The sequence below is a fragment of the Puma concolor genome, chromosome B4 (genome assembly GCF_028749965.1).
Source record: "Puma concolor isolate L17-30 chromosome B4, mPumCon1.1.hap2, whole genome shotgun sequence".
NCBI classification, from domain to species: domain Eukaryota; kingdom Metazoa; phylum Chordata; class Mammalia; order Carnivora; family Felidae; genus Puma; species Puma concolor.
In genome coordinates this window covers 141322522-141394610 of record NC_141673.1, presented here as the reverse complement: position 1 = coordinate 141394610, position 72089 = coordinate 141322522, and positions in this window count along the sequence as shown.

Here is a 72089-nt window from a genome sequence, read left to right as displayed (position 1 = left end):
TGATAATTGTACATTCTGTACTAGAATGGAATATTATCAAGAAGGCCCATGAAATTCTAAACATCTAAATTTGTAAACGTAGGGGCTCCTGGGGGGCTCAGTCGGCTGAGCCTCAGGTCATGAGCTCATGGTCCGTGAGTTCAAGCCCTGCGTCGACTCTGTGCTGACAGCTTGGACCCTGGAGCCTGCTTCAGATTCTGTGTTTCCCTCTCTCTCTGACCCTCCCCCACTCATGCTCTGTCTGTCTCTCTCTCTCTCTCTCAAAAATAAATAAACATTAAAAAATTTTACAAAAAATAAGTAAATTTGTCAATGTATGTGCAGTTTTTTCCTTAGCCAGACTGTTGAGGTGACATTTCTTAGTACGTGGGATAAATATCCCGTATTAGAGACTCAGTTTAGCCAAAATGGCGTCGCAGTCTTTCTGTGCGAGGTGCCTTCTGCAAGCTGGAGACCCTGGTGGTGTCACTCACCGTGGGTCCGAGGGCCTGGGAACCAGGGCAGCCGATGGGCGAGCCCCAGTGCGAGGGCAGGAGAAGACTGACGTTTCAGCTCAGATGCTCAGGCAGACGCAGGTGAAAACTCCTCCTTCCTCACCTCTGTTCTGTCCAGGGCCACAGTGGACTAGATGAGGATCCCCACACGCGGGGCATCTGCTTTACGGACATTGACTCACCCTCCCGGGCACACCCAGAGTAATGTTCAGCCAGATATGCGAGCACTTCGTGACGTGGTCAAGTTGGCACAGAAAATGAGCCATCCATCTACATTTAACCTGCAGGGGTGTCCGGCCTCCTCGCGCTGGTGCTGCCCAAGGTAGAGATGAAGGGGCTTGGCTGTCGATCCGGAATATGGCTCTTACAGTCGGAGACCTCCCTGGAGGCCCCCTGCCACATCGCCTCGCTGTTTCTGCATGTCTAGACTCATGTTTAGCCGGTTTAACTGGCTACACGGCCTGCCTGACTGCCTGCACACAAGGTTAGAGAAGCCCTCATCGACACCCTCCCCTGGCCCCCCCTGAAGCCGGGACACCTCACTTAGTTCCTGGCAATGCGTGTGGACGCTGCCCAGCCCCGGGGCCGAGAAAGTGAGTGTCCACCCCGGGGACTGCCTTGCTCTCTTCCTCTGGCTGAATGGTGCCCTCTTCCTTTACCGTCACCTAGCCTGAGTACACACTGTGGAGCCCGCCTGAGCCTGCGGGTCCGCGTGCAGCCCCCCGCGGGCCCTGGTCGACACAGGAGTGAATCTTCTGGGCCTTACTGGAATATGCAGATGAACCAGGAGAAACACGGACAGCGTCTTTATAAAAATGAATTTTTAAACACGGATTTTTCATTTTAATCAGCCTGCTCTCTGTTCTGATTTAAGAGGGTTTAAATCTCTAGAATGACGATTATTTTCCGAGTGTTGTGACATGTATTTTGTTTTGTTTTCTTGGTTAATGGACCATATTTGTAGGATTTCTGCGGTTGCAAGTGACAGGAGAGCAGTCTCCTTGCCTTGGAGTAGAATTGACCTTCGTCACGAAGACACTGGGTCTTCCTGCAGAACTCAGGAACACCGGAGCAGGTGGGCCCAGAACCAGAGAGCATCACCCCTGCCTTCTCCCCGCTCTGGGCACCTGCTGACTGCTCCTGGCAAGTGCACGCCGGGCCACTGATTCACACGGAGCGAAACGAGGTACACGCCTCGGAAGCCCGTGTCTCCAATGTGTGTGGATCCCACGAGAGATCCTTCTGGGGTGGGCACGGGAGGGCCAGTGAGGATGAGGCATCTCCTAGCCCTGCCTCACTCACCCCTGTAAACCATTCACGTATCTCGTTGATAATCGTGTGGCCGCACATGTGCATCTATCCCTACGGATTAGAGCCGGAAGGGGCCCGCCTATGCTTTTTAGCGACATTTTGTATTTTCTGTGTCAGAATATTGGAACTGTTATATCACCATGAGAGCGGACCAGGGACGCACTCTGTCATTGTGAAATCACACAGTTGTATAGTTTTTAAAGACACGCATCTTATTCATGGGGCAAAGTAGGAGCGTGTGCGCCGGGGCCCCAGGCCTACTGTTGCTTCCCTTTCCTTCTTGGAGGCTCTTCGTGGTGTCTCCGTGGTAAGGGTACCAGTCCACGACGGGGGAAGAGGCAGGTGGTGAGCTGCGTGTCCCGGGCACCCCCGTCCCCTTTCCCTTGCGCACACGCACCAGGACCGTATGGCTGCCCCACGGTGTTTCCGTGTGGCCCAGACGGCCGTGGTGATGTGGTATCTCAGTCCTCCTGCTCCATTTCTCCCTTCCCCACCCCGCTGCGTGAGATTCACGACTCATCAGGTTCACCCTTGTGCATCTGGGCTCCCACACCCTCCCTCCCCACTCTCCAGGCCACCCCGCCCGAACCCCGGCACTGTAACATCCACCCGCCCTGCTCTGCGCGTGCATGTGCCCGGGGCTGGAAAGAGCCCCCCACGATGCCGTGGTCTCCCGTTGAACCCACAGTATTGTGTTCTGATTCAGCTACGGTCACATAACTCATCATCTTCCTCTCCAGTCCAGGTATCTTCTGCTGTGTGCCACTATTTACACATTACATGCTTTAAGGCGTAGACATGACTTTGAAGAAGTTAATGTGTGACTTACTTACAAAGGGTTAGGACGTGCAGCCTTGGCCTCTGATTTGAGCATTGAGCTGTCCATGGCAATAAGCCCAGTGGGCAGAACGTTTTCACGAACCGATCTGTAAAACACACATCTGATTAGATTTTCAGGCAGGTGTTGGGTGTATTTTATGGATGACACAGGGATGTGGCTGGGAACATTTTAAAAGTCGTAGGCTTGGGGCGCCTGGGTGGCGCAGTCGGTTAAGCGTCCGACTTCAGCCAGGTCACGATCTCGCGGTCCGTGAGTTCGAGCCCCGCGTCGGGCTCTGGGCTGATGGCTCAGAGCCTGGAGCCTGTTTCCGATTCTGTGTCTCCCTCTCTCTCTGCCCCTCCCCCGTTCATGCTCTGTCTCTCTCTGTCCCAAAAATAAATAAACGTTGAAAAAAAAAAATTTTAAAAGTCGTAGGCTTGTGGGCATATCGAGTTGGTATGTCCCACAGAGGGAATAAGGTCTCCTTAATTGTCATCCAAGACCACGAGGGTGTTATGCACAGAAATGTGTGGGGATCTGAAAACACTTGATGTGAGTCGTGAGCCCCTGCCGCTGTTTCCTGTGGTGTTCTCCCCGGATCAGGGTTCGGGGAGGAAGCCACGTGTGGCCGGCTGTGCCTTTAAGCTGTTTGGACAACTATTTTCGGGCGGCTCTATCTCTGGTCAGTGCCTGAGCGAACAGCCGACACAATCCTTCTGGTTAAACAGTACGTTAAGCCTCTTTGTTTGGGCAGGAGCACTGTATGACTGGAGGTCCTCTGGGAGATTTTGAACAACACAGCTCTTGCCTCTAGCTGTACAATTACTCTCTTTTCCTTCCCTCTCAGGTTTATGTGCGTACTCGCCGTGTTTCCACGGTAAAAACTTCACACGCCCCCCCGGAGGCTCTCGGGGAGCCCCTGAGCCACAGTTCTGAGCGAAGGGCTTGTGTTCGTGTCTGACTTCGGACTCTGGCCCGAGGCTCTGCAGACGTGCACCGGCTGATGGGGGCAGCGCTGAACCCCCAGGTGGCGGTGCTCGACCCCGCCCTCACAGAAATGATCCAGGACATGGTCTGTCACGTGCCAGGGTCAGATAGAATCAATCCGCATGGACTTAAAAATCCAATCGAAAATATCCATTTGTGCATTTTCTGATGCACAAATGTTGACGCATCCAACGATCTCTCTTGAACGAGGAGATAAGTAGGAACAGGGGCATAAAAGTGTGTGCATCTGTGCGTATACATGGACACACATACTCACTTCCTCAGGCTGTACACCGAGGAGTATCTAAATGACAAGAATGGAGAGCTCTAAGAAAACTGTAAAATTCAGCAAAACATGACTTAGCTATTGCTATGGACTGAATAGTTGTGTCCCTTGCAAATTCCTGTGTTGAAACTGAACCCCAAAGTGATGGTCTTAGGAAGTGGGGCTTTTGGGAGGGAGGTCATAAGGGTGGAGCCCCCATGATGGGTCCTTACAGGAGAGACCCCAGGGAGCCCCCTCGTCCCTTGGCCAGGCGAGGACATAGCGAGAAGACACCACCTGGACCAGGAAGTGAGCCTCACCGGACACCAGGTCTGCTGGCTCCTGAATCTGAGACTTCCAGCCGGTAGGATTTTGAGGAATAAAGGTTCATTGTTTACAAGCCCCCAGGCTATGGCATTCTGTTATAGCAGCCTGAGCTAAGACAGGTGGATGATAAAGAAAAAATCTTTTAAAAACCCCATAGTAACCCCAACAGTGCCACAACGCCCATGTGTTTCCAGGGCTGTGGTCCACAGAGCTGGGGGGGGGGAAACGCCTAGTATCCCCTCCCAGGAATACAGGGTCGCACACCTGTTCTCTCCTTCTTGAACCAAGGTAGGCGTCAGCGGCTGCGTGAACCTCAGTGTGGAGTGTCCACCAGAACTTTAATTTATGCCTCGAAGCGTTGCCCTTGTAACTTAGCACCCGAGGGAGGCGCCGTTGCACGGCCTCGTGTGACGGAGACGTACTGCCCGTGCAGGTGTGCAGCAAGCCTGTGTCCCCCCTTCCTGGGCACAGAGACCAGGCTTCCCCTTCATCCCTGCAGGTGGGCTGGGCACCGTGGCTGAATTGCAGCAGAAGCAGAAGTGGAAGGGGCCGGTGCCACCAGTGTTTATCTTCCTCCTACAGAAGCCTAGAGGTGTGGTGTGTGCTGTGTGTGTGTGTGTGTGTGTGTGTGTGTGTGTGCGTGCTTCCTGTTGGTCCTCCCTAAACCACCTCAGACCTGATGGGCCTCGGCCTGGACCCTGACGGGAAAGGCCTCACTCAGGCTCTTTTGTGGCTGCCTCCTTCTGCATGAAGCAAAGTCTCCATTGGGAGCTGGAGCCCTGGCATTTCCTGCCTAAATATCTGAGCAAGTGCCCAGGACATGCTGGGTCCTCTTCTCCAGCCGGTTTCCTGGAGGGACGACCAGTGGTCAACATCCACACTCGGCAGCCCAGGCTTTGGAGATCAAGTGTTGTTGGCAGGGTAGGCAGTTGGAGATTGCATGGGTCCACACAGGGTTTGCCTGTGTGCATAAGGGGATATCCTGCGTACATATGGGGATTACATGTGTACAAATGGACAAACATAACCCTTTGTGACATTGATGGAATCTGGGGGGGGGGGGTAGGGAGAAGAAGGGAGACTAGCTGGGGTGCAGAGTGAGAGCCGGGTACTGGGGTCAAGGGCTGTTCCTCCATTCACTACCACATTTTGGCACAATGCAAGGGGTCTGAGAATTTACGGTTAAATCCGTCCTTTAAAAGATTATAGCTGTGTGTTTGTCAAGGCAGGGGACTAAATGCCCTGCACAGTTAGTTCCTGATTTATCACTATAAATATTTAGGTGTGTACTATGTGGACTTTTTTGCTTGCCCCAAGCCTCGCAGATACAGCGAAAGGGTCATTGAGCGAAAGGTCCGGTGGAGTCTTCTGAAGTTCAGGCAATGGAAGAGACGACTCACGGACGACACAGGCTGCTGAGGCCGGGTGTGGGCACGTGCCCCGAGCCCGGCCAGCTACACTGGATTCCAAGGAGAGCCAGGAGTACAGTTGCTGATGTTAAACCACGTCATTTACTCCAAGAACCAGAATTCTTTACCTCAGTGAGTACAGAAATAGGAACTAAGGGGGAGTGTGCTGTAATAAGGAAACTTCTTTAACGTTTATTTATTTTTGAGACAGAGAGAGACAGAGAGAGACAGAGCATGAACGGGGGAGGGTCAGAGAGAGGGAGACACAGAATCTGAAACAGGCTCCAGGCTCTGAGCTGTCAGCACAGAGCCTGACGCGGGGCTCGAACTCACGGACCGCGAGATCATGACCTGAGCCGAAGTCGGCCGCTTAACCGACTGAGCCACCCAGGCGCCCCAGGACACTTCTTTAAAGACAGCCTGGGGCTCTGTTAGCATTACAAGCTAGAGAGATAGAAACTGGGTGGTGGGCTGGCAGATGTCTAGGGAAACGCTCCCCTGATGAGCACTGACCGAGCGTCATGGGTGCCATTTCTTCCCATCCCTTGGTTCCTGCTTTAAACCCGGATACCACGCTTGGTGCTGGAGGAGTGACTTGGGAAACATCTGGAAAAAATAATCGGAGATTCGGATATATCGAACCCATGGTAAGTCATTTATCCTAAAGTTGTTGTGTGAAAACATTAACTATTTTTTAGCTAACATTTGTCAGATTTTCTGTTACACCCAACCCAAAGTGTTGCTCTGGGATACATTGCTCAGCTAGTCAGATACACAGATGTATATTTTCCCATGGCTCGCTGCCCTTTTAGCTCCTAAAACGTCATCAGATGGTTCCTACTTGCTCTGACAACAAATTTCAAGTCAAATCACACCCGCGAAAAAGTTACATAAGCACCAGCTCCTCCAAAATAGAGCAAAATTTCAATTCACTAGCCAAAGTACTATTATTATATGGCAATAGAGAAAGCATAGAAATAGAGATAACATATTTAATTGGTAGGTTAGAAACTGCAGTCTTCATCAATTAAAGATATATAGACATCCTTTATTTCAACATTTGTACAGAGAAACGAGATTCTGTTAATATTTTGTGTCCCAGTAATTCACATTTCCACATATAAAACCCACATAAAATGGCAAAAGGACTCTATCTCCTTTTCTGTTGATTTAATATCGGTATTATTCCGGATCACACACCTATATTCTTTGAGTACATTAAACTCACAAAGAAAGAAGTTTCACGCAAATATTTTAATTCCTACAATTTTACATAACTGGGTCCATACTTTCCAGGGCTTTCTAAATATTTGAATCAGAAGTGGCCTCGTTTCCCTTGAATGTTGACATTCCCTCACAATTTTGATTTTGGGAATGATTACATCCCCACGATGGATGCATTAATTTAATGAGGGCAAGTGTTCAAACACGTTGTAAAATCAGACGAAAGCAGCTGTAGACACGGAAAGTAAACACACACGTACACAGGGAACTGACCAGAAAAGAGCGGCAGGATCTCGGCCTGCTAACAGCCGTTTCCCCCAACCATCCTTTTTATCATCTGAAACTTCAACACGAGCATGTCGTTTGGAAACGTGTACATCGCGATCCACCGAACGTCCTCAAGGGTTTGTTCCCGGCGCTAGTTAAGAGGTGACGGGTGCACTGGCTGGTCCCTTGGGTCCCTCTCTGTGAGTAGCGACCACCACGCCCACCCGGTTTGGGGTTCTGGTAGAACAGTCTTAGGAAGGAAACACAGAACCTGTCTCGAAGAACCACCCGTGGCTAACAGCACTACAATACGTGCTCGTACAGAGTGCGTTACCGCTTAGGGTGGGGGCACAAATTTTAACCTCAGGTCTACATGTTGCCAAGAAGTATTGCTTTGATGCTCTACGCGCAGTCTTCAGTCCTGGTTTACGTAAGAAAACGTGCTCTCGCAGCTACGGTGGACTTACACCTAGCCACCGGAACTCTTGTTGCTTAAATTTCACGCTGATCTTCTTCGTGTCTCCCCAACCACCCTCTAGCTAATTTAAGTTAATTCATTAAAAAGCAAAGCTCCCTTTTTAGAAAGCTAGTGTATTTCTAATTTTCTCCAGTTCTGTCTCTGTGGCCCCAGGTATCCGTTTCCCCCCCCGATAGGGAAGCAGTGTGGAGAAGTGTGGCCTCAAATCTGAGGGCCCTCTAATATAGAACATCGAAGAAAACTCCTTGCCCCACGATTGCTGCGCACACACCTTACTGCTATTGGGAGCTCGCTGCTTCTAGCTGTACAGAAGGTAACTTGTGGGTTTTTGCAGGAGGTCTCACGGCTGCTGTCCTCTGCGATGTTCGTCCTGCCTTCCTCCGTGAGAGTCCACCAGCAGTAAATTGTGGCATTTGCATGAGACTGTATGTTGCTCTGCTGACATCTGACATGTGCAGGACAGCGGGCAGGCACAGGCAGAACATTCTAAGAGGACACCCCTTTTCAGCAGCATAAATCACAAATTTCAAAAATAGGAGTTTCTCAGATTTTAGGATTTCATTCCACTCCATTCGATGGCCTCACAGGGCCTGAACACAGCCGCCGGGAACCGACAAAGGAAGCATGAAGAAAATCTCTTCTGTTTTCATGTCTTCCTTCGAGATATGCCAGAACACTCCTCATCAAGCGAGTCAGGATGCCGGGGGCTTTCTCGGGGGCCTCTGTGTTCTTTCTCTTCTCCGTGGTGATGGCTTCAAGATGAAGTAGAACACCAAGGCATTCATCACAGGAACTATTGCTTTATTCAAAACATTTAAAAAATAAATACAATAAATCAGGGTTTTTTTCCTTTGCAAGTATTAAATACAGATGTACTATATGCATATGAAATTTTTGATTAAACTGTCTTTCACCAGTCTGTCTCTTTAATTAAATAAAGCCTGTTTGGTATTAATCAAGGCACAAAGAATTTATACCCCAAATCCAGATTAATTAAAAGCCTGGAGCTCGGAGAACAGACTGCGTATAAAGACAAAAATAAATCAATCCAAACATGATATTTATGAATATGGACTGTTTGTGAGCAAAATATAAATAATTTAGACGGAGTAATATATGTCAGATATGTGATAGGATTATTTTATATTATAGAGTGTATTTACATGTAAATTTGAACTCACGTTTTGAATTAAGGTTTCTATTTTTAACATTTATTGTTCATTACAGAGTGATGATAGCTCTTCCTGGCTAATCCTCTCACAGATCCTGACGCTTTTAACTACCTGCTCACATGCATCAGGAAAGGGAGCCCCAACGTGGACCCATAACTCTTTTTGCTCAGTTTGGTTTAATCTTACTCAACATTACATCTGTGTCCCAAAATGGAGCACGGTCTAGTGCCCCGTCATGAGTCACTGGGGCCCAGCTCAGGCACGACATTTAAACTTGGTATTTTGAACTCATTAGTATGTTCACCAAATTAAAATTTGTATTAATGCTTAGCTATTTTTTAAGTGGGAATGAAATACAAATATTTGGTCAGCTTTAAAATTATACATGTAAGATATATATATATATGTATGTATATATATGTAACAAACAATAAAAATGTAGTGTTTGGGGAGTGCCTGGGTGGCTCAGTTGATTGAGTGTCTGACTCCTGATTTTGGCTCAGGTCAGGATCCCAGGATCATGGGATCAAGTCCCACATCAGCATGGAGCCTGCTTAAGATTCTCTCTCTCCCTCTGCCCCACTCCCTGCTTGTACTCTCTCTCTCTCCAAAAAAAAAAAAAAAAAAAAAAAAAGTAGTGTTTGGAAGAGACCCTGACACCTGTTAAGTGTTAGCTTAAATCATCATCATCATGATTTTATTATATTTTAAAAGTAGGCGAACACATTCTTTAAGGCATTTATTTATAACTTTCAAGTCAACTTCATATTTGTACTACTTTTCACAAGTATATATTGATTGACGTCCTTAACGATCTCAATTTTAGATTGTTAGTTAAGTCAAATGTAATTACAGCAAAATACAGAAACAGACCAAAATTCATCTAGCGATAGTGAATGTATCAAAATTACAAGGGTTTTTTGTTTTTGGTAAAATCACATATAACTATATTTTATTATGGCATCCTGATTATCAGTTACTCATTCTTTTAAAAGATATTGCACTTAGTGTGCATAATTCTCTATCTTTGAAGTGGTGTCCATAGTAGCAATGTGTCCAGATTTAAGGAAAAAGCAATCACTGAAAATAGCTTGGAAGGTTGTCAAAAGTTCGGAAGTGACAGAAGTAAACCCAGTGGGTCACTAAAGTGCTAATTTGTGGAAGTTTATTGTGCATGCACCAGAAAGGCAGCTGAGTTCGGGGGGGCACTCGACTGCACCCCAGAGCGGGGCTCGGGGTGTATTGTTCTACCCCGGCATGGTGAGGAGGTGCTGTGTGTGCCTCACCGTGACAGGTGAGAAGAATTTTCTTAAATGATAGGGAATTGGTCGGTGGTTACCTCCCACCGACCTTGGGAAACAATTTAAGTTTCGCTTCTGATTTTCAGTGGCATAAACAACGAATGACCCAGGTCAGGTCAGTCTTGCCAAATAAAGTAAATTAAACTTTGTGGGACTAAAAGCATGTCTGCTCAGGGACTTTTCAAGGCTGGTCTCCGTTTGTTTTGGATTTGCACAAGGACATGCAAATTCCCAGTGCAAAGCCACCGCCAAAATGATGAACTCGCTTTTCTCCCAGAAGGGATGGGAAACCCTGGCGAATCTGTGCTTTCAATCTAATCTTTCATCAGTGACGAGTACCAAAAATAATTGGTGCGAGGTTTGCAACATTTCTAAGTGAAAGATGTAGTTTTGGCAGAAAAAGGAAGTTTCTATGCCTTGTTTGTTAATGCATGGAAAGGAGGTTCATTCGTTTGTCGGTATGAATCCGTAGAAGGATTTGGGAGCTTGCACCAGTTATCTGTTCCTCATTTCCCTGAATTAGTAGGTCTCAGGCTGTCCTGTAGACTAGAGGTACAGTGATGTGAAAGATCTATTTCCCATTTGTCTTCTGGTGGGAAAGACTTGCCATTGACCATCTGAAAAGAAAACAAAACAAAAACAATTGTCTGGTGACAAATAGTGATGGTGGCGAGGAAGGACATCAAAGGAATAGTGGTGAGTGAGAAATCTGCCCTTTCAAATGAGGTAATAACCCTGGAAGGCTTCCCAGGAGAAGCAGCCCTTCAGCATGAAGCCATTAAGTAAAGATAGAAATATTCTCAGTTTCTTGAAGTCCCTTGTCTTTTGACTTTACTGATGTTTCCCATGAACACTTTCTTCATTTTTTTTTTTTTTTTTTGCTTTCCAAATACTGTTTTCTCTACACTTTTCCTATAAACTCTGGATTTAAGGACACTAATTTTAGTAGATTGTCCATGAGTCACTACAATCTAGTGTGGACACAGCACATTTCTTGTTTTTCTCTAACAACTCTGTAATTACGGGTGCACACACACGTGCACACCTCCCACACACGTGCATACCCCCCCACACGTGCACACAACGTACACCCATGCACACCTGTACACAGATGCACACACCCACACACATGCACACCCACACTCCCTCACACCCATGCACACCTATACACAGATGCACCCACCCATATGCATACACCCGCACACATGCACACCTGTGCACACACATGCACACACCCACATGCCCTCACATCCATTCACACCTGTACACAGATGCACACACACATGCACACCTGTGCACACACGCACACACCTACACGCCCTCACATCCATGCACACCTGTACACAGATGCACCCACACATATGCATACACCCGCACACATGCACACCTGTGCACACCCATGCACACACCCACACGCCCTCACATCCATGCACACCTGTACACAGATGCACACCCATACACATGCACACCCACACTCCCTCACATCCATTCACACCTGTACACAGATGCACACACACACACACACACACACATGTATACACCCCCACACATGCACACCTGTGCACACACATGCACACATCCACACGCCCTCACATCCATTCACACCTGTACACAGATGCACACACACACCCACACGCCCTCACATCCATTCACACCTGTACACAGATGCACACCCACACACATGCACACCTGTGTACACACATGCTCGCCTGGACACACCTACCTACACCCACTTGTACACAGATGCACACACATGCACACACCCACACAAATCTGTACACAGATGCACACCCACACATGTGCACACACAGTTTCTAATGTTGCTAAGGAGGGTGGGAGACATGCTGGTCCCTGTCTCGTGGAGTCGAAGCACTAATCTCATGGACAACAGAGAGAGAGCAAAGCAATAGCTTATTGAGAGAAAGTACAAACTGTCAAGAGTGAGAGAGGTCCCGACTGGGCAGCCACCAAGGACTTTGTCCCTGACTTTTTATTGGGACCTGATCAGAAAGTTTGTGCAACTCTGTGCATGGCCCCTAGCTCGGGCAGGTGCGGGACACGTTTACCTCCTCTTTTTCTTTTCCAAACTCCTCTGCCTTTGCTCCCTCACCTCCCACTTGCCCCCTGCAGCCTCCCCGGAGGCCCTGATCTCTCCCTGCCTGGTGTTAACCCTCTTCCTGCTCAACACCACCAACCCTTCCTTTCTGGAGAAGAATAAACTATGGGCTGAGGCACTCCTGCCCCCCTGAAAGAACTGCAGAATCCAACAAAACTGTTTCTGAGACCTTTCTATTGTATAGGATTAAATTTGTAAAGAATCACACGTTAGCAATTAATCAATTTGGGCTTATTTAACCCTCTGCTGATTCTTCACCAGCGTTCACGCTCTTTCTTTAAGTGCTAGACCCCGTGGTATCATTTAGCACGTTTTGTTGAGCAAAACACCTTACTTCAGGGAATGAACCCAAACGGGGAGCTGCAAAAAAAAAAAAAAAAGACTGGTCAATACCATGCCTTCCTGTCTCTCCCTTGGAAAGACTCTCAATCAAGAAAATACTGAAATGTGAACAGACACGTGTGTGTGTGTGTGTGTGTGTGTGTGCAATCCAAGCCGATCACTTCCCACGCCGCTGTCTGCGCGGATGACCAACGCCAGCCCTCCCAGCTGGGAGACGATGGGTGCTGCCCCTTGCTGCCCTCCCCAAGCAAGTTGGCCCGTTCCAAACCCTAATGTGAGAAGTTCCTGAAAGATAAAAAGCTCTTGGGGCACCTAGGTGGCTCAGTCTGTTGAGCCTCTGACCTCAGCTCAGGTCATGATCTCACGGTCTGTGGGTTCGAGCTCTGCGTCGGGCTCTGTGCCGACAGCTTGGATCCTGGAGCCTGCTTCAGATTCTGTGTCTCCCCCTCTCTCTACCTCGCCCCTGCTCACGCTCTGTGTCTCTCTCTCTCAAAAAAAAAAAAAAAAAAAAAACAAAAAAACTATAAAAAGCTCTTATTTGGACCGTTCAGCTTTCTTCGTAAATTTTCTTTCTGTCATTTCACAAACCATGGTAGACTGTTGCATGTTGAAAATAAAAACCGGGGCGTCCGGGTGGCTCAGCCAGTTAAGTGTCCGACTTCGGCTCAGGCCATGATCTCATAGTTCACGAGTTCAAGCCCTGCGGTAGGCTGTGTGCTAACAGCTCGGAGCGTGGAGCCTGCTTCGGATTCTGTGTCTCCCTCTCTCTCTGCCCCTCCTCTGCTCCTGCTCTGTCTCTCTCTCTCTCTCTCTCAAAATAAATAAACATTAAAAAGAAAAAGAAAAAGAAAAGTCCTTGTCCCAACATAATCAGTCAAGGAAAGTTCTGGACTTGGAGCACTCGCGTTGGCAGGTTCTCTGGAATTCAGGTCTCCCGCCCAGTGACGTTTGTTTGTTTCGACACCTGCACGTGCCAGCTGGTAATGGTTACTTTGTTTTCTAGCACTTGTGCTTTTGTGTGGAGCTTGTTAATAAGGATGGATGGGGAGCAGGTGTGGCCGTTTCTGAGCGCGGTTATTGGTACGTAATTGCCCCAGGCTATTGTTTTCAGCAGTTTCCACTTGTACATTGTCGCGTTGCAGCTGGCCGTAACAGCCGAGCGCGAATGCGCCACTGCCTCGTGCAGGCTCCGCTTACGAATCTAATTTCGTCATGGAAAGCGGCCAGATCTGTCCACTTAAGCAAAAATACTAGTGATGAAAGCAGAGTTCGAACTAGCCAAACCGGCGAAAGGTTGAAAAAAGTTGCGATCTTTTCAAGAATGTCAAGGATGTCATTTTACATTCACAGGCCAACCACTTGCTGATAAATTTAAAAATCTGAAATTTTCACCACGTTTGGCGGTAAATCAAGACTAACATAAGAGATGGAGATTAAAAATTCATTTTAGAACATCCCGCTCAAGATTTTTTTTTCCCCAGTTGTCTTCTCTCATTCAACTCAGCAACTGAAACGGTGGTGTTAAACAGTCCGCAGATGTGATGTGCTGCTCTTAAGTCACTGCAAATTCGTAAGCCGTGGAAGAAGTGTTGCCAGCTGAAAATTCCAGTAAGAAACACGTGTGCTGCACGGTGTTTGGGAAGAGGTGGGGCGATCAGTTTGGGGCTTGGAACCTTTTGATCATTCAGATGTTTTTAGCTCATGCCTGGAAAATCACAAGAGATAATTGCTTGTTTAGGGCGAAAAGGCGAGTAGCTTGACGTCCTGGTGTTACCTAGTCTTTTCATGGAAAATATTTACAAATGGGACTCTTGAGAGGCCGCTTTGTAGAAATCATCCCATGGCTTCGTGGCACCCAGGAGCGAGGGCGGGCTTGGTTTACTCCCACACGTCCCGGCCACGGGCGTAACTCTGTTTTTGCCAAGTTGCTACCTGCATTTGGACAGACCACCTGCACTGTCAGCGTGACCTTGAAGGGGCTTTGTTAATTTTCCTTCACCGGTGGGGATTTCAGCACCGAAGTCCCTTGGCCAAAACAACCTGTATTAATCAAAGGCTGCAATCATCGCTTATCGGCCACGGGTCGTGACACGTGCATGTAGAATGGGATTCGTAGAATCTAGACATCCGAGGGGAGAGCTGAGGGGAGCACTCTGACGCCGGGGCTGTCCCTCTGACTACCCAGATGTCCACACTCACACACACAGGGCTGTCGTGTGCTACGCAACGCTTGCTGTACTGGGCAATTCCCAGTACTCTCCAAGCAACGTCAGGGTGATACATTTGCCGCCACTATTACTCTCACATTCAGAGAGTTCCTGAAAAACTGCATGCATAATTGCTCTGCTTGAACTTCCTGACATTGATATTATCTTTCAAATTATTCTCCCACACGTACTCACTTTTAAAATCATAATTGTGGGGGGAGAAGTTATTTTGTGGAGCAGGAAAAAAAAATCAAAGTACAAGTGTTCTTTTTTTAAGAAGGAAGTTGGGTGTTATCTTATTAGTGCCCAAAACTTTAGAACGTTTAGAGTTTTGTAGAATCTGTGCAAGGTCATAAACATCTCTCAGGTATCATGTAGAAAATTCAGGCTTTGGAGGTGTCTGCACCCGGGCGAACGCCCACTGTGGTCTTCTTCCCGTGTGACCTTCAAAGCCCAGTTCCTCTGAGTCACGATTTTCTCTCCGCCAAGGCAAAACATGTAGCAGTTGTTGTGATGCTCTTTGACGAGGTGATTGATGTAAACTCAACGTGCATTGAGCAGTTACCCTGTGGTAGGTTAATACATACGTTTCTGAGCATTCCCTCTGCCTCTTGTTCAGTCCTCGGGAAAGCCATGTGTCAGAGGCTGCAGGAAGTGAGGCGCACAGGGACTCAGCCTATGCCCCGTCTCAGAACCGGAACTCAGGTCCTGGACCTGCACGTCTCCCCCTCCTGCTCCCAGCTAAGCTGCCAAGGTCAGGCTACCTCATGTAGCATTCCAGGGAGCATCTGTTTGAGGAAGCACGTTAACCAGTGTCTACTACTTTTCTTGGGAATGGCCATGTCTTCCCCCTATTTCCGTAGAATCCTGGTATCCCAAGAACTAGATTACAGTGTTTACCACCAAACTGTATAGTATCACCTCCAAACCAGTTTGTAAACAAAACAAAAACAAACAAGCAAACAAAAAACCACAACAGGTTAATGAATAAAAAGTCTTACATAATTTTCACATTTTCACCCACATTTTTCCTCTTGGGTACCTTCTAGAAAGCCAGAGAGAGGGGACAGATGATGGACTCAATCGGCCAGGACTAACCAGCACCATTAGGAACAGGTGAATATGTTTAAGTGCGTACCAGCACCAGGAAGCTGTGATTTTAATCGGACATCGTACGAACACTATTTACTCATATCCTCCCTTAATTACATGGCCTTAGTTCACGAGGTGACATTAAACGTGCCGATGCCTCCCCGTGCCAGGCAAAATGTCACGCGTTTCCGTGAATTCCAGCCAGCCAGTGTTCTGAGGAGCCCTTGAGGCCCTCGCACCTGCATTTCGGTGGGGGGGTGGGGGAGACACTGGGTCAAACCTGTCTTCACTCAGGACACACGGGCCATTTTCCCGATTGAGTTTTACAACTTCAGCCTGTGCTCTTGCCTGGACCACAGATATTTAAAAGTGGAATTTACTTAGGCTTTTGCGAGATGCACTTTTCTCTCATCAGGACTGCTTTCAGAGGTGAGGAAGCTTGTCTGGGGCTCGGGAGGGGCACCGCAGACCGGAGGTTTGCACCCCGACCCCCTCTGCAGTGTCTAATCTTCACCCCCCCCAGGTGAGGCCACCATCCATCACCTTGGGCAGGCGGGCCCCGAGGGGGCGGAGCCCTGGCGGTGGTAGAGGGAGGGCGGCCCCCTCGGGGAGGTGGTGGGGGCCTCCTCAGAGCAAAGGAAGGCCGCGTGGCCGCAGGAGCCTGTAACACAGACGCCCAATCGGACTGCTTGTTAGAAGTTGTGTGAAAGGCTCCACCCGCTGTGCTCGGGCCCAGCCCCCTGGGTCGGAGCCCGTGGAGCCCGTGGAGCCCGTGGAGCCCGTGGAGCCCGAGCCTCGGGCCCGTCCCTCTGGGCAGGAGTTCTGACACGTGGTGCATCCCTTATAAAGAGAAGCCAGGCCCAGCGGCTGCTTTCCCTCTTGGGTGTGGACGAGAAGGAAGATGCCCGTGAGGACGCTGTCTCTGCACCGGGGAGCAACCTTCACCGGACCCCCACGCTGGGCCTTAGCCTTGAGTCTCCAGCTGCCACGAGCATCTGAGGTCAGTGCTAGTCACCTGGAAGCCCAGGTCGGGGACCTCTGTGGCTGGGCTAGGACCGTGAGCCTTGGCTTCGGGCCCTGCTAGGAACAGGCGCCTTGGTCAGCTCGTCTCCTGTGCTATTCCCCCGCTGCTGGCGCGCAGGTGGCCTGGGGCCAGTGGGCCTGCTCTGGGTCCCCAGAGCACGGCAAATTCGTAGGGGGCCCCTGAGAGAGGGACACGCCGAGGGTCTTCGAGCGCCTTTCCGGACAGCCCGGAATTCTCTAGTCTTTGCTGCACAGGAGTAACTGGGAGCTGGTTCCCTGGTTTCCCCCGGGGAGCCCTTCATGCCCCCCCCACCCCCGAGAATCGCACTGGGGACTTCTGTAGGGTTTAATCCCAAAACCCCAGAGGACTAAACTCTAATCATTGTCTGGTAACTTTTTCTCACAGGTGGAAAACAGGCAGCAGGTAAGGGTGTCCTCTCTCTTTCTAGAGTGTTTCCGTGTACGGATCCGCCTGCTAGACTGGCAGGAGCTCTCCTCCGTTCTCCCTGGGCTACCCTGCTGACTGGGCTGTTCCAAATGGAATCTGCCCCAAACCAGATCTGCTGTTCCTGTGTCGCAGGCCTTCCGTTCTTAGGAAGTGGCAAAAACTTGTCTGCAGTTGCTCAGAGACTTAGGTGGGTGGTTTCTCCCATCTGGTCGTGAACCCTGGCTGCTTGGGGGGCCACAGGGAGAGCCCCCCCGAATCCCAGAGTTCAGCCCGGCTGCAGTGGTCTCACACAGGCCTGTGCATGTGGTCACCTCCGGCCCCTAGTACCCCTTGCTCCTAACTCTGTGGAGTGTTTTAGAAGCCCGTCTGAAGACCCTTCCCACTCTGGAGAGCTTCAGCCCGAGCCCCTTGGGCCTGACCCCAGCTGGAGCCCCTGAACTCAGACACCAGCGGCGCCCCCCCCCCCCCCCCCCGCACAGGTGAAAGGAATCAGTTACCGGTGGGGTCATGGGGAGCACGGCTTCCTGAGTCCCCGCAGACGTCTGTAGGAGGAGCTAGTGATAAAAACCTGGGGCCTGTCTGATTCCACGACCCTGCTGACCCGTGGCCCTCCCCTGGCCCATATTATACTTGCAGCCTCAGGCCCCTGGTGTCTGACTTCTAGAAACTTCCATCAGCTATAAACTCCTGTTCCATCGATTTGTCCTTTTCACTGGAATGCAAATGCCAGTCTGAGTCAATCTTGCTCAAAGCCTGGCGTTTAGAGAGAGGCCTAGGCAACTTCCAGGAGCTTGGGATCATTTAACAAATGGGTTAATTTAACAAGCCTCCAAGCAGACACCTGGCAATCCCAGGATCAGAGAGCTAGTGTGAACTAGCCAAGGGGGCTTCTGGGTAGATGGGGGCCCAAAGCTTCACAGCCTCGAGTTTTGCTTACTTTGGGTTAGTAATGCCAGTATACCTAGTTCTGGACTCCGTGAGTGTAGGAGAATCACAAAAGCGAGCCAAGGCACCTCTAAGTCCTCAAGTTGTCTCTCCCTGGGTGGGTCTCCACTTGTGCTATGTGCGTGGTGCTCTCATCTCTTAAAGCCAAACACCAAGATGCAGGGGAATGAAACCTAGTCCCCCTTCCCTACTCCTGCCCCCAATTAGCAGCAGGAAGTTACCAGTATAGTACTCAACAGTTCATGCTTCATTTTCACCACTTGTCCCAGTATTAGAGCCTAGAGAAAACACAGCCTTCCCGGTTTGGGATCTAATCTCGGACCAGAGGTCAGCTGCTCGTATCTGTCAGGCTGTACCCTTGGAAGAGGGCCCCTGTGCTTCCTCATACGCTGCCCACCAGTTTTGCCTGGAGCAGCTCCCGGTCCCTTCCAGAAAGGTCCCTGGCCTGGGGGGAACCTCAGGAGGCCCAGGTGGGGCGTCCCAGCATTATGACGTGAACGTGGGTGTGGTTAGTGGTCTGCCGGGTTCCCTGCACCTTTGTCCTGAAGTCTGTGCATCACTGGGTGGGGGGGAGGGGGACTTTAGGCCTACATGAGTGGTGGTTGGGTGGCTGGGTTTGCGTTGGGGATGCCCTGGAAGCACCCCCAGAGGCTCTCCTTTGTGCCACCTCGACTTGGGGTCCCTGTGGAGCAGCGGCTTGCAGCTGGGGGGTGGGTAGTTGTAGACGACCGTATGCTCTCAAGCACTGGCGACTTGCTGGTGTCCTAGGACTGCTGGCCTGTGACTTCCCCTACCAGCTTGGAAGTAACCTTCTCCAAGCTACTCTGAGGGTGCTCTTCCCAGAGACCCCAGAATGTCCGATCTAACCAGTCAGGTGAGCTAGGAAGTAATCCGGGATGTCCCCAAGGGTGAAAGCCGAACAGGGAGCCAAAAATGGGGATTTTGTGGTTCCCGGAGGCTTCAGCTGTCTGGGGGAATTTTGCCATGGAGATCAGGTGGGGCCCACGTTCTCATCACTGGCTTCTAGAGACACCTGTAGGGGCTCAGGAAGCCAGCCCCCTTGCCCTCAACAATGACCGATGCCCCTCACCTGTGAGGGGAGTGTTGCAATTGAATTGGGGTCTGGCTTTTAATGGCCCAAAGGAGTCTAGTGACCCCGTCACCCAGGACTAACAGCAGGATCACGAAAGACTGGTCAGATGTACTATAGCCAAAAAAAACTTCTCGGGCTTTCACTTTAAGGTCTAATAAACGGTCTCCTGTTTACTGATGTTTTTGGTTCAGAAAACCTCTAGTCTGTATGTACAGATGGATTCTGGGAAAAACTTAGAAGGAATTAAAAAAAAAAAACCCTATGGCAGCAGATTACAGGGAGATTGAAGGATCTGGATGGGGAGTATTCTTTCTCCTAGATTTCGTAAAGGTGCATAAACCATTTGAGAGGTGCTAGGATAAACCACAATGTAGGCTCTGGGTCTTCCCGAGCACCTGGTAGAGGCAAAACCCTGTCCCCCGTGGATGAACTTGCTTCATAGAAATACTACAGGTAAACATGAACACAACATACAGTGTGTCTTGTCCTGCAAGTTGGGCTCCTGGGTGACCGGTTCAGTTGGCTTGAGTGCAGTTCTGGAAGCCCAGGACCTTGTGAGCTCATGTGTGGAGTCAGACTGAGGTCCTAGAACGGGGATGGGGCTGGAGGGTGGGGGAAAAGGTTGGTGGGACTTCATTACAAGCCCCAGGGACCCGGTGTGTGGCCCCACACCTGTGGTTCACACTGGGCGGTGCGTGTGTGAGCTGTGCAGTGTATTCGTGTTCTCATCCTCACGAGAGGGTGGTCCTGGGAGATGAGGGTTGTGTTTGCCTTACTGTGCAATCTGACTGCAGACCTCACCTTGTATCCCTTACACTTAGGCTCCAGGCTATTACCTCTGACTCCGGGGCGGGGGCTCCCACTCGACGGGTAGAGGCCCTTCACTGAAGGCGGGTAGCCAGTCCGTGCTCACTCCTGAGCTGCTGGTGACAGGCTGGGGGCCAGGTCACACCCACACTGGTGCTCAGAGGAGCCTGTGCGGCCACCCTGCTCACTCTGAATTGGCTGTTAAATACTGGGGTGCTTCTATTAGAGGGTGTACAGGAGGCCTTGCCTGGAAGTGTTCCTACAGTGGCTTTGCATTGGCCTTGTTTTTAAGATCTGGGCTCCAGGTCACATCCTACACTTACCTGTATCCAATTCTAGAATACTTAACAGTAGTTTATTCACTTGTTATACAGAAAAACCATCTGAAACTGTCCAAAATTCCAGTAACAATGCATGTTGTATGTCCTTTGGAGTAAGGTTAGGGACCAATTACCTGATGTTCTACTGAACTGAATAATCTACACTTAAATAGTCTTGGAGCTGAGCCTAGTGACTCCTTCCCTTGCTCTCTTCCTCCTGCCATCTTCATTTTTGTGAGACCCCTCGGTTACTAGAGCGGTGTTTAAGTCTCCAACTATGATGAGCGGTTGTGTCCGTTTCTTTTGGCTCTAAGGGTTTTTTGCCTCTTGTATTCGTGAGCTGTTGGGTGCAGACCTGTTTGGGAATGTTAGAGCGTTGACCTCTTCGTGACCATGGAATTCCACTTTGTCCTTCATCTTCCATGTTTTAATGTGTTTCTCTGAAGTTACTATGGATACTTCGTGTGTGTGTGAGAGTTAATCCCTTTGTGACCATCTTTATATGGCCTTCTGACATAGCATATTTTAAAATCCCTTTTGTCTAAAGTTCTTAAGGCATTGGTAAAACAGAAAATCAGTGGAAAGTTCTGTTGAGAATAACTGCCATTGATGTTTTGTATTTGTAAAAGAACAGGTATAACAGACCCAGGAGATTGGTTTCAGGTGTTCAACACAATATTTATATACTTACAAAATGATCCCCGTGGTAAGTCAAACACCTGTCACTTTACGTAGTAACAAATTTTGGAAACTGAAGATCTACTCCTACCAATACATAACGGGGTACTAACCATAGCAGCCTTGCTGTGTGTCATTTGTGACTTCTATAAAGCTGCACTTACAATTGTCCCTTTTGACCCCTTCACCCATTTATCCCACCCCACCTATGGGAGCACCTATCTGTTCTGAATTTGTGTGTTCTAGTTTCCACATAAGTGAGATCATGTACTTTTTTCTGATCTGCTTCGCTTACCTAAGGCCTTTGAGATCCTTTGTGTTGTCACAAATAGCCGAGTGTTCTGTTGTGTGTCTATGGCATGTGTCCACCAGTAGGTCCTGGTTTCAGTACATGGCTGCTGTAAATCAAATGAGCATGGGGGTGGGTGTATCTTCTCAAGTTCGTGTCTTTGAATACCCATTATTGGAACTGTTGGATCCCGTTCTGAGTGAACTCTGTACTCCTCTCCATAGTGGTTGTGCCAACTGACACTCCCCCAACTGTGTGTGAGGTTCCCTTTTCTCTGCATCCTTGCCAGCACTTCCTGCTTTTTGATTCTAGATATTCTGACAGGTGTGATGTGATAGCATTGTGGTCTTGATTTGCGTCTTCCCCATTTGATGCATCTTTTCATGTACCTGTTGGCCACCTGTAGGTCTTTATCAAACTATTCAGCTCCTCTGCTCTTAAATCAGGCTTCTTTTTGCTCTTGAGTTGCGGTTATTTGTGTAGTTCAGATGTTAACCCCTTATCGGATAGTTTGCAAACATCACTCTGTAGGTTGCCTTACCATTTTACCTTGCTGTGCAGAATCCTTAGTTTGATGTAGTCCCACTTGTTACCTGTTTGACTTAATTTTTGCATATGGTGGAATAGTGGTCCAATCCCATTCATTTGCTTGTGGCTGTCCAGAATTCACAGTATCTTGTGTGGTCTTTGCTCGTTTGTCATAAGATAATTGACTGTATAAGTGTGGGTTTATTTCTGGGGTGTTTGTTCTGTTGATCTGTTTTATGCCAATATCCTACTGTTCACTGTAGTTTCATGATATAACTTGGTATCAGAGCATGATTCCTCCAGCTTTATTTTTAAGTTTCCTTAGGCATTTTAGGGTTCTTTTTTCTATATAAATTCTCAGATTTCTGGAAAATTCCATTGGATTGTGTGAAATCTATAAATTGGGTAACATGGAAAGCTTAACCATATCCCAATGTAGGAGCAGAAAATAGCTTTCCATGTGTGTTATCTTCAACTTTTATGTGTATTTTTCAGTGTTTTTCACCTCCTTGGTTATTCCTATTTTGCTATATTTTACTGTCAGAACATAATTGAGCCTTGTTCCCCTTGTCTTCTCACTGGTGTGAGTAGATCATATGAAGGTAAACACAGGAAAGAAAGGTTGGTGTCCTAACTCCTTGTGTATTAGACACGTGTAGATCTCTACTGCTCAGATAAAATCCCACCCTTACGTTCAGAGGGGATTCTTACCTAGGACCTCTGGGGCCACTTAGAGCCTGTTGAAGATGTTGGTGCAGGGGACCAAAGTGTTCCCATCTGACCCTCTCAGACCTTTCTCCGGTCTGGTGAGAGTTGACTGAAAAAGATTAAATGAACTCAGAAGATTCCTTATCTTCCCGAGAATTTTAGGCTAAAATTAAGGTATTTTGATGAAACTTTATCCTAGTGAAGGTTGGAGATGTATTGCTAAGCTGCTCATACCAAAGCCTCCTCTCCCAGTGAGTTCAGTTTCTAACAATATATCCTAGAACATTCTTGTAAGGTGGTCAGCTGTGGAAGTCTCCTTGACGTTCTGGTCATGGTGGCTACGTGGCACACACAAAATACTCCATTGTGTGTGGCACGTGTTGATGGAATGCAGCCTGGGACAGATTCTACAAAAGCCCACCCCCCCTTGTGTGTGGGGAGCACATGTTTATAGAATGCAGCCTGGGATGGAAGTTTGTACAAAAATGTTCTTTGGGTCTGTCTCCTTGAAAGCCCTGGGGCTGGGGATGTACCAGTTTAAGTACCTTTGGAAATCGTGGAATCTGCAGCCGGAGGCCAGGGCACCATCTGTAAGCACTGCTCTTGCTGATCCAGCTTCCACAGGGAACAGGCCAGATGTGTCTATAAACTGCTCCAAAGAACCCCTGAATGATCATGTAACACATAAGCCCTAAGCATCATGTTTTGCTGCCTAGCTATACATATAAAGTAGTTAAATGTTGGTGTATGCAGGGATTAGAATAGATCTATTGCTGTCAGTTAATAAAATCTGGAAGCAACCTAAGTAGCAATGAGTGTCCAATGCCTAATGTCTTTAATTAAAAATTTGAGTGTAAGTGGGGGAAGGGCAGAGAGGGGAGACACCGAATCGGAAGCAGGCTCCAGGCTCCGAGCTGTCGGCACAGAGCCCAACGTGGGGCTTGAACCCATGAACCGTGGGATTGACCTGAGCTGAAGTTGGCTGCTTAACTGAGCTACCCAGGTGAACCCCCATCTTCATTTTTAATCCCATTATTTAATCCAAGCATCCTGGGATTCCTAGAGAAATGGCTGAACCTAAAAGTAGAGAAGGGAGTTTCCATAAGCCTGGTGCCTCTTATAATTCCAGGGAAAAAATGCTAACAAGCATTGAGTAGATGAAAGGGACACAGCCAACTGAATCCTCTGGTCAAATTTGAATAACTTGAGCAACTAAGTTATAAACCAAAGTAGAACATAAGTGTCCTTGAGTTTGTAGGGATATAAAGTTATTGAACATATAAATGGCAGAGATCTGTGCAGAATTCTAAGCTCCAGTAGATATTCTACCCTCCAGGAGGAGTATTTAGTGGAATATTACTTGAGTGTAGAAAGGATGGGAGAAGGTGGACAAACACTACCTTGGCCAGGTGACCAAGGTCCATGCTGATGGTGACCAGTCATGGCAACCACATGGAACCTTGCAATGGGTTTCAAAGGTCCTTAACCTGGTCTGAGAAAGACCTCAAACTCCATTTGAAGGAGCTTCCCGAGTACCAGCACCCCTCAAAAGTGCCCAGCATCGGGAAGTGTGAGAAACTACCACACCCAAGAGAAGCCTAAGGAGACTGGACACTCCAGTGTAATGTGTCCTTTGTGGGATCCTGGAACAGAAAAAGGACACAAGGGAGGAACAAATAGGAAGAAACCTATGGATGTTAGTAAAGAACATTTCCTACTTGTGACAAATGTACCATAATGTCTTCCATAGAGTCCTTGGGATCTTTTGTAGTATTTTCAGGTTTGTTTCTATAATCCTGAAACCTCTAAAATGTGTTTTAAAATTGGGTCATGTTACTTGTACTGTAAACCTTAGACCTTAGGAGTTAATCTATACTACCGATAAAAGCTTTATTGGATATACTGAAGTCCCTAAGTTACACATCACCAGAGGGAATATATGCCTTTCTTATGCAGGTTTTCAGATAAAAATCCTAAAAATGTCAGGATGGAAGTCGTGTACTTGGCTTCTCTGAGGGAGCAGGGATGTGAGCAGTAAACTGCAGGCAGCAGTAACCGACCCTCCAAGATCGTTCTCGTTGCGCTTTGAGTCTCTCAGAAATGCTGAATGCCTCCGAGGGACGAAAGCCTAACACATGGGCACACAGCAGAAGGCGGAGGATATCGGCATTAACCCAGAGCAGGATGGGTCTTGACAACGAGCCCCTCCGGTGCCGGTAAAGTATAGTCCATTACTTCTATGATTGCTCCCGCGCTAATGCTGGTGTCCTAATGGGATCAAGACCATTCTACTTTCATCTGTTCTTACATCCTATGATGTAGGGGGTAGGAGGTATTTGTTAGCCACAAGAAACTCTGCAAATTAAAAAAAACCTTGATAATGACAGGAGTCCCCTAAACTCAGGCTGTTGTGATTTGCTTTGGTCAACTTCCAAATGATCTGAAGGAAGGGAATTCTGGCGGTTCAGATCCTGTATGGAAGGCATAGAGACCTCTTCCTGCCATGTTGGATCATCACTGTTTTGGCAGGATGGTGAAAAATTAAGGGTCAGCTCTTTCAAGTCAAAGCTGTCGGATATTGTCTGGAAAAACAGGGTAACCTGGGCTGTACTTGGTAGACCTGGGGCTCCAGTTTAATGCCGTGTGTGCCTAGTGGGTTCGGTCTTGGAGTCCGTGTTCAGTGGGGTTAATTACTAAAGTGATAGACCATTTTAGGAAGTATTCAGAAACTGGCAGATTAAGAATATATCTAGCTTCCACGTCAAGATGTGTTTCTTTTCATTCCTTTTGTGTTCTGGGAAACTTCATGCTTTAAGTCAGAATCTTAAATCATTGTGTACAAATCCCTTCGTAATCCAAGAGTATCTGAGGCAACATTTGAGTGAATTTTGACTGGCTCCACAGCTAGTTTAGAATGCTTGTGGTGTGCAGAAAGGGGTGGGGAAGATCGGCTGTCATTTCAGGTATTTCTGTTAAAAAAAAAAAAAAAACCACTAAAGCGGTGGGTCAGATCTTGCGATGTCCGAGATGTGCTGTTTCTCGGGAACGATAATGTGCTGCTGGCCGCTACGGGAGTACAAATCTGACAGCTGCCAGCAAAGGGCAGAAAAACCACGTGTTGGTACTCCTTGCTGAGGACGAGGATGCAGCGAGTGCCTTCCTGACGGTGGCTGGCATACTGCAGCGGAGTCCTCAGCCATTCTATAGCTCAGTGCGTGACCAAGACCTTCGATGTTCCCGGGGGATCTTCCTGACTCACCGGGTGTGCTGAGGGGGTGGTTTTCTGGGAGGAAGAATGTAATCTGTGTTGACTTTTCCTTGGGAAAAGCCTGAATTCCCTACGAACGTCCTATCGGATCATCTCACGTTATGTGCAGACGGTCTTGGCGTTGCAATTCCGTATCGATGCCGCTCTTTTGGAGAGCGCCGATGTTCTGCGGGACGACTTTTCCCTTCAGTTGTTCTCTATTATCTCAGAGATGGCAATCTTCGCGGATAGGTAAGACACTTATGTTCAGACTCAGAAGCAACGGAACTATATGGATCCCCCACACTAACTTCTGTACAAGAGATTAAGCTTATTTTCTCTGAGATTGCTATGAATTCTTATGGTATAGTATTCCACTTGTTCACACTGAATTTACTTAGAGAACAAGTTTTCATGACTTTTCAAATATTTACACATTAGGGGTAATTCACACTTTGAAGACCTGATTTGCCTGAGTTGGGGAGGACAGCTGCCCCAGCAATGGTCCTTGTTAGAGTCCTGTTGTTGGATTTTGCTGGTATTTAGAGAACAGGCGTTGTGATCGAGCAATCTAAGTCTGGAAAAGCACAGCAAAAATGGACGAGGTCACCAGCAGGGCTACGGGCTACCCCGTTCTCACCGGGAAGTAATATGGGCTGTGTTCCCTCGGGGTCACCGAAGGCCACGGTTTCAAATCACCTTGCTAATTTGCTCATTAAACTGCACCTATTTGCTGGTGTCACACCTTAGAGGAAATTGTTCTTGGTTTTCTTTTGCTTAAAGTAGGAGTATTGGTCTTCCTTGCAGGGCATGTGCGAGAATGCTGAACTTGGGGACTCTGTTCTCAAAATAGAATGTATACATAAACTGACAGCATAGGGGGACGTGAGGGTATGAACGTCCTCAAATCCATAGGGTGTGTGTGTCTGTCTTGGCCGGTGCATGTGTTCTACTATACCTTTCAGGGGAGACCAAAACTCCACACCAGAGCCTGATTCCATGTTCAGCAACTACATCTGTCACACCTTTTCTGAGGTATAATGGACCTGCAACAGGTGTAGGTACCTGTATGGCATGATTCAGTATCTGTCTACATTGAGGGGGGAAAAATTTCTCAACGCCTGTCCCTATGCATGGTTATAAATTGACTTTTTCTGGTGACTGGGGCTATTAAGGTCTATTCTCTGCAACTTTCAAATACTTGGTACAGAATAAACTAGTCCTGCTGTACGTTGTATCCCAGTGACTCCTAACTGGAAGTTTGGACCCCCTTCACCTTTCCACTTCTGGTAACTGCCCATTTGTATCTAGGAGCTCACTATTTAACGTCAGTGGCATCATATGGTGTTTGTCCTGCTCTGATTTAACGCCCCCAAGGTCCATCCGTGTCCTGGCAAATAACCAGATTTCCTTTATGGTTGAAAAGTATGTGTATATACACATATACCTTTTTTTTTTAATTTTTTTTTCAACGTTTATTTATTTTTGGGACAGAGAGAGACAGAGCATGAACGGGCGAGGGGCAGAGAGAGAGGGAGACACAGAATCGGAAACAGGCTCCAGGCTCTGAGCCATCAGCCCAGAGCCTGATGCGGGGCTCGAACTCACGGACCGCGAGATCGTGACCTGGCTGAAGTCGGACGCTTAACCGACTGCGCCACCCAGGCGCCCCCACATATACCCTTCTATCCACCCATCAATGGACACGCGGGCTATTTCTTATGGTAAATCTGTAGTGAACATTGAGGTGCATGTAATCCTATTAGTGTTCTCATTTTTCAGATCCCCACAAGTGGGATTGCTGGATATGGCAGCTCTATTTTTAACTGAGGAAACTGCCCCCCATAGTTCTCATAGTGGCTGTACCAATTTACATGTCCAACAGTGCACAAGGTCCCTTCTCTACAAGTCTCCAACACTGGTCTCTTGGGTCTCTGATAGTCCTCCTAAAAGGTGCGCTATCACCTTGTGGTTTTGATTGCATATTCCTGATTAGGGACATTGAGCACATTTCCAGGATACCTGCTAGCCATCTGTATGTATCTTGGGGAAAATGTTCAGATACTCCTGCCATTTCTAATCTGATGTCTTTGTTCTTGCATGTTTTTATTCTAGGAGTTCTGTATATTTTCCAATCTAACCTCCATCAGATAGGATTGGTAAATATTTTCTTCCATTCAGTGGTTTGCCTTTTCCTTGTTTCCTCTGTGCAGAAGCTTTTAATTTGATAGTCTCACTTGTTGAATTTTGTCATTGCCTGTGACATCAGATGAGAAGAAAAACCTTGCCAAACCAGTGTCAAGGAGCTTACCATCTGTTCTGGCTTGTTCTATGGTTTCAGAGCTCTAATCCACTTTGAGTTAATTTTGTGTACTGCCTAACATAGCGGTCTGGTCTCATTCTTTTGCATGTGGCTGTCCACATACAAAATAAATCCCCAGCACCAGTTATGGAGACTGTCCTTTCCCTGTTGTATTCTTTTTTCCTTTATTGCAAACTAATTGACCACAAATGCACAGGTTTATTTCCGGGCCCTGTACTCCATTGAGTGGTGTGCTGCCTGTCAATACTACAGTGTCTTAATTACTGTAGTTCTGTAATAGTTTGAAATCAGGGAGTGAGATGCCTCCAGCTTTAGTGTCACTTTGGCTATTCAGTATCTTTGCTTCCATACAAAATTTTAGGCTCTATTTTGTGAAAACTTCCAAGGCATTGAATCTTAGGCTGCTTTGGGTATGGTGGACATCATTAACAATATTCTCGCAACCCATGAATGTGTAATATATTCCTCCAATTTCTTCGGTTTCCTAAAATTATCAGTGTATCTTCCACCTCCTCGATTATACTTATTACTAGATGTTTTTGTTTTTGTGGGGTTTTTTGGATGCAATTGCAAGTGAAGCCAAGTCCTGATGGTTTGTGTATAGAAACACAACAGGTTATTGTAGAAGGCTATTGTATCCTGCAACTTCACAGTTTACTTGAACAGATTTTTGGCAGAGTCCTTTAGGTTTTCTACATAAAACCCCATGTCATACGTAAATAGTGACAGTTTTACTTTCCAATTTGGATGCCTCCTCTTGCCTAATTAGTCTGGCTAGGACTTAAACTCGGTGTAAAAAAAACAGATCACCAAGACCAGGATCCCACATTCTGAGGAAACCATCCCAGCTTTCCACCATTGAGTTTGTCTGCCGTGTGCTTTTTCTCTTTATACCCAATTTGTTGAGTTTTTTCAACATAAGTGGGTGTTGGATTCTGTCCAAAGCTTTTTCTTCATCTACTGAAATACATTTTTTAGATCATTTTGTTCTAGGGTGTCCTACAGACTGACTTGTGGATGTGGATCCATGCATCCCTGGAATAAATCCTGCTTGAACATGAATGATCCTCTTAATGTAGGATTGAACTTGGTTTGATAATTTGGGGGTTTTTGTGTCTATGCTCATCAGGGATACTGGCCTGTAGGTCTTGTGTCCGTGTCTGGTTTTGTCCTGGCAATGCTGGCCTCATAGGAGTTTGGAAATGTTCTTGTCTGTCATGAAAGGGTTTGAAGAGAATCCTTATCAATCGAGTGTTGGGGAAAATTTACCTGGTGACGCCCTCTGGTCCTAGACCGTTTTTTTGATGAGTGATTCCGATCTCCTTACTAGTAATTGGTCTATTCAGATTCTGTGATTCAGTCTTGGAAGATGGTAAAGGTATGGGAATTTACTCATTTCTTCTAGATTGAACAACTTGGTGTATAACTTTTCATAATGCCCTTTTACAATCCTTTGTATTTTTGTGTGCATTGTAGTTTTTCCCTGAGCCCTCTTTTTTGGCTGAGTCGAACCAAAGGTGTGTCAATTTTGTTCTTTCGGAGAGAAGCCACTCTTTTGTTGGTCTTTTCCATTCTTGAGTTCACTTCTGTTCTGGTATAACTACTGGCTTCGTTTTTTTGTTCCTTGAAGTGTAAAGTTAGGTTGATATTTTTTTTTTCCCCTCTTTCTTGAAATGGTGCTTAAGGCCATGAATCTCCCTCTATAAGCTGTTTTTGCTGTATCCTGTAAGTTTTGTTTTCATTTAACTCCAGGTGTTTTTTGGTTTCTTTCATCCATTGTTTCATTAGCCTATTTGATCTCCACATAGTTTGTAGACTTTAATTTTTTTTGTAACTGCTTTTTAGTTTCCTATCTTCCCCTGCCCCCACCGGCCAAAAAAGATAGATTTCAGTCTTAGTCTTGTGGCCTAACCTCTATCCTGGAGAATGTTCTGTGTGTACTGATGTGTTTTGGGATGGAATGTTCTGTATATAAAGTCCATCTTGTCTAATGTGTCATTCAAGGCCAACGTTCCCTCGTTAATGGGATGATCTCTCCATTGGCCTATGTGGGTGTTGGAGTCCCCTGCCGTTACTGTATTGCTGCCATTTCTCCCTTTGCTTCAGTTGGTGATTGCTTTATATATGTAGGTTCCTTGTTGGGAGTATATTTACATGCTCTTGTTGTATTTCACCCCTTTATCCTTATGTAATGCCCTTCATTGTCTCTTACTGTGGTCTTTGTTTTGAAGTCCATTTTCTGGTAAGTAGAGCTGCCCAGGCTTTCTTTTGCTTTCCATTTGTGTGGAATCTTCTCCTACCCGCTTCACTTTGTATTCTCTCCTTAAAGGTAGGAGCTACTTTTTCTTGTGCCCAGAACCTTGCAAAACGGTGGCTGGTACATGCACTGAATGGTGATGGTTTAGATGGTCTTAGAAACTAATCTGCTAGGGACTGCACGTTACTTGTTTTACACTGTAAATCACTCACTCTGCTTAATGCAGGCTTCTTTGTAGATCCATTTCTCTTGGGGATTTAGCATCTCAACATTGCAGATTAGCAACTTGGTCTAACATTTTCAAAAGACTTTTCATAATACTTCTGTAACTTTTCAGTCCCTGGGCCCAGACTAGTGAGGTCTTAAAAAGTACCATCAAGGGCACTGGAGGACTTTTTTTTTTTTTTTTTTGGAGGGAGGAGACCCAAGGACACATCTGTACATGGTGTCACTGCAAAAACAATTTTTCAAAGGTTTCGACCACGTAGTCTAAATTTTTGACCTGCCCATACAAGAAATGTGCACACATGATGTTTCATGCTGTTAGCTTTAAGCACAATACTAAGAATTAGAAGATAAAATCCACTAGGGGTAAAGTAATACATATTTCAGCAAAACTGTAAAACTGCATTTGAAAACAAATGATGCATGATTGTAAACAAAGGAGTTTGAGATGGTTATTAGGGTCACTTTTGGTCTCTGACCTTGATTTATGGATGGAGACCATTTATGCGTCCATCCCAAGCCCTCTACACCGTCCATGACCAGAGTGCTCAGTCTTGGTACATTGATGCTCCAGTCGTCCTGGGAAAGCCACTGTTAAACATGCTTCACAGTTCTCCATCTCTAGGTATTTACTGAAATATTTTTCTGCTGTTTAGGTCTGGCCAGTTTCTGGAGATCAGAATGCTCTGGCCAAGAAGCTGATTAGCAAACTAACAGCAAGCCTCGTGGTGACCTCTGAAATTCTGTCAGGCACATTCCAATCCAAGATCGGAGATTCATAGCCCTAATTGTTTTCACTAGAATTCTCAGTGGCCATTGGAAGGAAACCATTATGGATACAAATGCATGCAGCATTCCTGGCTCAAGATTCTCAATCTTCCTCCAATTTGGAAGAATCTTTGTACATTCTGCCTATGGGAGGTCAGAATTGCCTTCCATATCCTCTTTGGTTCCTCTGTCTCCTTACTCTGTTTTCTGGGATCCTGTTTCATCTCTGCCCTTGTTTTGGTGAAGCCCATCAGGTAGATTTTGGCAAAAAGAAATCTATGGGAAACGAGGTTTTGTTATAAAACTCCTGAATAGTTGTGCCATTATGTCCCTTGACTAATAGTTTGGGGGTAGAATTCCAAGTTATAAATAACTTTTCATTGTTATGAAATCATTTCAACAATGTTTCCTAACTTCCAGGGTTGCTATTGAGAAATCTAAGGATGTTGTAATTCTCTTCAGTAGGGCTAGATTTTTTTTTTTTCCTCCTGGAATTTTACCATTGAGGTGTCCTGGTGTGGAAGTATATAGCTTTAAATACAGAGTTGCTGGAGTGGGCCATTTTGACTAGGAAACCATTCACTCTTGAGGCTCCCCTTTCTGGGTTTAGTTTGTTTCCTTCACCCACTTTTGGAAGTTCCTGACGAAGCTTTGGGGTGATGGTAGGGTGGTTTGAAGCTGATGGCCAAGAAAATTCTTGAAGACCTCTTTGGTGCAAAAATGTGACTATAAAAGCACAGGAACAGAACCCATAAACAGAGCTGCACTGGGCTTGTAGCAGGTAACTGATTACATACTGTCAGGTTAGGGGTTAAGGATAGAGGATGTCTCTGGTACTTTGGAAGCAAGGTTTCCAGGACCTTGAGGGGCTGGGTATTGTTAGGAAAACAAGCCATTTATTACCACTTAGGAAAACCTCAGTCTGTGAGACCCTTCAGATGTATATGGGGGGGGGGCCCTAAGCTTGGAGGATGATTACCAGCATATATCTTGGGGTGAGGGTGAGGTAATGGAAGTTTCCCAAGGAAGCTTGTTGTAGGTTAAAGTAGGCTTACGGGTTCCTCGTGGGGGGGGGGGGGGGAAGTCAGGATAATGTTAAGCCAAGATTCCCTTATGCCCCTAGCAAGGTATCCTCATCGAGACAGGTGAGCTCCTAGGGGGAGGTCACTCTGTTTCAAGGACTTGTCACTGGGCTGTAGGCAGTAAAGGAATTTTTCATCTGCCTTAGTTTCCCACATCACCGTGGCAAGCACTTAAACCCCCTTACATCTTTCTGAGGGTGATATTAGGGCTCCAGGAAACGGAGTTTGTAGGTTTCTGGAAATTAGGCTTTGGATAAGATTGCCTTTTCCTTGCAGGTTACTAAGTTGCCTGCAAACTTGGAGACTCCTGTCCTACATGACTAATCTCTGTTGGTCAGCCAGCTGCTTTCCTTCCTTTACCCTGTTCTGGGCGGCCAAGAGTGAGGAATGTCACAGTCACACATCCCACCTATTGGGGGAGGGGTGTGCTGTTAGCTTGTGCTGTGCTCTCCGCTTGCCCCACGCTCCCTCATCGTGGACGTGGAGATGTTGAACTGTGTAGGATTAATCCCTCAAGTGCCTTCCCTCTTCCTGTTACCTGTGCTTCTGTTCCAGAGTCCATCTATATTCTGGTTTTTCTATTGAGCTTTCGTTATAACAAATACGGAGATTTGTCCGAATGTCTTTGAGAAGTGCCTTGTCTCCGGTGTACAATGATGTGTGTTGTCACTCAACTTAATGACCTGGCTTGTGAATTTTTCTTTGTATAAAGTTGTGTACTACTTGCCTGAACTCTTAAGAAGCTTTATATTTCGGGTCCTAGACTTTCCTTAAATATTGGGCCATGAGTATTTGTAGATTAAAATAATAGAATAAACTGGTATTTGGAGTCTTGAGCTTGACGAAGAAGTAATCTGGTGGGTAAAGCGTGTGTTTTCATGAAACAAAATGTCTTGTTGGTGGGGTTCAGGTTCTTCATAAGTATAATCTTAAATCTAGGCATCCATTCAATAGTGTCTTATTCTTAAGTTTTAATGTTTATCCATTTTTGAGAGAGTATGAGTGGGGCAGGGGCAGAAAGAGGGAGACAGAATCGGAGGCAGGCTCTGAGCTGTCAGCCCAGAGCCCGAGGCGGGGCTCGAACTCCTGAACCGTGAGATCATGACCTGAGCCGAAGTCGGACACTTACCCGACCCAGCGCCCCCCCCCCAGGTGCCCCGATCCAACAGTGATTGGTGAGCCAAGTTCGGAAGAACTAGGCGGCAGCCTCCAGTGAGCAAGGTGGGACTACTCCTGGCAGGAGGGCCATGACCTTAATTGTGACTGTTTTCCAGTCCTGAGCCTCTGTCCCCTCACATGGAATAAATTCGCAGACTTGCATGAGTGGAAGGCAGGGGCAGGAGCCTGGAAATGAGGAAAACATCCGAGGAGCACATTGCTTCTCAAGACTCCAAGCAACCCTGACTTGTATTCGGATTCTCCAGAGAAAGAGAACCAGTAGGATGTGCATGCATCATAGAAATCCATACATGGGATTTATAAGAAGGAATTGGCTCTTATTGTTATGGAGGCTGGGAAGTCCTAAGATCTGTCATAAATTGGAGACCCGGGAAAGCTAATGGCTTACTTTCTGGTCCAGGGGCTGGCAGGCCTAACCCCCCAAAAGCAGAGGTTTTGGTTTGAGTCCCACTGAAGGGAGAATTCCTGTCCCAGTTTGAGGGCAGAGGGAATTTTCTTACTTGGGGGAGGGGTCAGTCTTTGTTCTACTCAGGGCTTCTGATGACTGGAGAATTTCGCCCCCTATAGGATTCAGTCAGCATCACTGGCTTAAGTGTTTTCTCCATCCAGAAAGGCCCTTACACCCCTAGAATTCTGTTGGACCAAATGGTTAAGAATACTATGGTCAACACACACAACCATCAAAAGCCACCTTTTTGACTTTGCCTCCTTCATCAACTCAGTGTTACTGGAGGCCCTAGTTTCTGAACTTTTGAGGAATCTACATTTATATCGGCCTTCTTCCCTGTAGGTTTGTGGATGCCCTCTTGTATCTGCTAGATGGGTTCCTATTTCCCCATCTTCCTTCCAGACTTACTATATAGACTGTGGCTTTCTTCTCTCCAGTTCCCCCCCACACCTTTAATTTTTAAAGTTTGAGAGCAATGAGCGTGTGTGAGCAAGAGGAGGGGCAGAAAGGGAAAGAATCCCTAGCAGGTCCCATGCTGACAGCATGGGGCTCCCACCTCCCAAACTTGAGCTCATGACTTGAGCTGAAATTGAGTCAGGTGCTTGACCGACTGTGCTGTCCAGGTGCCCTGTGGGTTTATATTTTTAAAGTATCTTTAGTACTGGGGCACCTGGGTGGCTCGGTTGGTCAAGCGTCTGACTTCAGCTCAGGTCATGATCTCACGGTTTGTGGGTTCGAGCCCCATGTTGGCTCACTGCTGACAGTTCAGAGCCTGGAGCCTGCTTCCGATTCTGTCTGTGTCACTCCCCTGCATGTGTGCGAACGCTTGCTCTCGAAAAAAAATATTAAAACAATATCTTTAGTACAGAGGACTTGGAGAAAGGATTTCTATAGATTTCTTTCCACTAACCCTGAAATTTGACTTGAATATCCAATTTAATGTACTAAGTAGTAACTATGCTATGTGTGGGGCATAGAGAGTTGATAATGGAATTTTAGGGTAAGAACACAAACTGAAGAATTCATTAACACAACTCAAGAATTAACACATTCAAGAATGACACCTATGCACATGTGCAAATATTGTGCATGTGTGTACAAAGATTATTCCTTCGTAGGCGGGCATTCTTACAGTCGTTCCTGTGTAAGGCTGAAGGCTAAAACTCCCTAAGAGGAAGGTGTTGGAATAGTTACAAATCTTAAAGATCCTACTAAGGAATGTTAAACTGTATTTTTCAACTAAAGTTGGAAAATTCCAAATGGACTGAAGTCCTTCAATTATGTGTGCTATTACAGTCTTCTCAAATACCTAATGTCTAATTTCACTTAAACTGGAAGGTATTTTGCTACTCAAAAAAAAAAAAAAAAAACTGTAGCAGCAATGCCTTGTCCTCTGAAGCTGAGGGTTTGTGGTGTCAGAAATGTAGGATACTCTTCAGTGAGCATTTCAGGTATTTTGGACCCATAACATCTGGTGGATAAGCTTCTACGGTGGGTGGCAGGATTATAAGATTAAAAAATCTGCATAAGCACGTTAGGAAATTCCTGACCTTGGGGGGGGGGGGGTTATCTTAATTTGTTAGGCTGATTTCTTCCCCAGAATCAAACTTCCATCACTTGCCATGTGCTGTTTCCATCCCCTGCTTCCACTGGGTGCCTTGCTGGTGTTGTGCAAGAGTATTTCTGGTTGTGACTCCTTTTTTGAAATTATGTGATTATAGACTTTTATTCGGAATCCCTTGACTACTGTCAAAACAAATTTGTGTCAAGGTTTCAATCCCTGTCATAATTTGAGAAGCCTTGATTAGTTCACTTTGAACACTTTATGAGAGCATTTCTTTGCATCTTGATCTTCCCAGATCATTTATAACCAGACTAATCTATCAGAACTTTGTCTTAATGAAGATACAGTTGGGGTTACTTTACCTATTTATACAATAAAACATACTTTTAGTAACTTACTTCTCCAATTAGTTCTTAGACTCAAATAGTAAAAGGTGACATTAAGTCATTGTTATTACTGATACATTTACGAAATCTTAATGTGATATGTGATGACCAATGCATTTGAGAATGATCTCTAAGTTGGGAAGCATAATAAAGTTAATACTTCAGTGATTTATCCTTAAATTCTACACCTGAAATTAACATTAATGGCATGTTGGAATGTAAATAAAAATTTGGAGGGAAAAATAGAAGAAGCAACAAAAATACTTATCTCAACATCTAAGAAGTAATTGGCAAGACCACTAAGGTACTTGCAGGCTGCAGTCAAGACCCGTTGTCCTGTGTGACCTGGAGGGATGTCCCGGATTCTGTCTTTCCTTTGTTCTTGTTTTTATCAAAGTGTGCATCCTACGTAGGACTGTCTATCTTCTACCTTTGATCTTCTATGACTGGCGTTAGGCTATGTGCAGTCTGAATTTTATTTTCTAGTGCCCAACCCCACGATCCGTCCCCTTTCACATTTGGCTGTACTCCACCTCCATGGCTGTAGCATGTGAACACGTGGCGTTTTCAGTTTTCCGTTAACGGAGGTCTTCCCTGCGTACAGTCTGAGTGTTGTCGGCTCAGGTTCTTGAGCATGTTTTGTGCTCACGTGTGACCCTCTCCCCTCTGGGAGGGATGTTACTAAGAGCACGTGGGATGTACGTGTTTGAGTTTGTGAAAGGATTAGAAGTTCTCGGGACCTCTGCCCAAGATTTCCTTTCACACCAGTAATATGGGCTTTTCTGGCTGTAGTATGGTTATACTGGACTACTTTTGCCAAACTAATAGTTAAAAACACGTATTACTGTTACTTTGAAGTCGTAAGATGTCAAACATCCTCCTGTTCATTGGTCCTTCATGTGTTTAAATGGGTGTTTTTCCTTCTATTTTTTCTTTCTTCCTGTACTGATCTGTGTGCTTTCTGAGTTAGTAAAACTTGTTTAAAAATGTGAAAATAGGGGTGCCTGGGTGGCCCAGTTAGGTGTCTGACTCCTGATCTTGGCTCAGGTCGTGATCCCCCAGCTCGTGAGTTTTAGCCCCTCTTGGGGTTCTGTCCTGACAGCGTGGAGCCTGCTTGGGATTCTCTCTGCCTCTCCCTGCATGCGCTCTCCTCTCTCTCAAACATCTTAAGGTGAAAATCCATTTCCCCAGTTAGTATCTCATGTTCTTGCCGTTTTTTTTTTTTTCTTTGGAGGAATGGAATGTCTTCACAGTATTGAGATGTGTTAAAACCTTTGAGAGCACCTCAAATACACTAATTCTAACACAAACTTATTCTCCAGGGTCAAGACGAAATCGTTCTTCTACGGTATTCAAAACTTCCCTTTTGTGTAAGCCTTTAACTTCCTTGACGGTGGTCTTAGAAGTGGTTTGAAAAGGATACCCAACTTTTCAAACCATCCCCAGCCCTACTAGCATTACAGCCTCCCCCCCCACCCCCAACCTGCCCTCAGCTCCAGAGTGCACCTGGCTTACAGCAAGGCCTCTGGAGCCGCTCAGTCTCTGGCTTCCGTTTTTCTCTGCCTGCTATACTCATAGCTGGTTTTGGTCTTTGTTTTCCAGCTCACTTGTATTTTCTTTTATTTCAGTTATAACTAATGTCGTATTTGTTTCGGGTATACAATATCATTCAGCATTTTCATGTATTTCTGTGCTTGAGTTCAGTGTACTTTTAGTCCCTTTAGTTCACCCATCCCCCCCCCCAACCTCTCCTCTGGTAACTGCCAGTTCTGTGTACTGGGGAGTCTGGGTGGTTTTTTTTTTTCTTCTTCCACAAATGAGTAAAAATTTGACTCTAACTTATTTGGCATTATCCCTTCTAGGCCTGTCCATGTTGTAACATGGTAAGATCATTCTTCTGGCTGAGTAATACTCCACTGAATACATATACCACGTATATACAAACAGAATGGGTTATCTTCTGTATCCATTAACTTATGGATGGACTCTTATGTTTCTGTATCTTTGCTATTGTAAACACTGCAGTAAACAGCAAGGTGTATCTCTTTCCAAATTAGTGTTTTCCCTTCTTTGGGTAAATACCCAGCACTGGGATAACTGTATTGTAAGGCAATTCTAGGTTTACTTTAAGGAACCTCCCTACTGGTTTCCTCAGTGGCTGCACCAGTCTACATTCCCAGCAGTGCAAGAGGGTTCCCTTTTCTTCATCCTTGACAACACTTGCTGTTTCTTTCTTGTTTTAGACAATTCTGACAGCTGTTAAGTGATAACTCCATGTGGTTTCAATTTTCATTTCCCTGACTAGTGATCCTGAGTTCATGTGTTTGGCCATCTGTATGTCTTGATCTGGATTAGAGGATGTTTTCTCCTTGCACATTAGGAAGGTTTTTGCTGGTAATGACCATTAAACCTACTGAGGACCCAGACTAGTTTTTTGAGGGATTCCTTGATTTTTCACGGACATGCATTGGGTCTATACAGTAAATAAAGGACCGTGTGTATAACTATTAAAAAACTACCTGCCCTTCCTGTAATTGTAGTTGAGCTGCAATGCGTTTCAGGTATACAACTGATTCAACAAGTGTATATGTTACAAGATGCTCACTGCTGTAAGTATATTGCAGCATTACTGACTGTATTCCCTATGCTGCACTTGTCACCCTGTGACTTAACAGGAGGTTTGTACTTCTAATGCCCCCATTTCACCCCCCCCCCCGTCTTTGGCAACCATCTGTTCTATGAATGTTTGTTTTTGTTGATCTTTAGATTCCCTGTAAATGAAATCATGGTATTTCTTTCTCGGTCCAATGTCACTTAGCATTATACCCTCTACATAGATTCATCCACTTTGTTATAAATGGAAAGAGCATGTTCTTTTTAAAGCTGAGTAATCCTGCGTTGTATACATACCCCTTTATCCATCTATGGATGGACACTTGGGCTGCTGCCATATCTTGGCTATCGTAAATAATGCCACAATAAACGGGGTGCACATGTTTTCTTGAACTAATTTGTATGAGTAAATAGTGGAATGACTGGATCACATGGTAACTGTTTTTGAAAGAATCTTCGTGCCGGTTTCCATAGTGACTGTACAAGTTTATGTGCCCACCAACAGTGTACAGTGTCCTTTTCTCTCCACATTCTTGCCAGGAATTGTCCTACTGGGCATTTTGACTGGTACGAGGGGATCTCATTGTGGTTTTGATTTGCATTTTCCTGACGATCAGTGTTGAGGCTTCTTTCACGCATGTGTTGGGCATCTGGATATCTTTGGAAAAACGTCTTGATTCAGATTCTCTGCCCATTTTTTAATTGCATTGTATTTATTTGGTGCTGAGTTAGGTGAATTCGTTCTGCCTTTTGCCCTTATCGGACATCATTTGCAAGTATCTTCTCCCATTGAGTAGGTCACCCTTTGAATTGTTGGTTTCCTTCAGTTAGCAAAATATTTTTTCTTTATATGTAAATAATTTCCTTTTTTCCAATATATGAAACTTATTGTCAAATTGGTTTCCATACAACACCCAGTGCTCCTCCCAAAAGGTGCCCTCCTCAATACCCATCACCCACCCTCCCCTCCCTCCCACCCCCTATCAACCCTCAGTTCAGTTTTTAAGAGTATTCTGCTTTGGTGCTCTCCCACTCTAACCTCTTTTTTTTTTTTCCTTCCCCTCCCCCATGGGTTTAAGTTTCTCAGGATCCACATAAGAGTGAAAACATATGGTATCTGTCTTTCTCTGTATGGCTTATTTCACTTAGCATGACACTCTCCAGTTCCATCCACATTGCTGCAAAGGGCCATATTTCATTCTTATTGCCACATAGTACTCCATTGTGCATATAAACCACAATTTCTTTCTCCATTCATCAGTTGATGGACACTTAGGCTCTTTCCATCATTTGGCTATTGAGAGTGCTGCTATAAACATTGGGGTACAAGTGCCCCTATGCATCAGTACTCCCATATCCCAGTGCTACTGCTGGGTCATAGGGTAGGTCTATTTTTAACTTTTTGAGGCACTGCCACACTGTTTTCCAGAGTGGCTGCACCAGTTTGCATTCCTACCAAGAGGGCAAGAGGGTTCCCGTTTTTCCACATCCTCTCCAGCATCTCTAGTCTCCTGATTTGTTCATTTTGGCCACTCTGGGGTGAAGTGATATCTGAGTGTGGTTTTGATTTGTATCTCCCTGATGAGGAGTGACGTTGAGCATCTTTTCATGTGCCTGTTGGCCATCTGGATGTCGTCTTTAGAGAAGTGTCTATTCATGTTTTCTGCCCATTTCTTCACTGGGTTTTTCGGGTGTGGAGTTTGGTGAGCTCTTTATAGATTTTGGATACTAGTCCTTTGTCTGATAGGTCATTTGCAAATATCTTCTCCCATTCCGTTGGTTGCCTTTTAGTTTTGTTGGTTTCCTTTGCTGTGCAGAAGCTTTTTATCTTAAGGTCCCAGTAGTTCATTTTTGCTTGTAATTCCTTTGCCTTTGGGGATGTGTCAAGTAAGAAATTGCTATGGCTGAGGTCAGAGAGGTCTTTTCCTGCTTTCTCCTCTAGGGTTTTGATGGTTTCCTGTCTCACATTCAGGTCCTTTATCCATTTTGAGTTTATTTTTGTGAATGGTGTGAGAAAGTGGTCTAGTTTCAATCTTCTGCATATTGCTGTCCAGTTCTCCCAGCACCATTTGTTAGAGACTGTCTTTTTTCCATTGGATGTTCTTTCCTGCTTTGTCAAAGATTAGTTGGCCATACGTTTGTGGGTCTAGTTCTGGGGTTTCTATTCTATTCCATTGGTCTATGTGTCTGTTTTTGTGCCAATACCATGCTGTCTTGATGATTACAGCATTGTAGTAGAAGCTAAAGTCTGGGATTGTGATGCCTCGTGCTTTGGTCTTTTCTTCAAAATTACTTTGGCTATTCGGGGCCTTTTGTGGTTCCATATGAATTTTAGGATTGCTTGTTCTAGCTTCGGGAAGAATGCTGGTGCAATTTTGACTGGGATTGCATTGAATATGTAGATAGCTTTGGGTAGTATTGACATTTTGACAATACTTATTCCAATTCATGAGCATGGAATGTTTTTCCATTTCTTTGTTATCTTCAATTTCCTTCATAAGCTTTCTATAGTTTTCAGCATACAGATCTTTTATGTCTTTGGTTAGATTTATTCCTAGGTATTTTGATTCTTGGTGCAACTGTGAATGGGATCAGTTTGTCTTTCTGTTGCTTCATTATTAGTGTATGAGAATGCAACTGATTTCTGTACATTGATTTTGTATCCTGCAACTTTGCTAAATTCATGTATCAGTTCTAGCAGACTTCTGGTGGAGTCTATTGGATTTTCTGTGTATAATAGGTCATCTGCAGAAAGTGAAAGCTTAACTTCATCTTTGCCGATTTTGATGCCTTTGATTTCCTTTTGTTGTCTGATTGCTGATGCTAGCACTTCCAACACTATGTAAACAACAGCGGTGAGAGCGGACATCCCTGTTGTGTTCCTGATGGGGGGGGGAGGAAGCTGTTTTTCCCCATTGAGGATGTTAGCTGTGGGCTTTTCATAAATGGCTTTTATGATGTTTAAGTATGTTCCTTCTATCCCGACTTTCTCGAGGGTTTTTAAGAAAGGTTGCTGAATTTTGTCAAAGGCCTTTTCTGCATCGATTTACAGGATCATCTGGTTCTTATCTTTTCTTTTATTAATGTGATGTATCACATTGATTTGCGAATGTTGAACCAGCCCTGCATCCCAGGAATGAATTCCACTTAATCATGATGAATAATTCTTCTTATATGCTGTTGAATTCGGTTTGCTAGTATCTTATTGAGAATTCTTGCATCCATATTCATCAGGGATGTTGGCCTGTAGTTCTTTTTTTACTGGGTCTCTGTCTGGTTTAGGAATCAAAGTAATACTGGCTTCATAGAATGAGTCTGGAAGTTTTCCTTCCCTTTCTATTTTTTGGAATAGCTTGAGAAGGATAGGTATTATCTTTGCTTTAAACGTCTGGTAGAACTCCCCTGGGAAGCCATCTGTTCCTGGACTCTTATTTGTTGGGAGAGTTTTGATGACTGATTCAATTTCTTTGCTGGATATGGGTCTGTTCAGGCTTTCGATTTCCTCCTGATTGAATTTGGAAGCATGTGGGTGTTTAGGAATTTGTCCGTTTCTTCCAGGTTGTCCAGTTTGTTGGCATATAATTTTTCATGGTATTCCCTGATAATTGCTTGTATCTGAGGGATTGGTTGTAATAACTCCATTTTCATTCATGATTTTATCTATTTGGGTCATCTCCATTTTCTTTTTGAGAAGCCTGGCTAGAGGTTTGTCAATTTTGTTTATTTTTTCCAAAAAACCAACTCTTGGTTTCATTGATCTGCTCTACAGTTTTTTAGATTCTGTATTGTTTGTTTCTGCTGATCTTTATCATTTCTCTTCTGGGTTTAGGCTGTCTTTGCTGTTCTTCTGTTTCCTTTAGGTGTGCTGTTAGATTTTTGTATTTGGGATTTTTCTTGTTTCTGGAGATAGGCCTGGATTGCAATGTATTTTCCTCTCAGGACTGCCTTTGCTGCATCCCAAAGCTTTTGGATTGTTGTGTTTTCATTTTCATTTGTTTCCATGTATTTAACTTCTCTAATTGCCTGGTTGACCCACTCATTCTTTAGTAGGGTGTTCTTTAACCTCCATGCTTTTGGAGGTTTTCCAGACTTTTTCCTATGGTTGATTTCAAGCTTCATAGCATTGTGGTCTGAAAGTATGCATAGTATGATTTCAATTCTTGTATACTTATGAAGGGCTGTTCTGTGACCCAGTATGTGATCTATCTTGGAGAATGTTCCATGTGCACTCGAAGTATATTCTGTTGCTTTGGGATGCAGAGTTCTAAATATATCTGTCAAGTCCATCTGATCCAATGTATCATTCAGGGCCCTTGTTTCTTTATTGACTGTGTGTCTAGATCTATCCATTTCTGTAAGTGGAGTGTTAAAGTCCCCTGCAATTACCACATTCTTAATAAGGTTGCTTATGTTTGTGAGTAATTGTTTTATATATTTGGGGGCTCCTGTAGTCAGTACATAGACATTTATAATTGTTAGCTCTTCCTGATGGATAGACCCTTTGATTATTATATAATGCCCTTCTATCTCTTGTTACAGCCTTTAAAGTCTAGTTTGATATAAGCATGGCTACTCCAGCTTTCTTCTGACTTCCAGTGGCATGATAAATCGTTCTCCATTCCCTCACTCTCAATCTGAAGGTGTCCTCAGGTCTAAAATGAGTCTCTTGGAGACAGCAAATAGATGGGTCTTGTTTATCCATTCTGATACCCTATGTCTTTTGGTTGGAGCATTTAGTCCATTTACATTCAGTGTTCTAGAAAGATAAGGGTTTAGAGTCATTGTGATGTCTGTAGGTTTCATGCTTGTGTCTCTGGTCCTTTGTCTCCCAGGATCCCCCTTAGGGTCTATTGTAGGGCTGGTTTAGTGGTGACGAATTCCTTGTTTTTGTTTGGGAAGACCTTTATCTCTTCTATTCTAAATGACAGACTTGCTGGATAAAGGATTCTCGGCTGCATATTTTTTTTCTGTTCATCACATTGAAGATCTCCTGCCATTCCTTTCTGGCCTGCCAAGTTTCAGTAGAGAGATCTATCATGAGTCTTCTAGGTCTCCCTTTATATGTTAGAGCACGTTTATCTTAGCTGCTTTCAGAATTTTCTCTTTATCCGTGTATTTTGCCAGTTTCACTAGGATATGTTGTGCAGAAGATCGATTCAAGTTATGTCTGAAGGGAGTTCTTTGTGCCTCTTGGATTTCCATGCCTTTTTCCTTCCCCAGATCCGGGAAGTTCTCAGCTATTTCTTCAAGTACACCTTCAGCACGTCTCCCTCTCTTCCTCCTCTGGAATACCAATTATGTGTATATTATTTCTCTTTAGTGCATCACTTAGTTCTCTAATTTTCCCCTCATACTCGTGGATTTTTTTCTCAGCTTTTTCCGTAATTCTGTCTTCTAGTTCACCCATTCTCTCCTCTGCCTCTTCAATCCAAGCTGTGGTTGTCTCCATTTTATTTTGCAGCTCACTAATAGCACTTTTTAGCTCCTGGCTGTTCCTTATTCCCTAGATCTCTGTAGCAATAGATTCTCTGCTGTCCTTTATACTGTTTTCAAGCCCAGTGATTAATTTGGACTATTCTAAATTCACTTTGTTATATTCAAATCGTTTTTTGATCAGTTTGTTAGCTGTCATTTCCTGGAGGTTTTTTTGAGGGGAATTCTTCCGTTTCGTCATTTTGGATAGTCCCTGGAGTGGGGCGGGACTGCAGGAGCACTTCCCCTGCACTGTCTTGAATAACTTGCGTTGGTGGGCGGGGCCGCAGTCAGACCTGATGTCTGCCCCCAGCCGGCCGCTGGGGCCACAGTCAGACTGGTGTGTGCCTTCTCTTCCCCTCTCCTAGGGGCGGGATTCACTGTGGGGTGGCGTGGCCCGTCTGGGCTACTTGCACACTGCCAGACTTGTGCTGGGGGTCTGGCGTACTAGCTGGGGTGGATCGGCAAGGTGCACAGGGGCGGGAGGGGCAGGCTCAGCTCGCTTTTCCTTCGGAGATCCGCTTGGGAGGGGCCCTGTGGCACCAGGCGGGAGTCAGACCCGCCGGAGGGATGGATCTGCAGAAGCACAGCATTGGGTGTTTGCACGGTGCAAGCAAGTTCCCTGGCAGGAACCGGTTCCCTTTGGGATTTTGGCTGGGGGATGGGCGAGGGAGATGGCGCTGGCGAGGGCCTTTGCTCCCTGCCAAGCTGCTCTCTATCGTCCGGGGCTCAACAACTCTCCCTCCCGTCCTCCGAGCAGAGCTGTTAGCTTATAACCTTCCAGATGTCAAGTCCCGCTGGCTGTCGGAACACACTCCGCCCGGCCCCTCTGCTTTTGCCAGCCAGACTCGGGGGCTCTGCTTGGCCTGTGGGCCGCCCCTCTGCCCCGGCTCCCTCCCGCCGGTCCGTGGAGCGCGCACTGCCCCGCCGCCCTTCCCACCCTCTTCCGTGGGCCTCTCGTCTGCGCTTGGCTCCGGCGACTCCATTCTGCTAGTCTTCTGGTGGTTTTCTGGGTTATTCAGGCAGGTGTAGGTGGAATCTAAGTGATCAGCAGCAGGACACGCGGTGAGCCCAGCGTAGTCCTACGCTGCCATCTTCAATACTTTAATTTTTTTATTTTACCTCCAGGATTTGCTCGACTTTCCTTAGAACTGACTTATTTACTCCTCTGTAGCCTGCTCCTTGCTACAGGCACTACAAAAATAGTACATTAATGTAGTCCCGTAAGATTTTTGCTTATGTTTAACTTGCCTGAGGCAACATCTCCAGAAAAATGTTGCTAAGGGCAATGTCCAAAAGATCACCGTTTTCTATTAGGATTTTTGTGGTTTCCATTCTTAGGTTTTCAATCGTTTTTGAGTTGATGTTTGTGTGTGGTGTAAGAATGTGCTCCAGTCTCCCTTTTTTGCATGTAGTTGTCCCAGCACTTCCTGAAGGGACCATGTTTTCCCCCATTAAAGACTTTTACCTCTCGTGTTGTAGACCATTAATGTGTGGGTTTATTTCTGGGTCTCTGTTACAGGTACCTGTGCTGGTGTTTGTGCCAGTACCATACTGTTCTGATTATTACAGCTTCGTGGGATAGTTTGAAATCAGATTGATACCTCTGGTATTGTTTCCTCAGATCACTTTGGCTTCTTAAAGGTCTTTTGTGGTTCCACAGAAATATTCAGTGAAAAATACTGGTGGTATCTTTATAGGGATTGTGCCAAGTCTGTAGATCACTTGGGGAATTAAGACATTTTAGCAATGCTCTCCCAACACCTGAGCATGTGACATCTTTCCATTTGTTTTCAATTTTTCATCAATGTTGTTGGAGTACAGATCTTTCACCACCTTGGTTAAAATTATTCCTACGTATTTATTTTTGGGGCAAATTGTAAATGGAATTTTTCTCAGTGTTATAAAAACATGGCAGATCGCTGAGGTTGGTATTCAGACGAGTTGGTTACTAGTTCTAACAGTTCTTTGGTGTCTAAGGTTCATTGGATGCGTTTTTGTGTTTTTTGTTTTGGCTGCAACTAGGACTTCAGTACTATGTTGAATAAAAGGACAGTGGGCATCCTTGTTAAAATCTTTGTGTTGTATGTAAGCAATGAACCAGGAGAATCTACCCCCAAAGCCACGAGCACACTGTACATGCTGTATGTTAGCCAATTTGACAAGTTATAATAAAGGCCATATTTATTTTGAATAGAAGTTCCCTCTAAGTCTAAATCTGTTGAGTTTCTCATGAATTGATGTTGAATATTCTTTTTCTGTATCTGTTCATAGTTTCTATCCTTGCTCTTCTAAAATTCTGGTATAGTTAACATACAGTGCTTAGTCTCCCATGTGCAATATAGTGAACCAACAGTTCTGCACATTGCTCCGTGCTCATCGTGAGTGTCCTCTTAATTACCCTCATGAATTTAACCACCTGCTTACCTCCCCTCTGGTAACCATCCATTCTCTGTAGTTGAGTCTGTTTTTTCTGTTTCTTAAACCTCACAAGAGCGAAATCCTAGTGTTTGTCTTTCTCTGACTTGTTTAGTGTTCTATCCTCTAGAAACCTTCCTGTTGCAAATGACAAGATTTCACTCTTCTATAGCTGAATAATCTGTGTATGTGCGTGAATACACACACCCCCACCCACTCACCACGTTGTCTTTATCCATTTGTCAGTCACTGGATGCTTGGGTTGCTGCCATATCTTGGCCATTGCAAATACTGCAGTAAACACATGGGTGCATACATCTTTTCAAATCAGTGCTTTCCTATTCTTTGGGTACATACCCAGTATTAAAATTACTAGATCATGGGGTCATTCTATGTTTGAGGCACCTCTGCACTGTTTTCCAGAGTGGCTGCACCAGCTTGCATTCCCACCAACCATGCACAAGGGTTCCCTTTCTCCACATCCTCACCAACACTTGTTCCTGGTGTTGATTTTAGCCGTTCTGATGGGTGTGAGGTGATAGCCCCTTGTAGTTTTGGTGTGTTTCCCTGATCAATGTTGAGCATGTTTTCGTGACTGTTGGCATCTGGATGTCTTTAGAGGAACATCGATTCATATGTTCTGCCTGTTTTTTTAATTGGCTTATTTATGGTTTTTTGGTGTTGGATTATAGAAGTTTATATATTTAGGATATTAACCCTTCATCAAATGTCATTTGCAAATATCTTCTCCCATTTAGATTTTGTGCAGAAGCTTTTTGTTTTTGATGTAGTCCAAGTGTATTTTTATTTTTCTTGCCTCAGGAGACATATTTAGAGAAATGTTGCTAAGGCTGAAGTCAGAAATCACTGCTTGTGCTCTCTCCTAGCATTTTTCTGGTGTTTTCACATTTAGGTTGTCTTAAAAATATTTTTGAGAGTGAGAGAGACTGAGTGAGGGGGAGGAACAGAGGGAGAGACAGAAACCCAGGCAGGCTCCAGACTGAGCCGTCCACACAGAGGCCAATGCAGGGCTCGAACTCATGAACCGTGGGATCTAGGATTTGAGCCTGAAGTCAGACACTTAACCAATGGAGCCACCCAGGCACCCTTCACATTTAGGTCCTTAATCCCTTTGAGCTTTTGTGTACAGTTTTTTTTCTTTCACTGGTGTTGTCCGGTTTTCCCAGTGCTATTTGTTGAAAAGGCTTTTTCTAATCCCACATTCTTGCCTCCTTTGACTATTGGTCATATAAATGCAGACTTCTATCTGTGCTCTCCATTCTGTTCCATTGACTCATTTTCCTGCTAGTGCCATACTGTTTTGACTACAACCTTGTACAGTATATCTTGAAATCTGGAATTATCCTTTAAGCTTAAGATGGTATTAGCTATTTTCATGTGGTTTAGGACACTGACTTGCTAATCCGGAACAACCTTAGCATCCCAAGAAGAAATCCCGCCTGCTTGTAAATGATCTCTCATGTATTGTAGTCACTTTGCTAATATTTTGAGGATTTTTGCTTGTATGTTCATCGGTTATATTGTCCTGTAGTTTTTTTTTGTCTGATGTCTTTGGCTTTGGTATCTGGGTAAAGGTGACCTCTTATGGTGTATTTGAAAGCCTGCCTTCCTCCTATTTTTTGGAATAGAGAAGAATAGGCATTAACTTTTTTTAAATGTTAGAATTCGTTTGAGTCCATCTGGTTCCGGACTTTCTGGTAGTTTTTTGATTACCCAATTGAATTTCATTACTTGTAATTGGTCTGTTAAGATTTTCTGTTTTTCGAAGACTAGGTTTCTAGGAATTTATTCTGGGTTGCCAACTTTGTTAGTCTATGTTTCATAGCCTTCTCTTTATAATCCTATTTCTGTGGTGTCTGTTTTTTTATTTGGGTCCTTTCTCTTGAGTCTGGCTAAGGGTTTGTCAATCATCATTTCAAATGATCAGCTCTTGGTTTCGTTAATGTTTTTTTTATAACTTTCAGTCTCTATGCCATTTATTTCCACTTGGAGTGTACCCCCCTGCCCACCAGTTGCTTTGGTCGTAGGATTAGCTGGAGTTTTCTTGAAGTAAGCCTGTGTTGCTATTTGCTTCCTTTTGACTGCTTTCATTGTGTTCCAGAGATTTTTGGACCATCGTATTTTCATTTGTATCCATGTATTTGACCTTCTCTTTGCTTCATTGACGTGTTGGTGGTTGAGAATCCTGTTTTGTCTGCTTGTTACTTTCCAGTTTTACGGATTTATATCCAGTTTCAAACACTGGTTGGATAAATGCATGGCATGATCTCAGTCTTAAATTTGAGGCTTGTTTTATGGCCTAATGATCTGTTCTGTGGAATGTTCCATGTGCACTTGAAAAGTATTGTTTTGGATGGAATGTTCTGTGTCTGTTATGTCCATCTGGTCCAATGTGTCAAAGATACTATTTCCTTATTGATTTTTGTCAATCTATCCATTGATGCAAGTGGAGTGTTAAAGTCCCCCTACTGTTGTACTACCATCACTTAATATTTGCTTATGTATTGGGGTGCTCCAGTTTTAGGTGTATATTTACAATGGTCTTCTCTTTGGATTGTTTCTTATAAACTGCCTCTCTTGGTCTCCTGTTCAAGTCTTTGTCTTAGTCTATTTTATCTGATAAAAGTATTGCTATCTCCGCTTATTTTTCTCCCTGCCATTGGAGTGGGGAATGTTTTTCCATGCCTCCACTTAATGCAGATCACTAGGTCTGAGGAGTCCCTTGTAGGCAGCATAAAGCTGGGTCCTGTGTTTTCTCCACTCTGCCACTCTGTGTGTGTGTGTGTGTGTGTGTGTGTGTGTGTGTGTGTGTGTGTGTGTGTGTGTGTGTTTAGGTCCTTTACATTTAATTATGGATGGGTATGTATTCCCTGCCATTTTAAAAAATGGTTTCTGGTTGTGGTTCTTCCTTCTCTTGGTCTGTGTGATCAGTGAGTGTAGTGTTTTGTTTGGCTTTCTTTACTGTGTATCCTAGGTTTTGGATCTGTGGCTACCATGAGGTTCATAGAACTCTAAGCAGCCCATAGTCTGTATTCAAGTACATCCAAAAATTTTTCCTCTTGCTATTTTACTCCCCTTTCTGCATTTGACGTCTTTTTACCTTTCCACATTTTATGCCGCGTTAGGGCCACTTATTTTCCACTTGAAGAAGCCTTTTGAACGTTTGCTTGCTACCCAACTGCCTCTTGTATCAGAAGAGGCTACCTTCAGTGCTTTAGTCTTAATTCTATCATAGTTAACACGTAGTGTTCTATTGCAGGTGTACAACATAGTGATTCAACAATTCACGTTACTCCGTGCTCCTCTCCACCTGTTTTACCCATCCCCCAACCTCCCTCTAGTGATCAGTTTTTTTCTCTAGTTAAGTTTTATTGGGATTTTTTTCTTGGTAAATTCCACATGAGTGAAATCCTATGGTATTCGTCTTTGAATCCAGTTCGTATTATACCCTCTAGATCATTCCATGTTTCACATTACTGTTTTTATGGGTAAATAGCCAGTACTGGAATTACTGGGTCATGCAGTGTTTCGATTTTTAATTTTTTGAAGGACCTCCATACTGTTTCCCCTGGTGGCTGCACCAGCTTGCACTCCCATCAAAGTGCACGAGGGTTCCTTTTCCCCCACATCCTCACCAACACTTGTTTCTTGCGTTGATTTTGGCCATTAAAACAGGTTTGAGGTGAAATCTCATTGTGGTTTAGATTTGCATTTCCCTGATGAGTGATGTTCAACGTGTTTTCATGCGTCTGTTGGCCATCTGGATGTCTTCAGAAATGTCTGTTCGTCTCGTGCACAGTTGTCATTGGATTATTGGTATTGCTGTGCTTTTGGTTTCCTTGACTGTGCAAGAGTTTTGACAAGGGTCCCAATAGTTTATTTTTGCTTTTATTTCCTGTGCCTCAGAACTATCTGGAAAGAAGTTGATCTGCTGATGTCAAAGAAGTTACTGTGTTCTCCTGTAGGATTCTTATGGTTTCCAGTCTCCCATTTAGGTCACTAACCTATCTTAAAATTTTGTGTATGGTGTAAGAAAGTTGTCCCATTGCATTCTTCTGCATATGGTTGTCCAGTTTTCCCAACACCATTGGCTGAAGAGACCGTCCTTTTCCCATTGGATATTCTTTGTTGAAGTTTAATTGACTTTACAAATGTGGGCTTATTTCTGTGTTCTCTATTCTCTTGCATTGATCTTTCTGTGCCAGTACCATACTGTTCTGATTACTATGTTGTATAGTGTATCTTAAAATCTGGGATTGTGACCCCTCCCATTGTTTAAGTTTGTTTTGGCTATCGGGGTTTTTTGTGGTTCCATACAAATGTTAGGATTATTCTAATTCTGTGAAAAATGCTATTGGTATTTTGATAAGGATTGTATTAAACCTGTAGATAGTTTTGGGTAGTATGGACATTTTAACAATACTGGTTTTGCACAATGCTTGAGCATTGAATATCTTTTCCATTTCTTCAGTGTTTTATAGATTGCAGAGTATAGGTCTTTCACCTACTTGGTTAAATTTGTTTCTAGGTGTTTTGGTGCAATTATAAATGAGATTATTAATGACTTCTACATTATTATTACTGTGTAGAATTGCAGTGGATTTCTGTATATTGATATTTGGAGCCAGTGACCTTAGAGTTGATTTATTCTAATGATTGTTGATGGACTCCTGAGGCTTTTCTATATATAGTATCATGTCATGTGCAAATAGTGGGAATTGTACTTCCCAATTTGGATGCCTTTTGTTTCTTATTGCTGTGACTAAAACTTCCAGTACTAATATTTTGCATAAAACCCCCAGGTCAATCCATGTTTTTGCAAGTAATGCAATCTTTTTATGGCTAATAGTCCACATACACCTATATACGTGTGTATATGTATGTACGTATATATAAAACTACATCTCTATCCTTTCATGATGGGACATTTAGATTGCTTCAATATCTTGGCCATTGTAAATACTGCTGCAGTAAGCAGAAGGGTGCATATATCTTTTTGAGTTAATGTTTTAAGATAAATACTCCTATTTTAAATTACTGGATGGTAGAGTAGTTCCATTTTTGAGGAACCTCCATACTGTTCTCCATGGTGGCTACACCAGTCTGCATTCTCCTAGACGCACCATGGTTTTCTGTACGTCTTTACCAACACTTGTTGCTTGTCGTTTTGATAGCAGCCATTCTGACTGGTGTGAGGTGACCCTGTTTGTTTCCATTTCCCTGATTAGTGATCCTGAGCATCTTTTCATATCTGGCCATCTTTAGGTCTTCAGAAAAATGTTTATTCAGGCGCTCTATTCCCTTTAGGTAGCGGGGCGTGTGTCTCCATGAATTCTTTATCTTGGGTGTGAACCCTTTACTGGATAACATTTGCAGATGTTTTCAGTTTATAGTCAAATTTCTTCTGTTGCCCTTCCCTGAGAAGACTGGTGTTTAAAAAAAAAAAAAAAAAATGTCAGCCTATACTGCCTGTATATACTTTTGGAAGTTTCAGGGTTTCAGGTCCTACATATAGGTCTTTAGTCCATTTTGAGTTTTTGTATATGGTGTAAGAGAATGGCCAGGTCAAAGTCTTTTGCATGTAACTGGTTTTGCTCAACATTTATCAAAGTCTGTCTTTTTCTCGCTGCCTATTCCTTTTGTTATGGATTAATTGACCACGTAAGTGTGGGCTTATTTCTTGTGTGTCTACTATGTTCCATTGCTGTTTTTTGTGCCAGTACCATATTTTATTTGTAGTATAGTTTAAACCAAAGAGTGTGATGCTTCCAGGTATGTTTTTCAAGATGGCTTTTTGAGGTCTTTTTTGTTCCATACAAATTTTAAGATTGTTCTAGTTCTGTGAAAAATGCCATTGATATTTTGATAGGGATTACAGTGAATCTGTAGATTGTTTTGGGTAGTACAGACCTATTACTACTCTCCTAAGCCATGAGCATGGTATATCTTTTCCATTTGTCATTTTCTTTGATCAATGTCTTAGTTTCAGAGCAGAAACATTTCACCTCTGAGACTTATTCTGAGGTACTTAGTTTTGATGCAATTGTGACATTTTCTTTTTTAGTGTACAGAAACTCAACATATCTATATATTTGTATCCTGCAACTAAACTGAATAGTTTTTAGGTATAATCTTTAAGGTTTTCTATATATAGTGTCCTGTCATCTGAAAATTGTCCCCGTTTACCTCTTCCTGACCAATTTAGATGCCTTCTTTTGTCTGATTGCTATGCCTAGGACTTTTAGTACTATGTTAACTAAAAGTGATAGTGGGCATTCTTGTCTGGTTTTGATATTAAGGGGGAAGCTTTCAGATTTACATGAAGTCTGTTACCTATTTTGTCCTGTATTATACTGAGCTATTTTCCTTCTATGTAACTTTGCTGAGAGTTTCTATCATGTTGAATTCTGTCCAATGCTTCTCTGAATTTCACATGGTCATCGGATTTTTATTTCGTTACTGTGGTCTATCATGTTAACTCATTTTGCAGGTGTTAAGCCATTTTAGCACCCCTGGAATAAATCCTACTTGATCATGGTGCATGATTTCTTCCATACATTGTTGTATATGATTTGTGTAATCTTGAACGTTTATATCTGTTCATCAGAAATGGGCTATAATTTTTGTAGTGTTTATGTGGGTTTAGCGTCAGTACTGCTGGCTTTGTAAAGTGAGCTTAGAAGCATTCTTTCCTACTCAGTGTTTTGGGATAGTTTGTGAAGGATCTGTATTAACTGTTTCCCAAAAAATTGAGTGGAATTCACATTTGAAACCATCTGGACCTGGGAGGTGGTTGACTGCTGACTCAATTTCATTACTAGATGGTTCAGATTTTCTACTTCTTCCTGATCCAGTCTTGGGAGTATTGTCTGTAGAGTTTTATCCTTTTCTTCCAGTTTGTCCAATTGTTGGCATATAATTGTAGTAGTCTATTAGAATCTTTGCTGTCAATTGTAACTTCTGATTTTATTTTGGACCTTGTTCAAATCTTTGATCCCTTTTGAGTTGGATTATCATGTATGGTGTAAGAAAGTGGCCCAGGTGCACTCTTGGGCATGGGACTGTCCAGTTTTTCCAGCACCACTTATTGAATAGACTTGTATTATCTTGCCTCCTTTGTAAGTTAACTTTGTGTGTTTATTTCTGGGTTTTGTATTGTTTTTGATTTGTGTGTTCTTAAGTCAATGCCACTCTGTTTTGATTAAAATCACTTTCCATAGAAACTTTTCTATTTCTGTGAAAAAATGCCAATAGGATGTTAAGGATTGTATTGAATGTGTAGGTTACTTTGGATACTGGACATCTTAAGAGTTTTCCAATCCATGAGTGTGGAATATCTTGCCATTTGTGTTCCCTTCATTTTTTTTTTTTCCATTATCTTAGTTTTCCTTGTAGGGCTCCTTGGCCTCCTTGGTTAAGTTTATTTCTAAGTATTAGTCAATTGTTAACTTTTCTTGTAATTCATTAGTGTCTAGAAATGCAACAGATTTTTGTATGATGATTTTTGCAGTATGTAACTTCTCAATTCTTTGGTACTTTGTGTTTTTATACATAACGTCCTCTGTAGTGACCATTTTATTTTCCATTTGGAGGTCCTATTTCTTACCTAACTCATCAGGCTAGTACTTCTGACACTGTGTTGCACAAAACTAGTTTCTCAAAATTAAGGCTTTGGTTTATGTTCTAGTAGGTAATAGATACAAAATCTTCTACAGGCTTGCTTAATCAAAAATAACTTGGGGTAAATCTTAAGTTTGAGAGAGAGCACATGAGTGGGGGGAGGTGGGGAGATTCCCAAGCAGGCTCCCCACCTTCAGTGTCGAGCCCCTGATGTCACAAACCATGAGATCATGACCTGAGAGCCAAAGTCAGATGCCTAACTGGCTAAACTACTCAGGTGCCATTGGGGCAAATTTCTTAATAGAAAGATGTTGAAATACTCTCATAACTAGAGATCAGAGTCCAGTCTCGGTCCTTGAGAAGAGTGGAAGGGATCGAGATCTGATGCACTCGGGCTTCTAGGTAGTAATAAAGGTGTGTTCATGAGACAAACATTGTAAACTACAAATTAAGTTTTTATTGAAATTCCAGTTTATGTTAACATACAGTATAATAATTTAAGGCATATGATAGTGACTCAGCACCTGTTTCCCCCATTCACCTGCTGACCTCCCCTCTGGTGACCATCCATTCTCTATAGTTAAGAGTCTGTTTCTGGGTTTGACTCTCTTCCTGCCTCCCCCGTTGCTCATTTTACTTAAATGCCATATATGAGTGAAATAATACAGTGTTTCTTTTCTGGCTTTCTAGTTCCATCCATGTCATTGCAAATGGCAAGATTTTGTCCTTTTTATGGCTGAGTAGTATTTCATTGTGTACATACACTGTATCTTCTTATCTGTCCTTCAGAAAGTTAAAAATAAAACTAGTCTGCAATCCAGCCATTGCACTACTGGGTATTTACAAATTTTTTTAACTTTATTTTTGAGAGACTAAGTGGGGGAGGGACAGAGAAAGGGAGACACAGAATCCGAAGCAGGCTCTGAGCTGTCAGCCCTGAGCCCAATTACGGGGCTCAAACTCAGACCGAGAGATCATGACCTGAGCTGAAGTCGGACACTTAACTGAGCCACCTCTTGTAAGGCGCCTCTTACAAATTATTTAAAAAAAAATTTAGTACCAATTAGAGAATAATTGGGGAGGAGGACAATTAAAAATCAAGAAATAAGCAGGAAACCTAAATGGAACTTCAGGAACTAAAATACTAGTTCTTAGATACTATTGTCTGTATATTTTACATATTCAAGGATATAAGATTGAGCATCTCAAAAGATACCCCCCCAAAAAAACCTGCAAACCCTAAAAGTACTTGAACTTTTTTTTAATATAAATCCAAATTAACCTATAGAGTAATGATTTCCGGAGTCGCATTTAGGGATCCATCACTGACGGGTAACACCCAGTACTCCTCCCAACAAGTGCCCTCCTTAATGACCATCCCCCACCCACCTCCCTGCCAGCAGCCCTCCATTCTGAGTCTCCTGTGGTTCGTATTCCTGTCTTTATATTTTTGCTTCCTTTACCCTGTGTTCATCTGTTTCTTAAATTCCACATGAGTGAAATCCTAGATTTGTCTTTCTCTGACTTGTTTTGCTTAGCATAATACACTTTAGTTCCTTTCATGTTGTTGCAAATGGCAAACGGCAAACTTTTGTTCTTTTTGATAAGTTAATAGTCTATTATGTATATATGTATATACACCACATCTTCAGTCAGTGGACATCTGGGCTCTTTCCATAATTTGGCTATTGTAAATGCTATAAATGCCATATATAAACATCAGGGTGCGTGTGCCCCTTTGAATCAGTATTTCTGTATCCTTTGGATAAAGACCTAGTGGTGTAATTGTTGGGTCCTAGGGCAGTTCTATTTTTAACTTTTTGAGGAAACTCCATACTGTTTTCCACAGTGGCTTCCCCAGTTTGCATTCCTACCACTGTGCAAAAGGGTTTCTTTCTCCACATCCTCGCCAACATCTGTTGTTGCCTGAGTTGTTAATGTTGGACATTTTGATAGGTGTGAGTTTGGTGTATCATTGTGGTTTTTATTTGTATTTCCCTGATGTTGAGCATTTTTTCACGTCTGTTGGCCATCTAGAGGTTTTCTCTGGACAAGTGTCTATTCATGTCTTCTGTCCCTTCACTGGATTATTTGTTTTTGGGTGTTGAGTTTAAGTTCTTTATAGAATTTGGATACTAACCCTTTATCCAATATGTGATTTGCAAACATCTTCTGTCAGTGGACTTTTAGTTTTGCTGATTATTTCCTTCACTGTGCAGAAGCTTTTTATCTTGATGAGGTCCCAGAAGTTCATTTTTGCTTTTCCCTTGCCTCCTGAGAAATGTCAAGAAGTTGCTGCGTTTGAGGTCAAAAGAAGTTGTTGCCTGTTCTCTCCTTAAGGATTTTGATGCTTTTCTGTCTTACGTTAAGGTCTTTCATCCATGGGAAGCTTATTTTTGCATGTGTGTAGGAAAGTGGTCCAGGTTCATTCTTCACGTCACTGCCCAGTTTTCCCGGCACCATTTGCTGAAGAGACGACTCTTTCTGTCGGATATTCTTTCCTGCTTTGTCAAAAGTTAGCTGGCGGTACATCTGTGGGTAAACTGGGTTCTCTAGTCTGTTGCACTGATCCATGTCTGTCTTTGTACCAGTACCAAACTGTCTTAATTACAGCTTCGTAATAAAGGCTAACGTCTGGGATTGTGAGGCCTCCAGTTTCGGTTTTCTTTTCAACGTTACTTTGGCTTTTCTGAGTCTTTTGTGGTTCCATACAAATTTTAGAGTTGTCTGTTGGATCTCTCAAGAATGCTTGTGTTATTTTGACCGGGATTGCATCGAATATGTAGATTGCTTTGGATAACACATCTTAACGATTTCATTGTGTCCTCTTCAATTGCCTTCATAAGTTTCCTATAGTTTTCAGCACACAGATCTTTCACCTCTTTTTATTCCTAGGTATTCTATGGATTTTGGTGCAATTGTAATTGGGATCGATTCCTCGATTTTTGCTGCTTCATTATTGGTGTATAGAAACGCAACCAACTGCTGTACATTGATTTTTATCTTGGAATTTTGCTGAATCCTTGAGTCAGTTCTAGAAGCTTTTTCTTTTTTGAGTCTTTTTGGGTTCTCCAGAGTCTCACGTCTTCTGTGAAGACAAAGTTTGACTTCCTCCTTGCCAGTTTGGATGCATTTTATTTCTTGTCTGATTACTGAGGCTAGGACTTCCTTCACTATGTTGAATAACAGTGAGAGTGGACGTCCCTGTTGTGTTCCTGACCTTATGGGAATGCTGTTTTTTTTCCCCCCTTGAGGAGGATATTAGCTGTGTGTCTTTTATGTATGGCCCTTATCTTGAGGTATTTTTCTTCCATCCCTGCTTTCTTGAGGGTTTTTATCGAGAAAAGGTATTTTGTCAAGTGCTTTTTCTGCACCTATTGAGAGGGTTATGTGGTTCTTGCCCTTTTTTATTGATATGATGAATGACATTGACTTGTGGATATTGAACCAGACCTGTATCCCAGGAATAAATCCCACTTGATTGTGGTGAATAATTCTCTTAATGTATTGTTAGATCCAGTTTGCTAGTATGTTGTTATTTCTTGCATCCATGCCCATCAGTGAAATTGGTGTGTAGTTCTCCTTTTGAGTGGGATCTTTGGTTGTGGAATCCAGGTAATTCTGGCCTTATACAATGACTTTGGAAGTTTTCATTCCATTTCTATTTTTTTTGGAACAGCTTCAAAAGAATAGGTGTTAACTATTTTTTTTTGAGTTTTAATGTTTATTTTTGGGAGGGAGGGAGTGGGAGAGAGCGAGAGAGAAAGAGAGAGAGAGAGAGAATAAGCATGAGCCACTGAGGGGCAGAGAGAGGGGAAGACACGGACTCTGAAGCAGGCCTCCAGTCTCTGAGCTGTCAGCACAGTGCCCAACGTGGGCCTCAAACTCACAAACTGTGAGACCATGACCTGAGCCGAAGTTGGACGCTCAACGGACTGAGCCACCCAGGTGCCCCTAGTTATCTTTAAATGTGTAGTAGAATTATCTTGGAAAGCTGTCCTCACTGGATTCTTGTTTGTTGGGAGATTTATTATTGATTCAATTTCCTTACTGGTTATGGGTCTGTTCAAATTTTCTATTCCTTTTTCAGTTTATGTAGTTCATATATTTCTAGGAATTTACCCATTTCTTCTAGATTGCATGATTTATTGGTGTATGATTGCTCATATCTGCAGTGTTATGATCTCTCCTCTTTCGTGATGTTATTTGGATCCTTTTACTTTTTGATCAGTCTGGCTAGGGGCTTATCAATTTTGTTAATTCCTTCAAAGAACCAGCTCCTGGTTTCACTGGTCCATTGTTTATTTTAATACCCTTGATTTCTGCTGTAATCTTTATTTCCTGTCTTCTGGTTTTGGGTTTTATTTGCTGTTTTTCCAGCTCCTTAAGGCGTAAGGTTAGGTTGTATATCTGAGACCTTTCTTCCTTCTTGAGGAAGGCCTGGGTTGCTATGTACTTTCCTCTTATGACTGCCTTTGCTGCATCCCAGAGGTTTTGGGCCGTCATGGTTTCATTTTCGTTGGCTTCCATGTACTTAATTTCTTGGTTAACCCATTCATTCTTTAGTAGGATTGTCTTTAATCTCCAAGTATTCATGATCTTTCCAAATTTTTCCTCATGGTTGATCTCAAGTTTTCATAAGGTTGTCTAAAAATATGCATGATATGAACTTGATCTTCTGTATTTGCTTTAGGATGAAATGTTCTGAATATGCATCAGGTCTGTTTGGTCCAGTGTGTCATTCAAAGTCATCATTTACTTGTTTTTCTCCTTAGATGATCTGTCTATTGTTGTAAGTGGGGTGTTTAACTCCCCTGCTATTATGTTATAAATTTCTTTGTGACGAATTGATATATTTGGGTGCTCCCAAGTTGGCACAAACATTTACAATTGTTATATCTTCTTGGTGGATAGACCACTTAATTATGATATAAATCCCTTAATTTGTCAGTCTTTATTTTTTTATTAAATATAACATTGTCAAACTGGTTTCCATATAAAACCCAATGCTCATCCCAACAGGTGCCCTGCTCAATGCCCATCATGCACTTCCCCCTCCCCCCCAACCCCTATTAACCCTCAGGGTTCTCTAAGGTTGTTTGCCTCCCTCCCTCCCTAACATTTTTCCCCCATTCCCTCCCCATGATCTTCTGTTAAGTTTCTCAGGATCCACATGAGTGAAAATATATGGTATCTGTCTTTCTCTGGCTGACCTATTTCACTTAGCATAATGCCCTCCAGTTCCATCCACATTGCTACAAAAGGCCAGATTTCATTCTTTCTCGTTGCCAAGTAGTATTCCATTGTGTATATAATTTCTTTATCCGTTCATCAGTGGATGGACATTTAGGCTCTTTGCATAATATGGCTATTGTTGAAATGCTGCTATAAGCATTGGGGTACAAGTGCCCCTGTGCATCAGCACTCCTGTATCCCTTGGGTAAATTCCTAGCAGTGCTATTGCTGGGTCATAGGATAGTTCTATTTGTAATGTTTTGAGGCACCTCCACACTGTTTTCCAGAGCAGCTGCACCAGTCTGCATTCCCACCAACAGTGCAAGAAGGTTCCGTTTCTACACATCCTCGCCAGCATCTATAGTCTCCCAATTTGTTCATTTTAGCCACTCTGACTGGCGTGAGGTGGTATCTCAGTGTGGTTTTGATTTGTATCTCCCTGAGGAGTAGTGACGTTGAGCATCTTTTCATGTGCCCATTGGCCATCTGGCTGACTTCTTTAGAAAAGTGTCTATTCATGTCTCTGCCCGTTTCTTCACTGAATTATTTGGTTTTTGGGTGGGGAGTTTGGGGAGTTCTTCATAGATTTTGGATACTAGTCCTTTATCTGATATGTCCTTTGCAAATATCTTTTCCCATTCTGTCAGTTGCCTTTTAGTTTTGTTGACTGTTTCCTTTGCTGTGCAGAAGCTTTTTATCTTCGTGAGGTCCCAATAGTTCATTTTTTGCTTTTAATTCCCTTGCCTTTGGAGATGTGTTGAGTAAGAAATTGCTGTGGCTGAGGTCAGAGAGGTTTTTTTCCTGCTTTCTCCTCTAGGGTTTTGATGGTTTCCTGTCTCATATTCAGATCCTTCATCCATTGTGAGTTTATTTCTGTAAATGGTGTAAGAAAGTGGTCTAGTTTCATTCTTCATGTTGCTGTCCAGTTCTCCCAGCACCATTTGTTAGACTGTCTTTTTTTTTTTTTTTTTTTTCCATCGGATGCTCTTCCCTGCTTTGCCAAAGACTAGTTGGCCATACATTTGTGGGTCCAATTCTGGGGTCTCTCTTCCATTGGTGTATGTGTCTGTTTTTGTGCCAATGCCATACTGTCTTGATTATAGCTTTGTAGTAGAGGCTACAGTATGGGATTGTGATGCCTCCTGCTTTGGTTTTCTTCTTCAGTATTACTTTGGCTATTCAGGGTCTTTTGTGGTTCCACTCAAATTTTAGAATTGTTCATTCTAGCTTTGAGAAGAATGTTGGTGCAATTCTGATTGGGATTGCGTTGAGTGTGTAGATTGCTCTGGATAGTATTGACATCTTAATATTCCTCCAATCTACGAGCATGGACTGTTCTTCCATCTCTTTATCTTCAGTTTCCTTTATAAGCTTTCTATAGTTTTCAGCATACAGATTTTATGTCTTTGGTTTTTATTCCTAGGTATTTTATGGTTCTTGGTACAATTGTGAATGGATCAATTTTTCTTCCTGTTGCTTCATTATTGGTGTATAAAAATGCAACCAACTTCTGTACATTAATTTTGTACCCTGCGACTTTCCTGAATCCATGTATATGTTCCAGCAGACTTTTGGTGGAATCTATCGGGTTTTCTATGTATAATGTCATGTCATCTGCAAAAAAGTGGAAGCTTGACTTCATCTTTGCCGGTTTTTACGCCTTTAATTTCCTTTTGTTGTCTGCTGATGATAGAACTTCCAACAGTATGTTAAACAACAGTGGTGAGAGTGGACATCCCTGTTGTGTTCTTGATCTCGGGGTGGGGGGGGGGGAATGTTCTCAGTTTCCCTCCATTGAGGATATTAGCTGTGGGCTTTTCATAAATGGCTTTTATGATGTTTAAGTATGTTCCTTCTATCCTTTCTTGGGTGTTTTTATTAAAGGATGCTGTATTTTGTCAAATGCTTTTTCTGCATCTATTAATAGGATCATATGGTTCTTTTACTAATGTGATGTATCACATTGATTTGTGAATTTTGAACCAGCCCTGCAGCCCAGGAATGAATCCCACTTGATCATGGTGAATAATTCTTTCATATGCTGAATTAGATTTGCTAGTATCTTGAGAATTTTGGCATCCATATTCATCAGGGATATATTGGCCTGTAGGTTTTTTTTGTTTTTTTTTTTTTTTGTTTTTTTTTTTTTTTTTGCTGGGTCTCTGGTTTGGGAATCAAAGTAATGCTTCAGAGATGAATCTGGAAGTTTTCCTTCCCTTTCTATTTTTTGGAACAGGTTGAGAAGGATAGGTATTATCTCTGCTTTATTTTAAATTTTTTTTCAACGTTTATTTTTGGGACAGAGGGAGACAGAGCATGAACGGGGGAGGGGCAGAGAGAGGGAGACACAGAATCGGAAACAGGCTCCAGGCTCCGAGCCATCAGCCCAGAGCCTGAGTGGGGCTCGAACTCACGGACTGCGAGATTGTGACCTGGCTGAAAATGGACGCTTAACCGACTGCGCCACCCAGGCGCCCCTTATCTCTGCTTTAAATGTCTGGTAGAATTCCCCAGGGAAGCCATCTGGTCCAGGACTCTTATTTTCGGGGAAATTTTTGATAACTGATTCCATTTCTTCACTAGTTATGGGTCTGTTCAAATTTTCTATTTCTTTGCATTTAAGTTTTGGTAGCATGTGGGTGTTTAGGAATCTGTCCATTTCTTCCAGGTTGTCCAGTTTGTTGGCATATAATTTTTCATAGTATTCACTGATAATTACTTGCATTTCTGAGGTATTGGTTGTAGTAATTCCATTTTCATTTGTGATTTTCTCTTTGGGTCCTCTCGAGAAGCCTGGCTAGAGGTTTATCAATTTTGTTTATTCAAAAAACCAACTCTTGGTTTCATTGATCTTTTTTTTTTTGGTTTTTGTTTTTTTTTTTTTTTTTTTTTTGATTCTATATTTCTGCTCTGATCTTATTTCTCTTCTGGGTTTTGCATGCCTTTGCTGTTATGCTTCTATTTCCTTTACGTGTGCTGTTAGGTTTTGTATTTGGGATTTTTCTTGTTTCTTGAGATAGGCCTGGATTGCAATGTATTTTCCTCTCAGGACTGCCTTTGCTGCATCCCAGAGTGCTTGAATTGTTGTATTTTCATTTTCATTTGTTTCCATATATTTTTTTTCTTCTCTAATTGCCTGGTTGACCCATTCATTCTTTAGTGGAGTGTTCTTTAACCTCCATGCTTCTGGAAGTTTTCCAGACTTTTTCCTGTGGTTGATTTCAAGTTTCATAGCATTGTGGTCTGAAAGTGTGCATGGTATGATCTCAATTCTTTCATACTTATGAAGGGCTGTTGTGACCCAGTATGTGATCTATCTTGGAGAATATTCCATGTGCACTTGAGAAGAAAGTATATTCTGTTGCTTTGGGATACAGAATTCTAAGTATATGTCAAGTCCATCTGATCCAATAGATCATTCAGGGCCCTTGTTTGAGTTTCTGTCTAGATGTTCTATCCATTGTTGTAAGTAGAGTATTAAAGTCACCTGCAATTATCACATTCTTATCAATAAGGTTGCTTATGTTTGTGATTGTTTTATATATTTGGATGTCTCCGAATTCAGTGCATAGACCTTTATAATTGTCAGCTCTTACTGATGGATTGACCCTTTAAATACTATATAATTCCCTTCATCTCTTGTTAAGGCTTTCAATTTAAAGTCTAGTTTGTCTGATAGAAGTATGGCTACTCCAGCTTTCTTTTGACTTCCAGTAGCATGATAGATCTCCATCCCCTCACTTTCAATCTGAAGGTGTCCTCAGGTCTAAAATGAGTCTCTTGTAGACAGCAAATAGTAGATGGGTCTTGTTTTTCTATCCATTCTGATACCCTGTGTCTTTTGATTGGAGCATTTAGTCCATTTACATTCAGTGTTATTGAAAGATATGGGTTTAGAGTCATTGTGATATGTGTAGGTTTCATGCTTGTAGTGATGTCTCTGGTACTTTGTGGTCCTTGCAACATTTCACTGAGTCCCCCTTAGGATCTCTTGTAGGGCTGGTTTAGTGGTGAATTCCTTCAGTTTTTGTTTGGGAAGACCTTTATCTCTCCTATTCTGAATGACAGACTTGCTGGGTAAAGGATTCTCAGCTGCATATTTTTTCTGTTTATCACATTGAAGATTTCCTGCCATTCCTTTCTGGCCTGCCAAGTTTCAGTGCATAAGTCTGCTACTACCCTTATGCATCTACCTTTGTATGTTAGGGCCCGTTTATCCCTAGCTGCTTTCAGAATTCTCTTTATCCTTATATTTTGCCAGTTTCACTGTGATGTGTCCTGCAGAAAATCAATTCAAGTTATGTCTCTAGGGAGTTCTGTGCTTATTGGATTTTAATGTCGGTTTCCTTCCCCAGATCAGGGAAGTTCTCATCTATGATTTGTTCAAGTACACCTTCAGCCCCTTTCTTGCTTTCTCTTCTCCTGGAATTCCTATGATATGGATACTGTTCTGTTTGAATCACTTAGTTCTCTACTTCTCTCTTAATCCTGGTTTCCTTTTTCTCTTTTTTCCATAATTTTATTTTCTAACTCACCTATTCTGTCCTCTGCCTCTTCAATCTGTAATGTGGCAGCTTCCATTTTGCACCTCATAGCATTTTTTAATTGAAAGTCTAGTTTGCATAATAGTATGGCTACCCCAGCTTGCTTTTGATGACCATTACGTGATGGTTCATCCTTTCAATCTGCAGGTGTATTTAGGTCTAAAATGAGTCTTTGTAGGCAGGAAATAGATGTGTCTTGTTTTCTTATCCATTCTGATATCATGTGTCCTTTGATTAGAACATTTAGTCCATTGACATTTAGAGTAAGTACTGAAAGAATTTAGTGCCATTTTGTTGCCTGGAAAGTTGGTGTTCCTGGTGAAGTTCTCTGGCCCTTTCTAGTCTTTCTTGCTTTTGGGCTTTTTGGAGAAAGGACAAAACAAGAGCCCCCCCCCCTTAATTTCTTCTAGGGCTGGTTTAGTGGTCACAAACTTCTAGTTTTTATCTGGAAACTCTTTATCTCTATTTTGAATGACAGCCTTGATGGAGAAAGGATTCTGGGCTGCATGTTCTTCTCATTCGGCACATTGAATCCATCCTGCCACTCCTTCCTGGCCTGCCAAGTTTCTGTGGTCAGATCTGTGATCCTCCTCTGTCTTCCCTTGTAAGTTAAGGACTTTCTTTCCCTTGCTGCTTTCACAATTCTTTCCTTGTCTCTCTTGTGAATTTGACTATGATATGCCTTGGTGTGATGATCAGTTTTTGTTGAATCTGACGGAAGTTCTCTATGCTTCTTGGATTTTAATGTCTGTGTCCTTCCCTGTATTAGGAAAGTTTTCTGCTATAACTTGCCCAGATAAAACTTCTTCCCCTTTTTCTCTCCATCTTTTGGGACTCCTAGGATTCAGATGTTACTTTTTAATCACTGAGTAGTAACTACTTGAAGAGTAGATCCAAGTATTTGACTTCAAGCGTGTCTACAATTGCAGAATATTGACCTCCACAAATCTCCACAAAAATGAGAACATTTTCAGAATCTGTCAGAAGAAACTTCTGTAGAACTCTAGAAAATAACCAAAGACTTGCACAATCTTGAAACCTATGCAAAAAAAAAAAATCAATCTTGGAAGGGTGAACTTTGTGGTGTTTTCAACTTGCTCTGTTCAGTAGCTTTCCAAGTTCCTTTTCAGTCTTAAGTAGTTGCAATCATGTGAAAACTAGTAGCCCAGCAGCCACCCGAAGGATCACAATGGGTCTGGAGCTGTTTTAAAGTCCCATTCTTCGACTCATCATTTGACCTGTCTTGGAGGTTACTTCAAAGTTCCAAGTTGTAGGTCTTCCCTTTCTTTGACCTGATTCAAATGTTTCCCAATGTAAAGAGCCTTTTCTTAGTTGATTACAAAACTGACACTTGCTGTTAAACATCATAGTTCTGAGTTTGAGAGAAAGACTTCAGAGAAAAATGGGTTAAAAACCCTAAAGAAAAATCTGGGGAATGCAGTATTCATAGGGATCCTCTAAAAACTCCAGTGTAGTCTTTGGACCACAGAAGGTTTCGTGTATGCTTAGGCCATGTGTGTGCTCAGGAAAGCTAGAAGAAAGATTGAGGCTTTCTGGTTTGGTGGTTGTACATAAGGATGAAATGAAGGCTAAACCAGAGTTTTCAGCTCCCTGAGTGTTAAAAGCATACCTCTGTACACATACAGATTCCACTAAGCCTGGGAGACTTCGTGATTCCAGGCATTTATGTTATTAGATGACCAATGAGCTGAGCAGAAAGTTCAGTGGCCACAATGACATGGAATAGATTCAAGACACTTGCTAAAAGAACAAAATTCTTGAGATGGTAAATCTCTAGAGCTGCCATGTACTATTTGAAAGGATTTTTTTCCCAAAAGTTTAAAAAGGGAAATACTACCCAAAGGGGAAATCAATAAAACCATCATCCATGAAGCCCAAATGTTGAACTTAAGGACTTCAATTCACCTCTTGAGACATGTGTTCAATCTTCAGTTTTTATACAATGAAGTATATCACGTGTACCGGGTCATAGCAAATGGATTGTTTCAGTCACGGAATCCTATTGAAATGGTGGCCTGAAGCGTGGGGGCGGTGTGGGAAATGATACTGGAGAGGTAAAGGCTTTCAGTTATGGAATTAATAATTCACAGGGATGAAAGGTACAGTATAGGGAATATAGTCAGTAGCCTTGAGTGGTGACAGATGGGAGCTACCCTTGGGGTAAAAATTTTACGGAAAGGCTCACCAGCAGATTTGAGCAGTTAAAAGAATCAGTATTTTGAAACTTCTAAAAACGTTTATTTTTTAGAGACAGAGACCACCACATGAGTGGGGAGAGGCAGAGAGAGAGAGAGGGAGATACAGAATCTGAAGCAGGCTCCAGGCTCTGAGCTGTCAGCACAGAACCCAACACGGGGCTCAAGCTCCCTGACCACGAGGTCATGACCTGAGCTGAAATCGAATGCTTAACTGACTGAGCCACCCAGTGCCCTGAAGAATCAGTATTTTGAAGATACTTGACATTATTCACTCAAAAGAACACCAAGAATGAGGAAAAATGAAGATTTAGACCTATGAGATCTTATTCAACATAAACATGTGCATAATGCAATATTAGAGGAGGGAAGAGGGACAACAGGATGCTTGAAGGAAATGGCTGGAAACTTTAAAAATGTTAAACTCGAGTGAAATAAACCAAAAGTGAGTCACACCTGGACACATGCAACATTTACTTGTCAAACACCAAAGCAATTATTAGCCAGGAGGAAAGGACTCCTGGTCTCTAAGGGAGCCCCTACAAGCTGATACAGCCCATTTCCTAGCTCTCCTCAGTAACTGTGGAGGCCGGGAGTCCTTGGGATGCCATATTCAAAGATCAGAGGGGGAAAAAAAATAAGGACCACAAGTAACTTAAAAAATGGAGAAAATAGCCCAATGCTTAAGTTGCTAAATCTTTTCTTCCAGAACTAGTGGAATCTTTGAGGCAAAAGTAAGACACTAGAGAGGAACTCGAATCTGCAAAGAACAAGTTCTGCATTGAGGGTACATGACCTAGAAACATAGTACAACAAATCAGAAGGATGAGGCCTTTAAGCATTTTTACACATTTGGAAACAAAGCATTGTCTAAAAATAGGACAAACGGGTGCCTGGGTGGCTCCGTTAACTTCCAACTTTGGCTCAGGTGAGGATCTCATGGTTCGTGGGTTTCGAGCCCCATGTCAGTCTCTGTGCTGACTGCTCAGATCCTGGAGCCTGCTTCAGATTCGGTGTATCCCTCCCTCTCTCTGCTCCTCCCCTGCTTGTGCATCCTCTTTCAAAAATATTTTATTTAGAAAAGGAAGAACCATAATTCCTCAAATACTTTGATAAGATCTAGTGTTCTACCTAATGTACAAGAGCTACGTAGGATGATTGTGAAATTACATATCAGAGAAACTTCTAAAATGATCAATATGAAAAAGGTCATGAATATTAAACTTCTGGTGTATATGTAGTTGGAGAAGCAGGTAAATTGGAACAACGGTTTGGAGAGGACTAAAAACTTTCCCAAGCTGATACTCTCAGGATTCAAAAAGTCCTAGGAGTCCAGTACAGAATGAATGCAAAGCATACAGAGTTCGCCATAACTGGGAAATTTAAGATCTGAAAACCAGGGAAGAGAACCCAGCCAAGCATCACATTTACAAAGGACTTCTAGACTGATGTGGGGGGAGTCTGCTGTTCACTAGGCCAGCTCTCTGTAGGCCTCCGGGGGGGGGGGGGGGGGGAGAATGGAGGGCATCCCCTTCAAGGCCCTGATAGAAGTGTGATATAGGGTCCAGCAGGTCTGAGGAAGAGTGTGAACAGTCCCGCACAGAACCCTGCTCCTGGACCTTCACATGTCTCCGCTTCTCCCTGAGACTTGGGTTTTGGCCAGACCACTATAGTTGGTGTTCTCGATAAGTTGTCAGAGCAGGGTTGATGTTTGGGCCTCTCCTGCCGTGAATCTGAGCCACACGCAGAAGCAGATGGACAGAGTGAGACCCCTGCCCCTCTCTCCTGGCTGTCCTGCACTTAGTGGATTCCTGGGCTCTCCAGGGCCCTCCTGAAGGGGCAAGGCGATGTGATGTGAAACTGTAGAGTGGTGACCTTTGACCTATGGGAGGAGGGAGAATTAGGGCAGAGCTGGAGCCTGCCTTCTCTGTGGTTTCCCTAGATCGCCTGTTCTAAATCTCCTGCGTAAGGTCTTTGTGAAAATGTCTTGGAACACTGGGCAGTCAGCCATGCTTGTCCCTGATGCTGGGGTCTGCTCAGTACCTCCCTTCGTCGGTTCTTCCCCACACTGCCTCCCCTGTGCTCCTGCTTCCCTGGAAAAGAACTTTACACGATGTTCATTCTTAAACGTCTGCCTCACATCTTTTATCTAAAAAGCTCAGGTAAACTTAAGAACTCTGATGCCTTCCTACTCTTGATCCCTCTGCAAATGGTTTTTCTATACTTTAAATGTTCCTGGATTTTCTAAGTGCATTCTCTGATGAATGGATCGTGGTTGGGCAAATATCTGGGCAAGCCAGAAGTCCCATGGAATTTACAGCTTGATAAATGAAAGGTGGAAGTTGGTTGTGAGATAACCCAATCGTCTCACTGCTCTCTTCAAACATTGTGTTTAATAGACTAGAAGGAAAACCCGAAAAGTTTTTAAAAGACTAAAACGGGGACAAAGAACAAGTAATGCAAGTAGAACGAAAAAGTAGATTTAAACACGTGTCAGTGGTGATGTTAAATACAAATGGACTGAGATAAAACTAAGATCTTGACTGACTTAATTACCTTAAACTCAGATCAAATATAGAACTAACTAGAAAAATGCAATCTAAACCAATTAAAACATTCTTTTTGAGAGTACGGTGGGGGAGGGGCAGAGAATCCCAGGCAGGCTCCGCACGGTCAGCAAAGCTGGACTAGGGGCTCAAACCTGTGAACAGTGAATCATGTCTGAGCCAAAGTCGAGTTGGACGGATGCTCAATCAGCTGAGCCACCACACACACCTGAAGTAGTTTCTGAGGCCATATTTCAGGACACTCTACAAAATATAAAGGCAAATTTGAAACTTTCGGATAATAAACCCCACCCATCTTTGAGGCCAGGATTGCCTTAATACGAAAACAAGACAAGGGGGATTATGAAAATGTTAATTATCCCTCCAAATATAGATTATTTGAATCTCTAATGAAAATAACAGATTATGAAGCTTGATAAGATGACTCTAAGACCTACATGGGGATGAAAGGTCAAGAATAGCTAAAAATCTAGGAGAAAATTGGTGGGGAAAGCTTCCTCTACTGGATTACTGTAGCTTTTTTTTTTTTCTAATATTTTTTGAGAGAACAAGCAGGGGAGGGGCAGAGAGGGGGAGATGCGGAATCCGAAGCAGGCTCCAGGGTCCCAGCTGTCAGCCCTAGAGCCCTACACAGGGCTTGAGCTCACAAACTGAGATCATGACCTGAGCCAAAGTCGGACACTTAACCGACTGAGCCACCCAGGCGCTCCTACTGTAGCTTTTTTTTTAAGTTACTGTAATTAAGATACTCCAGGATGGAAAAATACAATGTAGTAGGGGGCCTGCAGAAACTGGTTACTTGTAGAACCATATTTTAAAAAGCTGCTTACTCTGTATCATTGCAAACATAAGCGTTGTGGATACAAAATAGCATAGCCTTCTCAATTCTAGAACACTTTCATAAACTGTGGAGAAAAGTCTGGAGAAACCAGTAACTAATTGGACATTATAATTAAGAACTTGTGTTTATCGAAAGACTGGAATAAAGGGACATACCACGGGGGTAACACGTATTTGCAATATGTATATAGAACCGGCAGTGTTCTCCTATGCAGAAAATAATGGAGTTTGAATCCTTTTCAAGCACTTTTGAGAACAATTTGGCATAGGCCACTAGAGTTGCATAAATTAAGACTGACTTGGAAAGCCTTTCAAACGTATTTCCCTACAGAACTATGTGCCTGTATACATGTTAAAGAGTACTTTAGGCGTTATTTATAAAAGCCACAGACTGGGGGGAAAAATGCCTCAAAAGCATAATAGATACCTGTGTTGTAGGACATTCAGTGGAGTGTTAGCATTTGCAGTAAAACATTAGCCCATGGTACTAAATACAGGATTTGCACAACAGCAAACTAAAGTCAAAACTGTGCTTTCATGAAACTCAAAATTGAACTGGTGTTGAGCACCTGTGATGGGGTAAAACCCGGAAAAGTGAGCTCTGTAAAAGGATGGGGTGGTGTGGAGGAATGGCTTCTGGGAAGCTGGCACTGGGGTCTGTTGACGTGTGGTCTATGTTGGTGATGGATGACGTTGGTGATGGTGCCGTGAGCCATATCCTGGTCTTGCCAGTTTCCAGAGATTCATGAGGGTCAATCCTGAATTTAATAAACCATACAGCATAGAGGTTTGACAACGTGTATCGTGATTACCACAACGAGCTTAGCTAACATCCGTCATCTCCTATAGGTAAGATAAAACCAGAAGTTTTCTGGTCTTCCCTTGGAATGAGAACTCTTAGGATTTACTCCCAACAACTTGGGCATACATCATAGAGCAGTGGTAAACAGTTTTTACATTACATTGTGAACGCTTGCTTATCTTACGGTTCAAAGCCTGTGCCTTTTTGCCACCTTCCTCCATTCCCTGACGTCTGGCCCGGGTCTCTGGTAACCACACATCTGATGGGTTTGGCTTTTGTTTTTAGATGCAAACTGTGACGTCAGGCAGTAGGTTTTCCTCTGGCTTATTTTGCTTGGTGTAATGCCCTCAATGTCTGTCTGTGCTGTTGGAAATAGCCGTGTTTCCTCCTTTCTTAGGACTGAGCAATACTCTAGGGGCAGGTGTATGTATACTGTATCAGTCAGTTAAGCGTCTGACTTTGGCTCTGGTCATGATCTCACGGTTTGTGACTTCTAGCCCCATGTTGGGCTCTGCACTGACAGTGTGGACCCTGCTTGAGATTGTCTCTCCCCCCCCCCCCCCCCATAACCTTAAAAGCAGACTTCCTGTTTCTCAACACCGGTATCTGTTACCCTTCTTGTATAGCCTAACAGGTGTGAGGTGATGCTTTGTTGTGGTTCTGATGTGTTTTCTAATGGCTAATGGTTGAGCATTTTTCGCGTACCTGTTGGTTATTAGTAGAGCGTCTTTATTGGATTATTTTTTCCCTGCTTTTGTGGGAGTTTTTTTATACATTTTGTAGATTAACTCCTTATCAGATATGGTCTGAAAATATTTTTTGCCACTCTGTTGCCCTTTCACTTTGTTCTTTTACTGTGTAGGAGCTTTAGTTGTAGTTCTCCTTGTTGCTTATGCTTTAGGTGTCAGACCTAAAGATTCATTACCAAGACCTATGGCACAGAGCCTGTTTTTAATTTTTTTTGAGAGCCAGGGGAGGGGTGGAGAGAGCATCTCAGCAGACTCCATGCTCAACACGGGGCTTGAGCTTGTGAATTGTGTGACATTCATGACCTGAGCTGAAATCAAGAGTCAGACGCTTAACTGAGCCACCCAGGCACCCCACCAATTCTTTTGTTTTTTTTTAAATTTTATTTTTAACTTTTTTAAATTTACATCCGTATCAGTTAGCATATAGTGCAACGATGATTTCAGGAGTAGATTCCTTAATGCCTCTTGCCCTTTTAGCACATCCCCCCTCCCACAACCCCTCATGTAACCCTCAGTTTTCCATATTTGACTGTTTTGTCCCCCTCCCTGTTTTTATATTACTTTTGTTTCCCTTCCCTTATGTTCATCTGTTTCTTAAAGTCCTCATAGAAGTGAAGTCATCTGATTTTTGTCTTTCTCTAATTTCACTTAGCATAATACCCCCAGTTCCATCCATGTAGTTGCAGATGGAAAGATTTCATTCTTTTTGATTGCCAAGTAATACTTCATTGTGTATGTGTGTGTATGTATGTGTGTGTGTATATGTATATACACACATACACACATACACACACACAATCTCACTTCTTTATCCGTTCATCTGTTGATGGACATTTGGGCTCTTTCCATACTTTGGCTATTG